The 72089-nt window shown below is 43.2% G+C and overlaps 1 protein-coding gene across 1 annotated transcript; it reads left to right on the forward strand.

The window, feature by feature from the left end:
- The first annotated feature begins 5069 nt into the window (after positions 1 to 5069).
- LOC103676745 (aromatase) lies at positions 5070 to 40184 on the forward strand. Its single transcript, XM_008705965.1, has 9 exons — positions 5070 to 5331; positions 11379 to 11529; positions 22930 to 23084; positions 28636 to 28812; positions 31262 to 31376; positions 35069 to 35183; positions 35620 to 35782; positions 38450 to 38691; positions 39908 to 40184. Exons 1-9 carry the CDS (start codon positions 5187 to 5189, stop codon positions 40154 to 40156), a joined length of 1512 nt encoding a protein of 503 aa, XP_008704187.1. The 5' UTR covers positions 5070 to 5186; the 3' UTR covers positions 40157 to 40184.
- Positions 40185 to 72089: the final 31905 nt, after the last annotated feature.

Here is a 72089-nt window from a genome sequence, read left to right on the forward strand (position 1 = left end):
TTATGTCATGGAAAGGAGGAGGGGTATATATATACCAGGTAAGAGAAGGCTCAGAGATGGGAGAGGAGGAAGCAAACCTTTCCTGGTAGGCCGATGGGGCAGAACCAGCCAAGCTGGGGAGATATGTGGGAGGCAAGAGGAAGAGCTCCCAGGTAGCATGTCGTTGGGTCAGTGAGGAGTCAGAATGTTGGTGCAGAGAGCCAAGAAAAAAGTCTGAATGAGGATGAATTTGGAAGCCTTGCAATCAACTAGAAGCAAGGAAAGGCTTAGCAAGGAACTGATGTCATGAAAACTGAACTGAAAAACAGCCCCGGCAACAGTGCACAGGACAGACTGAAAGGAAAGGTCTGAGAAGAAGGGTCTTGGGAGGTTGCAATGGGGAGTAAAATCTGAACGAATGTGGAAACTGCAAACCCAGGCAACAGGCTTGCAGTGAGCATATACAAAGTTCAGGACACTGTTCTGGGAGTAGGATATAGTCGTGAAGGAGAGAGACACAGATCTTTGGCCTTGGAGAACTCACCTTCTAGAAGGAGAGGTAACAAAAGGAGGGAGAGAACTTTTAAGAATGAATGCCTCATTTTATTCTGTAAGGGACTTACAGGGAGAACCAAGGTAGCTGGGTCACATTTCTCTGCGAGTGGGGACGTGAAGGAGGGACAGACCAGGTGTAGTGAAGAGAAGGAAAGGAAGGGCAGGCTGGGCACCTGGCCCTCAGACCCAGGGTGGCTGGGTCCTCTGGACAGCTCGCCCCTATACTGTAAGGCAAGATTTGGTAAGATCTGGCCAGGCTGGGCGGCACTCCTGCAAGGCTTGCCTGCTTCCCCACCCTGCAGAGAGTCAAGGCTGTACCAAGACATCTGGGAGCCCCTCCTGGCACTGCAGGGCCTTGAGTGTATCCTGAACTCAGGGCACCAGGACACCCAGGATCTGCAGTGTCCCCAGCAGCCTTTGTCCTGCACTGGGGACTTTGGGTGTAGGGCTGGTATTTCGTCATGCTGAGGTTGTGGGGCAGTAAGTGAAGGTGTTAGGAACCTGTGGTTCCACACAGCACAGGAACACCGATCTGGTTCCTCTTTGGTACCAGGACCCATGTGGGACGCCCACTGAGTGAAGAGTAGAGACCGCTCGGCAAACAAATGCCTGGAGCCCCCAAAGTTCGCAATGGCATTTGAAGGAACATGGCACTTGAGGGCCACGCATATGGGTATGTGTGTTTGGGGGCGTGGGGGTATTCCTGGCACAGAGGATATATAAGCATCCCTTATGAAGTTCTAGGACCTTCCTACATTCTTATACCACCACTCAAAGGCTTCTGTTCAACCAACCTATCTGTGCAGCACATTAGAATGTTCTAATGAACAGGAAAACCAACATGCAAGAAGGAAAGAATTTGACAGGACCTTTCCAGCTGTGGTATTTGGAGGTCTGAAAAGCTTACTCCTTCAAAGGAAGTCATTCTGAATAGCTTAGAAATGAACATAAATAGCTTAGGATTGAAAAGTTCCTGAATGTTATCATATGGTTTCACTCATTTATGGAACGTAAGAAGTGGCAGGAAGATCAGTAGGAGAAGGAAGGGAAGAATGAAGGGGGGGTAAAAGGAAGGGGGAATGAACCATGAGAGACTATGGACTCTGGGAAACAAACTGAGGGCTTGGGGGGGGTGGGGGTGGGGGTGGGGGACTGTGATAGGCCGGTGATGGGTATTAAGGAGGGCACATATTGCATGGAGCACTGGGTGTTATACACAAGTAATGAATCATGGAACACTACATCAAAAACTAAGGATGTGCTGTATGGTGACTAACATAGCATAATAAAAAATTATTATAAAAAAAAAAGTTCCTGGGGCACCTGGATGGCTCAGTCAGTTAAGCATCTGACTCTTGATCTCAGCTCAGTCTCAGGGTTGTGAGTTCAAGCCCCATGCTGAGCTCCACACTGAGTGTAAAGTCCACATTAAAAAAACAGAAACACAAACAAACAAACAAAAAGTTCCTGAATGTAGAGACCAAATAAATCCCATAATAGGCACCAAAATGGCATGATTGAGAGCATGGGGTCTGCACTGGGTGTCGTATTAAGTGATGAATCACTAGGTTCTACACCTGCAACTAACGTACGTTGTATGTTAACCTAACTGGAATTTAAATAAAAACTTGAAAAACCAAAAGAGCATGGGCTCCAGAGACAGACTACATGGACTCTAATCCCTGCTCTGCAGCAAACAAGCTGGGTGCCCTACTTATCACACCTCCGTTTCCTCATCTGTACAATGGGGATCATCTTACTTAGCTCAGGGTGGTTGTGAGGGTGAATGAGTTAGAATTTGTAAAGCACTTGGAACAATGTCCTGACACATAGGAAATGCTCTATAAGCGTTAAAAAAAAAAACAAACCTCACACTCTGGGCATGTTTAGGACATAGTTTTGAGAAAGATGAGGAACCAGGCTTCTAAACCCTATTAAACATTTAGACATACAGGCAGTCTTTGCTTTACACAGTAGCGCAAGACCATAACAATGACCATAAAAAGTGAAACTGTGTAAAAATCGAGAGACAAGTGCTCCCGGGTGGCTCAGTCGGCTAAGGCTAAGAGTCTGCCTTTGGCTCAGGTTGTGATCCCAGGGTCCTGGGCTCGAGCCTCAGGCTCCCTGCTCATCGGGGAGTCTGCTTCTCTCTCTCCCTCTGCACCCCACCCCCGCTTGTGCTCTCTTGCTCTCACTCTTCCTCAAATAAAATAAAACCTTAAAAAGAAAATTGAGAGAAAAAAATACAAGTGTTCCATGGCCTTTAAAATTTATGTTGAAACATTAAAAACTCTTATACTACAGGATTTAAGTGTATATGGAAACAAAAAAAATAGTAAGATCCATATCATAATACACTGTAAACATCAGAAACACTGCAATTCTTAAAAGTGTTTTGTTTGTAAAAAAAAAAATGAGAGTATTTGAATATCTCTTGCTGCCGTCTCCTCTTTGTATAACTTATGATAAGGATGGAGCATCTTTTCTATGCCTTGGTGAATTGTCATACTCCTTTATAAATTTGCGTAAGCTTCCAGCATGTTATTCTTTGTGATTTCAATGCTGCGAAATATCTCTGAGAATTTTTTTTTTAATTTTATTTTTTCTAAAAAAATTTTTTTTTTCCTGAGAGTTTCTTTAATGTGAAGTTTTCTGCCTGTATCACTTCCTCTGCTGCATCTTCTCCTTTTTGTCTGAATCACCTTCTTCACTTACACTTTTTTAAAAGATTTTATTTATCTGAGAGAAAGAGAGAGAGCATGAGCAAGGGGGAGGAGCAGAGGGAGAGAGAGAGGCAGGTTCCCCACTGAGCAGGGAGCCCAATGTGGGATTTGATCCCAGGACCCTGGGAATATGACCTGAGCCGAAGGCAGACGCTTAACCAACTGAGCCACCAAGACTCCGCTTCACTTACACTTTTAACTTTGGGTTCAGGTCTCGTCAATAACAACAGAAACCTTGAGGGTCCTGGCTGTCATAAAGTCACAGGGAGCTTATTCACAATGATGTAAAAAATTCCACAATGGAAGTTCAATACCTAAAATTCAACCTGTTCAGAGCAGCTACTCATTAACAAAGGAACTGGACGGTAACAGACACGTTGCTGACTTTTCAGCCTCATCTTATATATATTTAAGAAAAACCAAACTGCCCAACACATATGCAGGCATTTTCAATGCCTTGCACTTAACTGTTTATAATTATTTAAATGGTGCAATACAATGAATCAATAATATGAATCAAGCAACTGAATAAATTCAAATATATTACAAAATTTCTCTAATTGCCAGAAATGGGTTTTTAACTGGATATTTAAGATCTCATATAGATCAGGGGAGAAATGTAATTACATACTCTTTAAGAATCTGATGGAAGTTCTTTTCCCTTTCCTTTCAGGTGAGCAGATACAACACATTATGCAGCATTTCAGGGAGTTCACAGAGTATCCGAAATCCATTTAGAAGCTCTGGTTAAGGATCTAGAACTATCCTTGGATAAAATCCTGCCAAAATCTGTTTCAGAGGCATTACAAGTCCTTCGAACTCAGGTCGCTTTCCAAGGGAGGGTAATCCTCGGAGCAGTCTTCTGGCACCAGGACCACACTGAATGGTCGCTCTTGGCTTGCTATGCAAGTTTATTCAGTCTAGGTCTCTTCAACAAACCACCGTCCCTGAAACTCTCCTCTGTGAGTATTGGTCTTAGAAAATCTTACTGAAAAGACAGACTCAACATGACATTGTTGAGAAACACGACAGAACCAGCAAATGAAACTGAAAACTGTCTTGCACAAGAGGTTAGCTGCTGTGGGCAAGGCATGAGTGGCACCTGAGCCTATCGCTGGCGGCATTCTACTCTTTCTGTCCTTTCTTTCCTTCCTCCTTCCCCATTCCTCCTCTTTCTCCTCTCCCTTGATTCTCCCTTTCTCATTCTTCTCTCCTACTACCTCTGACACTGGCCCCCATGGGCACTGCTTCATCTAGCCTGTGGTACAAGAGATTTTAAGTCTTATTAAAGCCAATAGAGAAAGATCGTTCTGAGTGAGTCACACTGAATTCAACACAGAACCCAGTAGGAGGCTCTGAGGATCCCTCAACAATGCCCAAGCAACTATTCTTGCTAGAGAAGCTTACTCTTGGGGGGGGGGAAGTAATTTTGAGCAAGGAAGGGGGTTAGGGATTACTTTTTCAAAAATTGATTTGGTGTCAAGAGAAAAAGATTGCCTGAGCAATATCTGCTGATGAAGTCCAGAATGGCTCCACCTCTGGAATGAGCTTCGTTTTCTTGTATTTTGGTAAGAAATTTGATTCTCAATTGGGAATTCAGCCACTCTACCCACTCAAGGGCAAGATGATAAGGTTCTATCAAACCAAGCGTCTAAACGAACGTGAGACTCTACCAAGGTCAGAAATGCTGCACTTCAAGCCAAAAGATCTCCTTTGGCCTGCTTGTTTTGACTTGTAACCACAAGTTTGTCTTGTCTAGGTGTCCAATCACATTATAAAACAAATGCTGACTTCTGCACTACAGCATCCTCTGAAGCAACGGGACTCTTGGATGTACCCTTCGGCGGATTCTCTAATTTTTTTTTTTTTTTGGCTCCTCTGATTTCCACAGGACTTTAAGTTGTTTCTCCTGAGATCAAGGAACAAAAGATGGTTTTGAAAATGCTGAACCCAATGCATTATAACATCACCAGCATGATGCCCGAAGTCATGCCTGTGGCCACCATGCCAATCCTGCTGCTCACTGGCTTTCTTCTTTTGGTTTGGAATTACGAAGACACGTCCTCAATACCAGGTAAGTCAGTCATTTCATTCTGTAACTAAGGAGATTGCTTTCAGTCCACAAGGGTAAAGAAAATTTTGCAAAAGGGCAAAGAGCAAACATGGGGAAATGGCTGAAGTCCATGGCAGTGTTAGCAAATAAAAACTCAGGTGAAAAATTTTATGCCAATTATCTGCACATTTCAAATGAAAGCATTTCAAAAAATATCTTAGATAATCCCTTCCAGTCTGTGCTTTGCTTTAGGAAAGTAGACTTGGCACAAGTATCCTTCAAAGTAAGTTTGAAAAAAAGAAAAGAAAAGAAAAGAAAAAAGTAAGTTTGAGATGGGGTGAAGCAAGGTAAACCAGGCATTTTTTTTTAATTATTCAAATTCATTCCAATGTTGCTCTGAAGGTAAAAATGTCTCTGGAATGCCTTTTTTTTTTTTTTTAAGATTTTATTTGTAAGTGATCTCTACACCCAATGTGGCGCTTGAGTTCACAATCCTGAGATCAAGAGTCATGTGCTCCACCGACTGAGCCAGCCGGGCACACCCGGAATGCCTTCTATACTCCTCTCCTCCTCCCTCCTGCTTTGCCTCATCCATGTGCTCTGCCCTCTTCCTTTCTTGAGCTTATTTCCTCTCTTCATCCCACTCTTCATTTTCTCTTATTCTTGGGGGTAGGTGTGATGGTGGTGCCACCATAAGGGCTGGCTGGGACCTGGGAAGTGGAAGAAAAATGGGGACCGCTATGGTTCCCTTGGAACATCAGACCCTGATAGAATCTTCAACAGGTCTGTGGATTAATCAAAAGTAGAGTACCATATAATTATCCGGATAATTCCAATAGAAACCCCTACCACTCCACACTATCAGATTAATTCAGAATTATCAGAAATATCCAATGATTTCTTTTGTTTTCAGTGAAAATTCTTCATGGCAGGCATCTATCCCCATTCCCATGAGATACCCAATAAGGCTTTACTTCAAGAGCACAGTCACTATGCACTTCCAAGTGTAGTGGGCCTCATCATAGAGTGATGTAGGGTAGGAATGTGAAGCTGGTGCAAAATGCCCTGTGTCTGGATTCTTCCAAAATTTTCCAGAGAACTGTCTGTCCTGTCTATCTGATTCAGCCTGGTATTTTAGGTTGCTTTAATGTCCACGTAAGCAGAGCGCTCGGTTAATGTCCTCTACTCCCCGAGGGGTCTGAGGGAAGACCCTTCCATGGCCTTTAACTTGAGTTCCTTCCCACTACAGCCCCTTCCTCACTGGATTTCTTCTCCCACAGTGGGCTCCCAGGTCAGGATCCATGAATGGTGGGTGAGGTGAAGAGTATTTTTTAACAAGTCCCCCCAGATGTTTATGTTGCAAGTGTTAGAAGAAGTCCCTTGGACCTTTGAAAAAGGAGATCAGCCTACAGGAAGGCAAGCACAAGAACTGGCAGCCCTGAAGCTTTGGATCAGGAGCCTAGGTGACTCTGTCCACCACTCCTGCACTGGGAACATCATGCTGTCATACACTAATAGTACTGTGGTTCTCAGCCATGTCTGGAGCAGGGCCTGCACGTTGATATTTAAAAAAAAAAAAATCTGGGGCGCCTGGGTGGTTCAGTCAGTTGAGGGTCAGACTCTTGATTTTGGCTCAGTTCATGATCCCAGGGTTGTGGGATTGAGCCCACCTAGCCCTCACTGGGCACCATGCTAAGCTTGGAGCCTGCTTAGGATTCTCTCTCTCCCTCTGTACCGCCCCCTCACCCCAAATAAAAAATAAAATAAAATAGAAAATAAAAAAATCTTCCCCAGGTGATTTTTCATTAGCAGTCGGGATTGAGAGCCATAGATATGAGCCCAATCCCTTCACTTGATGGAAGGGGAAACTGAGCCCCAGAGAGGTGAACTGCCTTACCCAAGCAAACCCTTATGACAAATATAGGAAACCGCAGAGTTCAAACCCTTCCTTTTACAGGTGAGGGGTTCAAACCCAGAGAAAGGAAATGTCTTGTCAGCACCTCAGCTTGAAAGGAAGTGGGAGTGGGGGGCAGGGGGGGCAACCAGGAATTCCTAAATCCTAGGTTGGTGATCATTTTGCTAGCCAGGTAGCTTCTCGTTCCATGCTTTCCCTTTGAAAATGTGAGCTCTGGTCAGAACCCTCTTGTGGCACAGACTAATGTCCCATGGTGCCCAGTTGGGGCAGTTACGGTGAGAAAATTGGCTTTGTTGGGGGGGGGTTCCTCCTGACCAATACTTCTGAACTCCTTTTGCCAGTTTCCTCAAATCACTGGTTCTCTGGGTTCTTGGTTTAAAGGTTTGGGGGAAGCTCAGGGTCAGGGAATGCCAAGGGGAGTTAAAAAGGTGTACTGATTTGAAAGTCCTTAAGTTAGTTACAATTTACAAAGCAGTTTCACATTCTTTTCTCTTGTGATCTTCCTAGCACTCTCGTGAGGTAGATGTGTTTATGCCTATTTTGCAAATGAAGAAACTGAGCTTAAAGAGGGTCGATGGTGCACAGCTAGTAAGGGATGAAACTGGGACTCAGAGCTAAGTCTCTTAAGCCATCCTCAACCTTGCACATGGGTTCACTCCCCCAGAGCCTCTCTCTGCCCTGGGCACCACGTCCCCAGAGGGGGGCACTGGGGAAAGGACATGGCTGCACATTCCCCTTTCTCCCATTAAAAAATGACTTCACAGAAAAGTGCACAAATAAATATGTCATCACAGTACAGGACCAGAAACAGGATGTTAGCAGCATCCCAGAAACTTCTCGTGTGCCTTTTCAATCATACCCCTCTCTCGCCTCCAGCGGTAAACATTCTTCTATTTTGTGATAATCACTCCCTTGCTTTTTATAGTTTTGCCACCTAATTTCATATCCCTGAACAATACAGATTAATTTTGCCTGGTTTTAATTGTTTTAGCAATCGGGTCCTACAGTACTTCTTCTCTATTGCTTCTTTTGCTCGATGTTGTGTTTGTAAGCTTCGTCCATGTGGTGACTCGCTGCTACAGCTCATACGGTATGCAGGAGCACAAACATCTCGTGGTTTAATTACTGACGCTACTGTTGGTGGATGTGTGGGTGTCTCCAGGTTGGGACTATTGTGAACAGTGCTGCTATGAGCCTTCCTGTGCACAGGTTTCTCTAGGGTGTACACCTAGCATGGAATGCAACGGCTTCTTGATTAGGCCAGTGGGTGAGAGGTCCCAGCTGTTGGCTTCCGGGAGGCTGTTTCTGCAAAAAATGCAGTGTAGTATCCGTGGCTCCTCTTAGGGTGTGGAAGAGGCTCCCGTGACCGCTGCAGGCCCAGATCAGCATTCCCAAATCTGAGAGGCAGAGAGCAGCTTAATGCGGATGCAACCAGAGTATTCCCAAATATTCTACAAAGTTTCTCCCCTCCTAGGACATTCTTTTCTCAGCTGGAGGGTATAAGATATACGTGAAAATGAAAGGATCACATTGTGTTATAATATTTCAATATTGTACTTTCTCCCCCCCCCCCTTTACTCTCCTTTCCTGCCCAGGACTCTGATGGGAACCTAGTTATGCTTATCACTCCATCTCCAGTCTCTGACTCGTAGCTAGTGTCTAAACCTAGTAGGGTCTCAGTAAGTGTTTGTTGGATGAATTAAGCTGACACATGATTGATCACTAGGGACCCCAGACTTGGATTCTCTTCTGTTTAGAACACTCAGGTTTTCAACCTGAGCAAAGTTCATCATCATTTCCCTTTTTCAGTGGATAGAGATCTGCACTGACATATTTTAAACTTGAATGGTGGTTCCCCAATATTAAGACTTTCTACATGGCACCAAACTGTTAGATAAAAAATGAAGAGTGAAGGGGCGCCTGGGTGGCACAGCGGTTAAGCATCTGCCTTCGGCTCAGGGCGTGATCCTGGCGTTATGGGATCGAGCCCCACATCAGGCTCCTCCGCTATGAGCCTGCTTCTTCCTCTCCCACTCCCCCTGCTTGTGTTCCCACTCTCGCTGGCTGTCTCTATCTCTGTCGAATAAATAAAATCTTTAAAAAAAAAAAAATGAAGAGTGAAGCCTTTCATTTGTATGTCTTCACTCCTCATAGGCCTAACATATTAAGCAAAGTAAACGTTTGTTGAGTGAGTCTATTTCCAAATAGCCGGATGTCTGACCTCCCATGGACTAAATGTACATGATACAACAATATTTTTCCATTTTACCAAAATGTAAATACAACCTGAAATACTGTAAATGAGGATGATATTTAAAACTCCATCCTTTATATTATACACACATATCTAATGACTTTAAAAAATTCACCAGGAAACATTTATTAGGCATCTACAACGTTTCAAGCTGTAAATACCCAACAAAGTAGTTTGTTACTATGTACATTTTAATTGATTAGAGATCTGTATATCTGATGACCTTTTAAGGAAATACATATTGAAATTTGCTTGTTTTAATCTTTTAAAGAACTTAATGAAATTATTTAACATAAAGTCAGTCATCTACTTACAATACAGTGTTAGCAGAACAATCAGAAGATTAAGAAGAACCCTTTGAAAATGTTTTGGTTCTATAGATATTACCAAAGACCTTCACGTTAAAGATTTTATTTGTCAGAGAGAGAGAGTGAGCACAAGCAGGGGAAGTGGCAGGCAGAGGGAGAAGAAGACTCCCCACCAAGTGAGGGGCCCAATGCTGAACTCAATCCCAGGACCCTGGGATCATGACCTGAGCCGAAGGCAGATGTTCAACGACTAAGCCACCAAGGTGTCCCAAAGACCTTCATTTTAAAGAAAAAAACCTGACAGTCTTATTCCCATTAATCCAGCTATTACAAAGGACTAATCTTATTTGCTGAATTTGGGACTTAACATCCAATTTAAATGATTTAAGCAAACGCTTAGATTATCTAGATTTATTTACACGGTGCTTGCCCCTGGAGTGAGAACACTGTTTCAAACAGCTGTGTATGTTGGCTTCCTATTTTACTACTGGAATGGAATTAAAGGAGAAAGGTTTGATGTAAAAAAAGCCACTACTTCACAGGAAAACTCCTAAAACCATTCCAAGAAGTTTTTGTCTAACTTTTTCCCACCACCAGTAAAATCAAGCTACCAAGTTTGTTCTCTGGTCTAAGCAATAGTAAATTCCCCCGTTTTTTATCTAAGCAAGGATATGAGCTGTCACTGCTGTAGAGTAAAAACCACATCACTGAATCCAAATTCTAGTCCAGACACTGATCGGACTCATTGCCTAATTCCTCAATGCTTAGCTGTATTTTTTTTTTTTTTTTTTGCCTAATGAGATTTACCTTAGGATTCTTCTCTTAAACTGTGTCCTTTTTGAAGGAAAAAAAAATGATATTCTTTGTTTGGACATTATCTTTGTAGACCATGTCTCTCCCTTAAAAAGATTATACCAAAACTACAACCTAATTCTAATCTGCCCATTCCGTCAGCTGGGGCATGCAAACCAAAAGTTTTCAGACAAAACTAGGCAGCCAAACAGATCTGTCAGCTTGTCACACGTCCTGGTTTCCATGCTTGTAACTAGATGGACTGATTGACTTGTATTTAAAACTCACCGACACTGTTCAACATGGCAAGAAAACAGCAGACACAGACCCTGGTTTGTTCAGACTGAAATGATTGAGACCAAATGGAACTACTGTGGTACAGACACGGAACTACTGTTTTTTTCATGTTAAGCTTGTTCGTGTTTTTTTTTTTTTTTTCGTGATTCACAGGTATACATCAGGTATATCTATCTAAAAGACCTGTTAGATAGAAAAGAACACAAACATGGGGCACCTGGGTGGCACAGAGGTTAAGCGTCTGCCTTCGGCTCAGGGCGTGATCCTGGCGTTATGGGATCGAGCCCCACATCAGGCTCCTCCGCTAGGAGCCTGCTTCTTCCTCTCCCACTCCCCCTGCTTGTGTTCCCTCTCTCGCTGGCTGTCTCTATCCTGTCGAATAAATAAATAAAATCTTTAAAAAAAAAAAAAAAGAAAGAAAACACAAACAGCAATAACATAAAGCAGTTGCTCTTTTTTGGTGTTTGCTAAAATGCTGACTGTGGTCTGATGACTCTCCTAGGTCCCGGCTATTGTATGGGGATTGGGCCCCTCATTTCCCACTGCAGGTTCCTGTGGATGGGCATTGGCAGTGCCTGCAACTACTACAACAAGATGTATGGAGAATTCATCAGAGTCTGGATATGTGGGGAGGAAACACTCATTATTAGCAAGTGAGTCTGTTAATAATCGGAGACAGATTTTTTTTTTTTAAACCAAGGCTGTGTTTTTTTCTATTAAGTAACAAACAAACTCATTTTGATATCTTGATGCTTTTGTTGCTAAGACTGTGTTTTCACTACTCAAATGAAGGTGAGCAATTCCCAGGTAAAAATCTAACCCTGCAGACAAGTGGAGTAATTGGGTTTTGCCTAAACCCAGAGGTACATAGAAAAGGAAACTCTAGAAAGCTGGGAAACTATTTGAAATTTCTCTGAGCAGTGAATGGAAACTTACAATCCAAAGGATTTGAGTTTGACAAAACATACTTTAGGGAGAGGCATTATCTTTCCTGCTTTCCTAAGATTTTGGTCTTATTCCTATAAGCAAGCAGTTAAAACAAAACAAAACAAAACAAAATACCTGAGAGAAAGTAATCTGCACCAATTTGCTAATGTGCAGGCTCCTAGCCCCTCTAGAAGGGTAAACGGTAGATGACATTCCTATGCTCCTATTTATGACTGTGGGCAGGTGTCTCAGCTGAGTGATCTTAAATAAACCAGGAGTATTGCCTGTTCGAAACAATGATTTGTTACATTTTCTGGATAAGGGGCACCTGGGTGGCTCAGTCGTTGGGCGTCTGCCTTCGGCTCGGGGCGTGATCCCAGGGTCCTGGGGTCAAGCCCCGCATCAGGCTCCCTGCTCTGCTGGGAGCCTGCTTCTTCCTCTCCTATCCTCCTGCTTGTGTCCCCTTTCTTGCCTGCTGTCTCTTTCTCTGTCAAATAAATAAATAATATCTTTGAAAAAAAACCAAAACGGTAGAAAAAGATGCCATTCCTATGCTCCTATTCTATTTATGACTGTGGGCAGGTGTCTCAGCTGAGTGATCTTTAATAAACCAGGAGTATTGCCTGTTCAAAACAATGATTTGTTACATTTTCTGGATAAGTTTAGCAGATTGAATTCATCCAGGATTAATCAAACAGGCATCAACTGTACAGAACTAGCTTTGTGAAATACTAGTTTTCTTATTTATTGATCATAGAAAATGGAGAATTTCAAAGAGAGCACATTTCACTGGACTTTCAGCTGTCTTTACTGGATATTTAATAATGTTATATGCCAACATTGTGTCATTAATGAGTTTTTATATTCCCTGACAGGGCTCTACCCACAAACAAAGACCAACGAGGGTTTTACTGATGCGTTAGAATTTTTTGTCCAGATACATGGACTATTACCCAGAGGCAAATGAAGCATTTCTAGAAGCTACACTGATTTCTTTCAAGCCAAGATTACACACATCATTTCATAAAATATCATGGTAATCTCAAAGCCCAGTTCTTTGAACCAAATAACTGATAGAAGGGAGTGGGGGACCAATAATTACCCTTGGATTTTACTTCTCTTGGGCTACTCTGGTCAGCCAGATTTAGGTGAACTTGATAAGTACTCATTTTATTTTATTTTATTTTTTAAAGATTTTATTTATTTATTTGACAGAGAGAGAGAGACAGCCAGTGAGAGAGGGAACACAAGCAGGGGGAGTGGAAGAGGAAGAAGCAGGCTCCCAGCAGAGGAGCCTGATGTGGGGCTCGATCCCAGGACTCCGGGATCACGCCCTGAGCCGAAGGCAGACACTTAACGACTGAGCCACCCAGGTGCCCCGATAAGTACTCATTTTAAAAATCAATACTTTACTTACTCCGGCAATGGTCTATAGTCTCAAAATGTCCTGGGACTGATGACACAAGGGCTTGGGGGCTTGGGACATTTGCACCTGTTCTTTCAACCACCGACATAGCGGCATGGCGAGTTGCCTTCCAGCCCTCCTCAGCAGACAGGGGAAGTGACCCGCAGGATGGTTATCCAAAAGGATCTCCACCTATAGCTCAGGATCTAAAGCGGAGGTTCTCACCCTGGCTGCACATTAAAGTCACCCACGGAGCTTTTAAAAACCCCAATGCCGGGGTGCCTGGGTGGCACAGCGGTTAAGCATCTGCCTTCGGCTCAGGGTGTGGTCCCGGCGTTATGGGATCGAGCCCCACATCAGGCTCCTCTGCCGGGAGCCTGCTTCTTCCTCTCCCGCTCCCCCTGCTTGTGTTCCCTCTCTTGCTGGCTGTCTCTATCTCTGTCGAATAAATAAATAAAATCTTAAAAAAAAAAAAAAAACGAACAATGCCCCAGCCACACCCCAGCTTTCAGAATCTCTGGGGGTGGGACCCAGGCATCAGGTGTGTGCAGAGCTCCCCAAGTAATGCCAATATGCTGCAGAGCCTGAGACAGGAGAGCAGCTTCTGGCACCAGGGGGCTTTGCCTTGGGGTGAGGGGAGCAGCTAAGCAGGGTTGGAATGCTTCTCTCTATCATCTTACCCTCAGTCTAGCTCAAGTGATGGTAGTATAAGACAAGAACCGGAGTGAAGAATGGGACAAAGGACCAGAGGACCAGAACAGATACTACATACGTGGATCCCCGGATCCAATCCTGGAAGCCCAAAACCATTTCTGAAATAGGATCCTTGTGACAGTGCAGGGTGGCATCTGACCACTGCGCTGTCTGCATTAAGAAAGTGACCTCAGCGACCAATTCAGGTGCTGATTCATGCTCAAGATGAGCACACAACCCATCCTGCCCTTCCCCCAGCTCTCCCAGTTCTCTCCTCGTCCTGTTCTCACAGGCTTTTCACTGGTTGGAGTCTTTGTGTTCTCCTTAATTGCCTCCGAGCCGCTCAATTTTGTTGTTAAGGGCTGAGCTCCCTGAGGGAATAGGACATGTTTGTCCCCATCTCTTTCCCTTGCCTGCTCTTCAGGTCCCTTCCAGAACTACCCGTGCCTCTTGAAAATACCCCATTGGACCTCAGAAAGCTTTTTATGTTTAGTTGAATAGTTTGCCAGGTTTTTTTCTTTTGAAAAGTTTGAGATCTGTAGTCATTACAACTGAGTAGAGATTATGGTCCAACTTTTCCTACCAGCATAGTCCCAAAGTCGGGGTGGCAGGGAAGGAGTTTGCAGAATTTCATGGGGAGATTCAGGCCCGAGTGCTGCCAGGATGTTGTCTGAGCAGCTCGGAGTTCTGGGGGAAAGTTCATCTTGTCCTTGGTAGATAAAGTATGCACAGTTCCCCAAGCAGGTGAGCTCTTAATTAAAGAGGGTCTACAGATGCTGTGCATGACACTATATGTTGTGTGCCTATATTAGTTTTTGTAATGAATACCAAAAAAAAAAAAAAAAAGAATATGGGTAGCGTCCATAAAGGGGAGTTAGCAATTAACATGCTAATTAGGGTTATATTTGCAAACCTGTTAGTAATTAACATACTAATTAGGATTATATTTGTATATTTGTCTTAATCATGTGTACATTTATAGGGAATGCACTCGTGTATTCTTTCAACATACATTTATTGAGAATTTACTATATACTAAGCACTGGATGATCCTATCATATAATCATTATTGGCTCTCCCTTCATTCATTAAATAAACATTTATTGAGGACTTAACTATGTACCCTGGGTATTGTGAGCAAATCAGCCAAATATCCCTACCCTCATAGAGTAATATATTGTATTGTTAATATACCAACAATAGATGAGTAAAACATACAGTACACGAGTAGGGTGACCAACTGTCTTGGTATTTCTGGGACTAGGGTGTTTCCCAGGATGTGGGACTTTTAATGCTAAAACTGGGACAGTCCCACCACGATGGTTGCTCACACTACCATCAGGTAGATATGAGCTATATAGGAAACTAAAGTGGGGAGGGCTAGTTGCAAGGATGGAAGTGCAGCTATAAATAGGCAGTTGAGGCAGGCCTAGTTGAGAAGATAGTATTTGAATAAAGACCTAAAGGAAGTGAGGGAATGAGTCATGCAGAGATGTAGAGGAAAAGCATTCCAGACGAAAGGAAGAGCAAGTACAAAGGCACTGAGGTGGGAGCCTGTCTGAAATGTTCAAGGAACACCAAAGATACCAGTGTGGCTACGGGAAGAATAGTGGAGATGACATTAGAGAGGTATTAGGATACCCAATCACGTTGGACTATGTCGGCCATTGTAACAACTCTGAATTTTACCCTGCATGAGATGAGAAGCCTTTGAAGAGTTTGAGGAGAAAAATGACATATCTGAGTCCTTCCTGTTTCAGCACATTCCCAGCTTCTCTACCCACACTCTACCCCATTCTACCCACGTTCTTTGAGAATAGGTGCTAAAGGGACAAGGGTGAGTGCACAGAGAGCAGTCAGGCAAGAGATGATGGCTGGTCCACGTGACAGCAGTAGAGGTTGTAAGATGAGAGGTGAAATTCTAGGTATATTTTGAAGGCAAAGCCAGTAAGGTGCTAAGAGATTTGATGTTGGGTGTAAGAATCAAGGTGATAGCATAGTTTTTGCCTTGAATACCTAGAAAAATGAAGGTATCATTACCTCAGATAAGTGGAGCAAGTTTGGGATGGGGAGAAATCAGGATTCCATTTGGGATATTTTGACTTGACACGCCTAGTAGACAGCTGAGTGGGATGTTGTGAAGGAAGGTCTGAGTCTTTAGACAACCCCACCACCACCACCACCATAGTCAGAAACTAGAAAAGGAGGCTGATAAGGACAGCCAGATAAGGGAGAACAAGAAGAGTGTGGCTGTCTGAAAGCCAGGTGATGAGCGCATATCAGGGAGGATGGAATTGTCAACCATGCCAGATAGTGCCTGGTGAACGAGAGATTTGACTGTTGCATTTAGCAACAGGGAGGTCATGGGTGACCTTGAAAAGAGCAGTTTCAGTGGAGTGGTGAAGGCAAAAGTCTGACGATAGTATAGAATAAGGGGAGAGAATTGTAGGCAGCAGGTGTAGAGAACTGTTCCAAAGGAGTTTGTCGTAAAGGCAGCAGAGAAATGGAACAAAGAAATAGAAAGGGATGTGTGGTCCAAGGAGTCTTGGTTAAGTTAGGAGAAATTACAACATGTGTGTTGAGATGGCAGTGGAGAATTACAGAGCAAAATTGTTGATGGAAGAGAAAGTGGTGTGCCAGGTGAGAGGTAAAGGGGGTCCAGGTGACAAGTGGAGTTGGTCTTGCATAGGGACTTGGAAGTTCATCCACAGTAAGTTTGGGTAGTTTGAATATATGAGCACGGATCCCAATAGTTGGAGCTCGCAGAGATTCTAGCTGCTTCTTTTTCCTCAGTAAAATAGGGAATAAAGTCTTTAGCTGAGACTGAGGAAGTAGAATATTTAAAGAGAGAGAAGGCTGGATATAATAGTCAACTAGAACAGTGAGAGTGAATGGACTTGGGGAAATGTAGAATTGTCAGCTGCACTAAGGGCCCACTTGAATTTAACTGGGACCTGTGTGTGTGTGTGTGTGTGTGTGTGTGTGTGTGTGTGTACGAACATGTGCATGTGTGGGTTTTTTTCCCAGCCGCATTCAGCTGCCAGGGGCAAGCAGAGAGAGTAAGCTAAGAGTTGGATTTACCCAGAAGTGACGTTTTACCAGGCAACTGTGACAAAGCAAGGAGAGGGTCAAGGGAGTTGAGAATGCATGAAAGAGAATGATTTTAACAACGGACAATAAAATGGTTTTTTCCTAACTTTCTATTAAGAAAATGTTCAAAGGAACAGGAAAGTTGAAAGAGCAGTCCTCCCATTCCCTGCACCACATGACACTGACCTTTTGAAGAGACCAGGTCTGTTATCTTATAAGATGTTCCACATTTCAGAATTTCTCTCGTTACATTATGGTGTCACTTAACATATTCCTCTATTCCCTGTATTTCTTATAAACTGAAAATTACGTCTGAAGGCTCAGTTTCATTCAGGTTAAATTCTTTTGTCATGATACTTCCTTGGTAGTACTAGGCATTTCATATTGCATCACATCAAGAGACGAAGAAGGTTGTTCCACTATTAGCGATGTTAATTGTGATCATTGGGTTACAGGCAGATCTCTCTGTTATAAAGATTGTTTCTCTCTTGCAGTGACTCCAGTATTTAAGCTGGGTAAGTGATATAAGTGAGGACATCAGAGGGGCAAAGGACAGGGGAAAGGCAATGGGATCAATGGACCATAAGGCTCAGGCACAAAACAGGTCCATACAGGCAAGTGATTTTAAATGTTTGGTACCAATTATTCCATTAGTTTCCGTATTTCTAGCACTCATCACTCTTGAACCTGGCCACAGATGTGTGAGTCATTTTTTTTTTTTGAAGACTGTATTTAAAAAATTTTTTTATTCTTCTGAAGATTTTATTTTTAAGTAACCTCTACACGCAACATGGGTCTTGAACTCACAACCCCAAGGTCAAGAGTCCCATGCTCCACCAACTGAGCCAGCCAGGTGCCCCAGTGTGAGTCCTGTAAATTCAGAACTGAAGGTGGCTTCCTCCTCACTACCTAAGAGCTTACTCTGGCTACTTTCCATTTTGAATAGACAATAGGTTTGCCATCTTTGGCAATGCCTTTTGACTTCAGTTATGTTTAAAGAAGAATAATGAAGGGGAATGGGGGATACTGGCTTCCAGTTACGGAATGAAGAAGTCACAAGGATGAAAGGTACAGTATAAGGAATACAGTCAGTGGTATTATAATAGCACTGTATGGTGACAGATAGCCCTATACTTGTGGTGAGCACAGCATAATGTATAAACTGGTTGAACGACCATATTGTGCACCTGAAACTAATGTAACACTGTGTCAACTATACTCAAATAAGAAAGAAAGAAAGAAAGAAAGGAAGGAAGGAAGGAAGGAAGAAAGAAAGAAAGAAAGAAAGAAAGAAAGAAAGAAAGAAAGAAAAAAGAAAGAAAGAGAGAAAGAAAGAAAGAAAGAGAAAGGAAAGGGAAAAAAGAAAAGAAAAAAGAATAACGACCCCAGTTACCATACAATTTACACTACCCACTATCCCTTCTGAGCTTGGGGACTCTCTTGGTCTCTCTTGAGTGGTAAGAAATCTTTACTGTCCCAGTTAGGATAACATCTCCCTTAACTGGTATTATAGGCTGGCCCAAAAGGCTGGAGTTAAGTTCTCTACTGTGTTCCTGAATGCCCTGAGAGCTCGGGGCTGGAATCCCTGTTCTTCACCAACTTTCTAATTTTCACTTTCTCGATTTACTCTGGTTAGATAAAGCCAGCCTACTTTTGATCAAAGACTTGGTTTTAAATTGCTCACCTGCCTCTGGTCACTCTTCTCCTGCAGGGTGTATCACTTCCGTCTTTGTCCCTTGCCAAGTCCAAGCCTCCGACTCAAAAATCGCTGAGATGTTGGCGCCCCCTAAAGAACACATTTATGTTTGAAGTTAGCTCTTCATTAACTAATACACATTTAGTTGGGTTTAAGTCTGGGGTCTTTTGTTTGCTTTTTAAAATTGATTAGTAACTCCTCAAAGTTAATGGGCAGGCTAATGTGGTTAATGCAGTGTATAAAATCTCTAGGAGAACAGAAAAAAATAGTGTTTTGCTTTACCTCTGAGCACTTAAAATTTTTAGATATGAATCTGTGAATAAAGAATGTACAAATTACTTTCTGCTGTCATTATAGACTAAGGTAAGGGAAGGTAAGAGAAGCTAAAGTGCTGAAATATATTAATAAGCTTTTCAGTCCTCTTATAGCATAATTTTTCTATACAGGACAAAATTTTAGTTATTTGTCAGTCAAATTAATTCCCTGGAATACAAACAAAAGCATCTGGATTTTTGTTTTTATTTTTGTTGCTAGGGAGAGAAAAACTTGCCCAAAACTCAGGGATCATTTGATGAATATTATCTGGAATTGAGTCAAGAGAATAGTTGAATTAATGGAGAGTATTTTGATTTGAAAATAAGGTTTTTTTTTCTGAAAGAAATTAGTACACAATTTATTCATATAATAATTCTGTTTTCATTTCTTGACACTGCCATTATTTTAGTGTCTTTCTTTTAAAATTTAAATAGGACTATGGAACCATCATAAATGTGAGGGTTTGGCTAATGTTTAGCCCGCAGCCTAATCTCAGCCAGAGCACAGCTCCTTTGGTCCGATGTCTTCTTTGGGAATGTGTTTTCACAGGCATTAACTGAACAACCTCGTTAAGGCAAAGTCATCCACTTAGGAACCAAGTATCAACTTTAAGAGGTGCATATACTATAATGGCCACTCCCCATCTCTAACGGTTACATGTTCAGAAATACCACATGGTAGGAAGATTTGCAGCTGAGAAACAAAATTTCAGTGGAGAAGTGGAGAGGAAGAACCAAAGTCGCAATGAACACGTGCAAACTTGTATAAATATTGAGCTCACCAAAATAAAAAAATTACAGCATCTAAAATATAACACGGATGGTATTTTATGTATTTTGAATTTGCACATTTAAAGAACCATGCTGTTACTTTCTTTTTTTGTTCCCCCCTCTATCCCTCCCACACCAGAAAAATGCCCAGGTTCTCACTGTTTTGCAGTATCAGAGAGATGTTTATAAATATATTTTGCTTTCTTGCAATAATGTGCCTAATTTCTTCCTCATCCTCTGCTCAAATGTTTAGTCCCTTCCTAATTTTATGATCTCTGCCTCTGAATTCTACTCTGGTCTCAGAGACATGGAGTAATTTATAATCCTCAGGTGAAACCAAAGCTTTGGGGGCTCTATTTTAACTTACCTGGCAGACCTGAGTAGTTTAGTTCTAAAGCCCCAAGGTCAAGGGTTATGTCACTTGAAGTTTGCCTACAATCCCCACCAGAGCGTATACAGGTAGACAACAATTATACACGGCCGGGCTCTGGCACTATTAACATGGCTAAAAGTCAAATTTCCTGACAGTTTACCCTGCCTTCCCTTTCTTCACACCTCCCCTGGCTGCATGCCAAAAACTTCTACTCCTCCTCTGCTAACTACTCTGCCCCTCTTTTTAACTCCCAAACCCTGCTCACTTTTTCTCCCTATCTCCAAGAAAAATGGCAATCCATTTGAATATACTTGAGTGGAAATTTTTCGAAGTTGCTAAAAATATATATGGAGAGAAGTAAATCTGCTGATGCTTACAGTTTACCAAGGGGAATTTGCATTTGGCCATGTTGTCCACATGTAAATACTGGGACATCAGCCTTGTGATCTGAAGAGCCTGTTATCATGTACCTCAGAGGAGTCTGGGTAATGCATGTACTTGGAACATGCTTTGTTAGCATAGGGAGGCCAAGGACAATACATGAGACTTTGTGAGCACAAACTCTGTGGTCCTCTGTGTATCCTGTGTTCCTAACATCTACTCAGCAGCACAGAGATGTTGGAGGGTCGCAAGCCTCCAAGGGTCCCCAGCCTTCTGTATGGAAGGGCTGGGCCTTGGAAGGAAGTAACTGATGTGTGACCTCCCTTTCCTCACTCATTCAACCATGACCATGCACCCCTGTGGGTGAGGATTTTGGGGTCTGGCTGGCTGCTCCCCCTTCTGCACTGTTTTGTCTGCCTCTTATCCTCACTCTACTAACTTTCTTCCATATCCTTTAGATACTCTCATTTGATTTTTCCAAGTTGTGTTTATGTCTGCTCTACACCTACAATATGGTATTGGCATTTATGAAAATAATAGACATATAAGCACCACATGTCCTGTTTATCTTCTCCATCCTTCAGTAAACACTGTCCTGTCTGTCTTCATGTAGGGTTCATCTCTCTCAGCTTACGAAGGGTTAGCCACATAGCTTATAAGCACATGCCATCTTGGAGTTCCGGTTTCCTGACCCATGAGGTCCATGGCCTCAGTCGTCACTCAGCCCTCGTCCAGCTAACCTGCTTCCCTCTGGGCCCTGCATGAACGTATTTTCCAGCCAAAGCCCATGCCACAGGAAATGCAGTCACCTGTGGCATTTCTTAATTTTTCTCTTGGCAGGTGAAAAATGAATTCATTCCATCTACCCCATAATTCTCAACTTCATAAATTCCCTGCAGACTTCTTTTGCTGAGCACTGAGGCAGGAGTCCTCTCTCTCCAACTCTTTACAGCATTCATCTCAGCTCTCCTCCCCCACCCTCCCCGTGCTGCGTGCACCCACCCTCCAATAAAGCCACCTACCATTTATCCTGAAGAGAATAATTATCACTTTGTCCTTTATCCTTTTGATTACTATTTAAATTACCCATTTATCCTTCTAATGCCATAGGCTAACTTCTAAGCAGTCTTAACATCTTCTCAACAAAGCGAGTCAGTCTCCCCCTACAGAAGAATTCTGCACCGCTGTCCTAAGAAGGTAATACTCCCCTCACATGTACAGCCTCCTATAACTTCTTCAGCTAGAATTTTATAACATTTCATAACTCTCAGTGCCTCATCAAGTCCAAATCACCCCCGTGGAATGTGGGGGGCAAGAAGCAGCTACTAGAGGAGGAAATAGGTGGGGAGAGGAGAGACGAAGGAGCTTCCTCCTCCTTCCTAGTTCTTCCCAGGCCTTAAAAGCTGGGCATGGAGAGGGATGGAGGCAAAACAGTGAGTAGGAGCTGAGAAGTTCAAGGAAGCCCGTTGGCAAGGTCCCAGTGTTGCTACCTCAAGGGCTATCTAATGGCTCACCATGTCCTATGTCCTGAAAGAACTCTGTGACCCTGGAGACTTTGATGAGTCAGGATGGAATGCAGGGCCTCAAGATAGCAGCTGTTACCACCACAGAGAGCCTTCCAGGCCCAGCCCAGCCAGCTAATCCCAGAGCCAGGAATGCCCAGGAGATGCCCTTCAAACCCAGAAGGATATCCACTGGAGGGGCCAGGCCTGATGAGAGATTCTGAGGATAGGTGGTAAGAGGCAGAACTGCCGGTTCCAAATGGAAAAAGACGTGGGCAATTCCAGGAACTCAGGATTCTGAGACTCACTCCTGCAGGGGTTGGCAGCATCTGGACTGGGGCTGGAGGCTTTCGGGACCCTCTGGTGGTGTGGAGCGCTCAGCTTCTCAAAGCCTTGCAGTTCTGACCCCAGTAGTGAGCAGTATTTTGGAGACTTGGAGTTAGGGAAAAAAATACGAAATAAGGAATGGGGTCTGTGTGTGTGTGTGTGTGTGCGTGCGCGCGTGTGTGCACAGTAGGTAGGAATATTTCAACTAGAGAGGGATGTTCTGATGCTAACAAATGCTTATTCAATATGAATCCTAGAACATCTTGCATTTATTTTTTTTAAGATTTATTTATTTTTTAGAGAGAGGGGGAGAGAGTGAGAGTGGGGGGAGAGGTAGAGGGAGAGGGAGAGAATTTCCAGCAGACTCCCCACTGAGCATGGAGGCCGACCCTGGGCTTAATCTCAGGACCTCAAGATCGTGACCTGAGCCAAAACCAAGAGTTGGACGCTTAACCGACCGGCCTTGCATTTCGATTAACATGCATTTGCTAAGAGAGCCACCTGGTAGTCAAAATCATCACCATGAGTTCTCCTGACCCTTAAAAACTAATGCCAAGGTTTGCTGTCTCTGCAGGTCCTCCAGCATGTTCCATATAATGAAGCACAGTCACTACAGCTCCCGATTCGGCAGCAAACTTGGACTACAGTGCATCGGCATGCATGAAAACGGCATCATATTCAACAACAATCCAACACTCTGGAAAGCCGTTCGGCCTTTCTTCATCAAAGGTAATCAGGCGCTGGCGACATTCTGCTCTTTTGTCTATAACTGAGCCCCCTTTCCTGGAATTCAAAGTCTGCTGCTTCACTTATTTTGAAATGATAAGATTTGGTAGGCACTGTTCTAACTCCTTGATATTTTAATCCCACAGCAACCCCATGTGGTAAATGCTCTCGTCACCTACATTTTACACATAAGAAAACTGAAGCTTTAATAAATAGGTTCAGTAACTTACCCAAGGTCCCCAAATTAGTAAATGGTGGCCCAGAAGACAATGCCACTGCCTACATTTTAAACCACCACAAACTCCATTCTTCCTGTTGGCGCACAAAGCAATTCTGTTGACGTGAAGAAGAGAGAGAGCTCTGTACTTAGGATCATTTCAGTCAAGAATTTAGTGTGTCGGTCACATGGTTGATTTAAACATAGTCAAACAATGTGTTTGCTGAATCATTGACTGACATCCCAGATGTTTGAACAGAAAGCAATTTGCAAATAAAATTAGAGAATTTTAGAACTAGGAAGAACTGTATACGTCATCTCATCCAGTCTCTGAATTTTATAGTTGGCGAAATGCGGTCCTAGAGAGGTTGTGATTTGTGCTGAGGCAACATAGCAAACAATAGATAAGCAGAGAGCTGATCCCAAGGCTCCTTATCTAGTGATTTCCCCCTTTGCTGTATTTTGCTGGAAATGAAGCGGTTGGGGAATACACATGACCAGTCTTTGACATCAACATCAAGGAAGATAATTATGTCCTGGAAACATTGTCAGTGATAGAATCTGAGGCTAGATGGGTCTTAGGTCTGACTGTGCAATATTCTTCCTTCTAGTCAGCCTCTGTAGTGAACCTGGATGCCTCCCATGTGGCTACTGAGACTGGGAGAAGCTATGCCTGTCCCAGCTGAGTGTTGATTCCCTCTACAGAATTGCCCATCACCAAGACTTGGTACAACTCTATTGTAGACTCCACTTTCGTGGACTCTATTTGCCTCCTATTGCTGTTGTAACAAATTGCCATAAACTTAGTGACTTCAAACAATACATCAATTATCTTATAGTTCTACAGGTCCAAAATTTGACATGGGTCTCAACAGGCTAACATCAAGGTGTTGGCTGGGCCATCTTTCTTTCTGGAGTCTCCAGAGGAGAATCTGTTTCTTTGTTTTTTCCAGCCTCAGAGGCCACCTGCATCTCTTGGCCTAGAGCCCCTTCCTCTGTCTTCAAAGCTAGCAACAGTCACTTTCTAACTCTGACATCAGCTGGGAAATATTCTTTGTTTTCAAGGACTCAGGTAATTAGGTTGGGGCCAACCAGATAATCCACAGTAATCTTCCCATCTCAAGGTCCTTAATTTGAATCATATGTGCCAAATCCTTTTTACCATGTAAGGTAACATATTAAGAGGTTCCAGGGACTAGGACCTGGACAGCTTTAGGGGACTATTATTCTGCCTACCACTCATGTTGGGACAGATCAATCTTCTCATGCCTTAGAAAACTGCAGAAAGAGTATAGGACTCAGGATTATAAGTTTGGGTTCAAGTCTTAGTTCTGCCACTTTACTAGCTATATGAACTTGGACAAGTCACTCAGCCTCTCTGAGCTTTGGTATTCCTTCTCCACAAAAGGTGATAAAGACAACCGAACATTAATTCTAGGGTTATTATGAAGACATCATGAAATAATGCTGTAAGATCCTATAGAAATGTGGGTTTTTGTTTGTTTTCATTGAAGTATAGTTGACATACAGTATTACATTAATTTTAGATGTACAACTTAGTGATTCAACAATTATACATGTTATGAAATACTCCCCACAATAAGTGTAGTCACCATCTGTCACAACACAAAGATGTGACAATATTATTGACTATATTTCTTATGCTGTACATTATATCCCCCTGACTTATTTATTTTATAACTGGAAGTTTGTACCTCTTAATCCCCTTCACCTATTTCACCCGTCCCACCACCCTCTCCCTTCTAGCAACCACCAGTTTGTTCTTTGGATTTATGAGTCTATTTCTCTTCATTTGTTTGTTCATTGGTTTTGTTCTTTAGATTCCACATATAAGTGAAGTCATGGGCTATTCATTAATCTTTTTCTGTCTGACTTATTTCACTTAACATAATACCTTCTAGGTCCATCCATGTTGTTGCAAATGAAATGTAAGTTTTATTTTACTTTGCTGTTTGGCCCAGGCACATTAGGAACATGGGAACTAGTATTTAGGAGCAGTTAACTCTCCCATACTCAAAAGAATTTTAAAATTTTTAGATTAATAGAATTTTCTAAACTCATTCATTTGTTTAACCAACTACTGTGTTCTCCTCATTGAGCTAGGTACCCAGAATGCAATGATAGTCAAGACATGGTCCCTGCCCTCAAGGAATTTATAATAGGGGGAGGGGCAGAGTGGCAGATCAATACATCACCAAATATCATCCTAGGTGATGTTATGCAAGAGGTGTGTACAGAGTGCTACAAGGCACAGAAAAAATGGGCCATCTAAAGTATCCTGAGGGGTCATGGGAAGCTTTTTGAGGAGTGGATGCTTATGATAAGTTTTGAAAGAAGGTAAAAGCTACCTACATTAAGAAAGTTGGACAAAGATGCATTCCACAGAAGGAAAGAACAGGATACTCCAAGACAGAGAAGGGTAGGTCAACACTGTATGTCCAGGGAACTAACTGCAAGTAGGCCATTGTGCCTGCCATGGATACATGTAGGCATGAGGCCAAGGGGAAGGCACTGAACTGAGTTTATCTCAAAAGCTACAGTAAATCATTCAAGATTTTAAGCAAAATGACATGAACATATTTGTGTTTTAGAAAAATTCCTCTGATAGCAGAATGAATGATTCATTGACAGAAGGCATGACTATGAGCAGTGAGAATAGTTAGGACTGCAGTGATACAGGGTGGGTGGAAGGGAAGTCATCAGTGCAAGAGATGTTAAAAGAGTAGAATCTGGGGTGCCTGGGTGGTGCAGTCAGTTAAGTGTCTGACTTTTGGTTTAGGCTCAGGTCGTGATCTCAGGTCATTATATCGAGCCCTGAGTCAAGCTCAGCTCTCAGCCCGGAATCTGCTTAACATTCTCTTTCCCTCTGTCCTTCCCTCCCCCCACCAACTCTCTCTCTCTAAAATAAATAAATAAATCTTTTTTTAAAAAAGAGTAAAATCTAGGGCACTTGAAATCAATTAAAAAAATCTTTGTCACTTTTTTAAGATAAGCCCTGTATATAGAAGATCAGATTTTCTAATAAAAACATTACAAGTCTACTCAGATTAAATACCAAGAAAAGAGGTCTAAAAAAAAATAGAGAGGTCTAATTGCTTATTAAAAGTTCCCTGTTGTGTCTGATATTTTTAGTAATCAATGAGAGTCCCAAGCATTTCCCTTTTTTTTTTTTTTTAAGATTTATTTATTTGAGATACAGAAAACATGAGCGAGAGGCAGAGGGAGAAGTAGACTCACTGCTGAGCAGGGAGCCTGGTGTAGGGCTCCATCCCAGGACCCTAGGACCATGCCCTGAGCTGAAGGCAGACACTTAACCAACCGAGTGAGCCAGCCAGGTGCCCCCCAGGCATTTCTTGAATTTCCTTTTAGAGTTATGTTCCTCATTAGTTTTCCTGATATAGCAAAAATGTGAGGGTACTTTTTGGTATCTAAAGTAGTAATATTAATGAAGGCATTGATTCCCTGGGCATATCTATGGAGAAATAGTGAAGTACAGCCTAGGCAATGGCCCATCCCAGAGAGATGAAGGCAGAGGGGCAAGAAATAGCCTGTGTTTCCTAAAACTGCCAAGAGAATTGTCCATAGTGAAGGAATTACGCTGATTTCTTGCTCATTTTTTTTTTTAACCTGGATAAGATTCAGTACTTTTTCACACATTTTAAAAATTAAAATTATATCTACATCATACCACTGCCTATAAGCAATGATATTAAATTTTGCTTATATGTTTGAAACGTGGCTTCCAGCTCTTGGACATAGAGGCAATACATCTGTCTGGGACAAAACCACCAGGGATATTCGAAGCCAACCCTTTCGCACAAAGGGCTGAGTCATTAAGGAATCATTTGGTCCCACCTTTGAATGTGATAGTCACCCAAGAAACAACAGCCTGGTCTTTCATATCGGCCAGGTATTTCCTAAAGTCAGAAAGTATGCTACCAACCGAACCTTCCTTTTTATATATAAGTAGAAATCTTAAGAATCCAGAACCGCTCACCAGGCTTCCTTTCTTATTTGCAAAGTCTGCCTTTAGGGGTTTCTGTTGTGCAACTGTTTTTGTTTTTTTTTTTTAAAGATTTTATTTATTTATTTGACAGAGATAGAGACAGCCAGTGAGAGAGGGAACACAAGCAGGGGGAGTGGGAGAGGAAGAAGCAGGCTCATAGTGAAAGAGCCTGATGTGGGGCTCGATCCCACAACGCTGGGATCACGCCCTGAGCCGAAGGCAGGCGCTTAACCGCTGTGCCACCCAGGCGCCCGTTGTTTTTTTTTTTTAAAGAAAGAATTATGGCTACAAATTTCCCCACGATTTTTCATTCTATTTCAAGAACTCTGACTTTAACGGTAAGCCTGAATAACAAAAGACATAAATTGGAGAGATGACTCTTAAAGAAAGCTTTAAAAAATAGAACAAAGAAAGGAGAGCCTTAAGAGTTAAACTCTGGATAGATTGCCTACCACCACAACCCGCTAGCTGCCCAGATGATCTAGAGCAAAGCCAGTTCACTCTGTCTTTACTCATTTATTCGCCCATCCTTCCATTTGTTCATTCTTCTATTTGACAAATATGATTTGAAGGCCACCATGTACTGTGGACTTGAAGGACAGTGCTAATAGGAGGTTGTCACTGCCCTTCAAGAATTCCCAGCCAGTGGGGAAGACTGGTATGCAAACAAAAAATTGTTTAGCTGTCACAACCTTGGTTAAGTAAGACAAATCTAGAAGTAGTTTGAAAAGAAGCCAAAATCAAGAGAAGAACACTTCTGGTAATTTGTTAAGACTAGCATTTTCAACCACATAAACCACAATTAAACAGGAAGCACTTTAGATCAATAGTTAAGGTCCAGTCTGAGTAGTTCGATAGCAATACCTTGCCACCTGCTGAAACATAAAATAAATATCTCCCTGGCCAAATCCAAACCTTCTTTAGAGAAATATATATACAATAAATATGGAACACCACTGATGTGTGATTCATGACTACAAGTACTAAAGGTTTCATTTGCAGTCTCACAAATGATTTGCCACACATGAAGAAGAGTTTAATTTTGAATTTGTTTAAAATAAGATTTTTATTCATTCATTCATTCGTTCGTTCATTCATTCATTCATTCATTCACTTTTCCCGTAAAGGTGATGCATGTTTGTAGAATATTAGAAGAATGCAGAAAAGTATAAAAAAGAACATGAAAACTTCTGCCAAGTTACCGAATAAAAAATCGTGTACAGTTAAACTCCAACCAGAAAAGGCCAAAATAACCTGATTGTGCGTGCCCCTGAGTTCATGTGACTCACTCTCTGATGTGTTCCCCTCAGCTTTGTCTGGCCCTGGCCTTGTGCGCATGGTGACAGTTTGTGTTGGATCCATCATAACACATCTGGACAGGCTGGAGGAGGTCAGCAACGAACTGGGTTACATCGACGTGCTGACCCTCATGCGGCGCATCATGCTGGACACCTCGAACATTCTCTTCCTGGGGATCCCCTTGGACGGTACTAGAGAGTTGACATTCTGCCCTTTATTGAACAGGGCATGAAGGGGATAACAGACTCAAGGGAAGATAATGCTCTTGTACATTGCTCTTGTTCAAACATCTCTAAGTATTCTTATGGTTTTTTTTTTTCCTAGTGTGTCTGCCTTGTTTATTTATAAGATAGAAGTTTCTGTAAGTGGGAGCCATCTCCTCTTTTATAACTCTCCTCATTGCTCTGGGAAATATGATTCTACCCACAGTCAAAACTTGACAAACGTGATCAATTAATTTGGACATGAATATACCCTACCCCCAATCAAAATGATATATTTAACCAATTCCAACCGTTCTTGTGGGCGCATGCACACACACACACACACACACACGCACAGATATACATACATACATATATACATAAATATACATATACACTCCTCCCTCAAAGCTACTAAGCACGAAAACTTTTTCCATACGATGATAATGGTGCTGGTGCTGGTGCTGCTACTGCTGGAAATGATGAAAATAGCTACCATTAATTTAGTATCTACTATAAAAAAAAGTTGCTTTACATATAGTTTGTCATTTAGCATTATAACAACTCTGGCAAAAATGTCCAACACAAAAAGCTACTCCCTTCACTATACTACAGAAACAAATATTACAACACATACATGCAACTCTATCACCTTCAAAAAATAAACATTAATCAGTTGGGTTAATTCCGTGCTGCTTTTGTCCAGCTTAATGTAATTTTCCCTGAATTCTAGCATGTTCACTGACTCATGCATTCATTCAAAAAATATTTGCTAATTGCCTACTTTATGCAAGGCACTGTTCTAGGTTCTGGGGATCCAGCAGTGAACAAGACAGATAAAGTCCTTGCCTTCAAAGAGGTCACATCCCAGTGGCAATATAAGCAGCAAACAAGTAAATATCTAATAATACATCAGGCAATACTAAGTGCCCTGAAGAATAAATGAAGCAGGTCAAGGGGATAGAAAGTGAAGAAGAAGGTGCCACAGGGGGGAGTGGGTGTGGCTATCCCAGACAATGTTGTCAGGAAAGGCCTGTGCAGGGAGGACACCTGGACATCAGCCTAAATGAAGTGAGACCAGAAGCAACATCCAGGTCTGAGGGAAGGACATTTCAGGCATGAGAACAGGGCCTCATTTTAACACTGGCCCAAAGCAGGCAAGCTGTAATACCTGCTGCCTCATTGGCCACATTCGGAAGAACAGATAAGCTATAAGCCCTCCTTTCCTCCTCTCCAGCTCTGCTTACCTCTTGTCCCCTGCTCTTTACTTACTTCCTACAAGAGACATAGAAACCTCATCTGACTGCCATTTGGATGGGAGCCCCATTCAACTCTGCGTATTTTAAGTCACACCCCTTGCCCCATCCCCTTCAGACAGGAACTCTTAATCCCAGCTGGCCTGTCCTACATGCAGCTCTCCGAAGGTCAGGCAAGTCTGTATTTTACGAGTCCCTGCTTCATGGTTCCGTGCTGGCCTTGGTTCTTGGGAAGGATGAAGTAAATGGAATTGTAAATCTCTCTGTTAATTTAGGGATACAGGCTGTGATGCTAAGAACCTGTAAAACCCCAGGCAGAGTTATGTAGATCCCCCTTCTCCACACCCGGTCCTGGTTAAACTCTCGATTTGCTTGAGGGAGTCAGTGCAACAAGAGGAAAGAACATTGCTCTGAGGTCAGATAGAACTGGGCTCCAGCCCAAGAGCCTGCCTGCCACACTGGCTGTATGGTGGTGTTAGGCAAGCTTCCCAGTTTCTATGAACTGCAGTTTCTTCATCTGAAAAAGTGATGACACTCTATCAACCCCCTAGCAAGATTGTAAGGATTAAATGAGGTCTCTTTTGTAAAGCTCTTTGCATGGTGACTGGTATTTAGCAGTTGAAAAGAAATGCCTATTCCCTCTCTTTTTGTACAATGTGAAAAAAATAGAGGTTTTCTTTCCCCAAACATGCAATTTAATTAAAGGACATTCATTAGGAGCTGACTATGCATGAGGCTCAGGACAAGGCATTAGGGATACTAAGATGAATTCTATACTCTGGACCAAAATGTAACCAGGAAAGTGGCATGGCTTTCTGCCCTCCCAGGTGCCAGCATTGAGGCCGATAACAGCCATAATTCTGGTGTCCCTCTTATTTCCCATTGTCCAAAAAAACAGGACTGAGTTGGACACTCAAGTCAAAGAGGGGTATGTGAGATTCTAGGCTGTGTCTTTAACACAAACTTGAAAAGCAGTAAATCTCTGGTTAACTTGGTTGATTTAGATGTCAAGCAGAATAAATTAATGTTGATTTGTCTAGTGGCATTCATATGGCTACAACACCCACTGAAGCCCAGGCTGGTAAGAGACTCTATACAGGGGCTCTTCTCAGAGTACCCTTCTTGGGCTCACATTTTGGCTCAACTACTCTGCTCTTTTGTTTGTTTTGTTTTTTCAGAAAGTGCCATCGTGGTTAAAATCCAGGGTTATTTTGATGCATGGCAAGCTCTCCTTCTCAAACCAGACATCTTCTTTAAGATTTCTTGGCTATACAAAAAGTATGAAAAGTCTGTGTAAGTAACACAAGTTTGGAAAACTTATCAGTGAGATTGGATTGACTTTGGGTTGTGTCTTTGCTCTTGTTGGCCTCTTCAGCTAGCTTTCTGCTCTTCAGAACCCACAGGGGAGCTATGGATTAAGACACTGATGAAACATTGTACAGCAATTTGGCTGCACGTGGTGGCCAGACTGAAGAGTAAGGGAGGCCTTCGGCCCAGGCAGCTTTTCAGCAAGGGGCCAAGTGGATGGTCTGCGAGCCCCATGTCTGGAATTAGGACACTGCAGTGTAGTTTGAGTTGAAGAGAAGGGTTGGTTGAACCTATCATTATTACCTGTAAAAATTCTCTTTTCATATCTGGAAAATGGAAACACAAAATCATTTTATAGTTGTGTTGCTTCTGAATGAATTTAACATAATTCAACTTGTAGGAATTAACAGCAGTCTCAAAAGAATTTTTTCACGATGAATATACCGGACTTCAATAAAATGTGTGATTTCCTTTTTTTTTAGTCATATATATTAGTCTTTGGGGGATCCTGAAACTGTCATTAAATGGCTTTGCATTGGTTATAGATGAGTCTAGACAAAAATTGGACAAATGCCCAACGGTCTACAGGCTAAAAAAAGGTTTCTAGAATGTAAGTAGCTGCCCCCCAACCACCAGTGAAAAGCCCATGGGATTTAGAGGCAGACAGACCTGGTTTATATCTTGTCTCTTCTGCTTAGTAACTAAATGTCCTTGAGAAGTTATTTAAAGTAAAATATAATCTACCTTCAAGAATAGAGGTATAGATTAATGAGATCCTATACGTAGGGCAATTAACACAGAGGACGGCACATAGAAGACACTAAAGATATTAGTTTCCTCCTTCCCTCTGTTCATATCTTCTCCCAGATGTCCCTGATGATCTTAAATTCTCCATCTCTAAAACTTTCCAAACTTGTCTGAAGACCTAACTTTATCCTGTTTGTGTATTTTGAAATTTAATAATGTTAGTCTTCACAAGGAAACCAACTTGATGTTGCTTATATATTCTCATGTGGTTGGTGAGTATTAGGTAAGTGATCTGGACACTTGGGTCTTTATACATTTCATTGAGTTTCCACCAGAGCTTATTGTGACTTGAATCGATGAGATAAAGGATTCATCTCTTCCTTATGTTCAAATTTGGCAGTGGTCTGAAGGGGCTCATTTTATAGTTTCTGGTCATTTGTTTAGCTTTGGTTTTGGCCAGCAAGCCCATTAAAATTTATTGCATGAAACTATATTATGGTTTCTCTTAGGTTTCTGTAGAAATTAGCTCTGTGACATTCCCTCTCTATATAATATTTACCAATGGTTAGTACATTAATCCATATCTCCTATGTCCTAGAGCAGTAAAGACCTAGAGAAATCTTTGAATTTCCTCTCCCATCCATGCCCATTGCAATAATGCCATTTTTTTTTTAAATTGAGGTATAATTGACATAAAACAGTATATTACTTTCAGGTATACAAACAACATCATGACTCAGTATTTGTATATATTGTGAAATGATCACCGTCATATCTAGTTACAAAACTTTTTTCTTGTTATGAAAACTTTTAAGATCTATTCTCTTAGCAACTTTTAAATCTGCAATATGGTATTGTTAACTATAGTCGCCATGTTGTACATCATGTCTCCACGGTTTATTTATTTTATAACTAGAAGTTTGTACCTTTTGACTCCCTTCAGCCATTTTGCCTACTCTTACCCGCTGCCCCCCCCCCACCTCTGGCAGCCACCAATCTGTTCTCTATCTACGAGCTAGAGGTTTTTTGTTTTGTTTTGTTTTAAGATTCCACATATAAATGAGATCATATACTAGTTGTCTTTCTCTGTCACACCAATACTTTTGAGAAATATACTGATGGACAGGATTCTGGGACATCTACTCCCATCCCTATTTATTCAATTTTATACTTCTGCCTGTCTTAATAACCAATATTACAGCAGTATTGTTTTCTACTTTTTATTCTGGCAAGTTTAAGGCTTTTTAGCCACAGAATACCTTAAATAGGTGTTTGTGGCCTGGACTGATAACTGAGACAACCTTGTTTGGGTGCAAAATACGCTCAGAGTTCCAAACCACAGACTCACAGATATATTCTTACAATACATGTTTGTAAGTCAGAGATTTCCTATTCCCTGAAAACTGTCACTGAATTCAATTCTCCCAGTTTTTAAAGGTGTATAAATTCAGATGCATATATTTATGTAGGACCAGCTTCTAATCTGAGTAAGAAGGATCCCAACAGGCATTCACAGGCCCCCAATTCTGCCCAGGGAAGAAGATGTTCAGAAGTGGTTGCAGTTCCATCAAGGAATTCTCCATGAATTTATAGTCTTAGGGCATTTAGGGGCCATTGCTCAGGTAGGAATGCTATGAGCATTCACAGCCCACCAACTGAGTGAATATCAGTCCCTTGTATGTAAGAGTTTCAACAAATATTTGCTGAATAAATGGACTGGTAGATGAATGAATGAATGAATGAATGAATGTGAATATATCCTTCGTGTATTTCTGGAGGTATGTATGTATTTATGGGCACACTTACAGAGATACGCAATAGATGGCATCCTCATTTTGAATGACACAATTACTCCACTAGCCTGAAGAATACCTCTTCAAATGTTTAAACCCCTTCCTTGAGATGCCCAAAAGAAACTTCAAAAAGTGGGATGAATCTTAAAGAATCTTCCCTTAATTTTCTTGCCCAGCTGGAGTAAACACAGAGGCTATTTATGTCAACATCATCAACAGGGCATAGAGGTGACCATGTCAACAAAAATTTGAAAGAAAGACTTATTATGCATTTAATGTAATGCAGAACACCATTCCCTGAGATTGGGGAACAATACACTTACACGTGAATGCATACACTTTAAGACAAAGGCAAGAATAGCAGAATCTAGATCTTAAGATGGACTTATTGTCTGTTAAGTCTGAGCCCTTCACTTTAAAAGAGATTTAAGAGACGTAGAGTAGGTTATGTAGAGAACAATCTGAACTAGAACCTGACTCTTTTTTCGAGATGCTCTTCCCTCTACCACACTGTCAAAATGCATATACTACATACTCGTGCGGCTAGTCAGTCAATAAGTATCTACTTCATGTTTACTATGTGGCAGAAACTGCAAGGTATGAGAATAAATATCAAGAGGATTACTTGATCCTTTGTGTTCAGGTTCTAGAATAGGAAATCTCAAACTCAATTTTTTCCAGAGTTGAGCAAATAGAAATGGGCTAGGTGGTTATGAGTCAAAAGGAAGTGAAGGTGCCTGGAGCAAACATGCCCCCAATAAATACCTTCACTAGTTTTTGGTTTTATTTTTCAATTTAGGCACTGTACCAGACATATCGAAAATCAGAAAACACAATTGGATTTACCATTTTGGTACCAGCTTTTAACCCTTAACTAGAGGTTACAGCCTTCATTTCGCTACCAGTACCTAGAAATCTTAGCTAAATTTGGTTCCTTAACATGAAGTGTAATGAATACATAATTTAAGGATCTTTGGGAAGAATTAAGTTTAAATTCAGTTATTTGTGAGTGCTGAAGACCTCAATTAGAGCAGATAATTTTACTTAAACAAATGCGGCTAATGAGTTTGTTTTTCTAGATGTCTTAACTGACTACAGATAGATTATATTTTCACTTTTAAAAAAAATTTTTTTTAGCAAGGATTTGAAAGATGCCATGGAAATTCTGATAGAAGAGAAAAGACACAGGATTTCCACAGCAGAGAAACTGGAAGACCATATGGATTTTGCCACCGAGTTAATTTTTGCCGAGGTACTGACCTGGGTTAACCATAATTCCCACGCGGTATGTGTACTTGACTGTGTCAGGTTGTGTAAAGATCCCCTCTTGTAATTGTTGCATACTTCTGCTTTTAAGTATCTGCTCTAGTACTTCTACAATGGCACCCCACAGAGCCCACTCATTAGACGTTCTGGTAAGACTGACCTTTTAAGATTGAAACTACTGTGTCTGCACAATACAAAATACGAAAATGGGGGAGCCCAGAGACAGTAAATACATATATAATTGGTTAAATTTTTCCCCTTTCAGCTGAAGACTATTATGAAAAATGTCCAAAGTCGATTACAGAGGTGTAATATTTATGACTTCATTTCATTGATGTTTTTGATCCCGACTGTCCCTTTCCCTCCTTTTTGGAAGCTTTGATTCACTTTTCCAATTTTTCGCCCTTCTCCCAATTGTTCAGAAACGTGGTGACCTGACAAAAGAGAATGTGAACCAGTGCATATTGGAAATGCTGATCGCAGCACCAGACACCATGTCTGTCTCTGTGTTCTTTATGCTATTTCTCATTGCAAAGCACCCTAAGGTTGAAGAGGCAATAATGAAGGAGATCCAGACTGTTATTGGTAAGAACTGATCAATAATAGAACTTAGAAAACAATTCCTTCTGAGTGTCAGCTTTTTATGTCCTAAGAATCTGATTTCAAACAAAATCTTTATTATAATCCACCCAGAAAACAATAAAGGTAGTCATTTTGCCACACTTGGTTATGCCAGATAGGTTGCAAAGTTAGTTCTGTTCTGTGGGGTTTTTTTTCATTATAAAAACAATGTATGCTTACTGAAAGGAAATTAAATAACACAAAGATGTATAAAGCCAAAAGTGACATTCCCTGACCCCTTCCACTCTCCTCACCAGCCTCATTTGCATTTCCCAGAGGGAACCACTGTTAATACTTTGCCGTGTATTCTTTAAGGTCTTTCTTAATGTGCACATAAATGTTCTGCCTACCTTATGGGGCCAAATGCTTTTGTGGGTCCACCCAGAGAACCGGCTATCATCTACAGCAGTGTTTCTGGGTTTCAAGTAGTCTGTCCACAAATGAACTTCCAGCCAGTGGCAGAAGGACAAGGGGAGGATGACAGCAAAGGCAGGAGAGTGATCAGTTTCCCTCTCCCCCCAAATCCAGTGATGCTGGACCCTTTTTCCCCCTGCCCTCTCCTCCTCCACCAGGTCCCTGCTCAGCTCTTCCTGACACAATGTTTTCCCTGCTCTGGCTTTGCCTAAGCATCATTCTGCCCACTGCTGCTGACGCTGCTGCCCCCTTCCATACGAACACTGTCACATTAGGAAGAAATCAGAATTGCTTTCTGGGGAAAAAAACCAGAATTCCTTATTTGGAATGTCCTTCACATGGATAATTTTTTTTTTAAGAGAGAGAGAGAGTGAGCACCAGTATCATGTGCATGGGTTGGGTGGGTTGGTGGGAAGGGGCAGAGGGAGAGGGAGAGAGAAACAGAGCTGCTCAGGACCCTGGGCTGATTTTGATTCTGCAAAAGTGGTAATCCATTCGAGAATGCTCTGATGAAGGGCTTGATCTCACAGCCCTGAGATCACGACCTGAGCTGAAATCAAGAGTCAGAAGCTTAACTGACTAAGCCACCCAGGGGCCCCCACATAGATAATCTTTTCAGGAGCACATTTCTGACATGTGAAGAGACATCAGTAATGATACAGACTTTTCTCTCTTGACCTTATAAATCCCTGTGAAATGACTTATTTGGTTGTAGAGAGGCACCATCTTTTTAGAGGCACCATTGGAGTGCTACTTGAAATAGTTGACAGTAAGGGTTTTCATAAAAGGGTTAAATATGTGAGAGAATGGTTCTACAGAGGAGTTGCTGTAGGTGGGAAATTGCCTGGGAAAATAGATCACAGGAAGCCAGAATGACATTCAAGCCCCAAATTCTAGAATGGTTTCTCATGTGCCCCCTGTCAGGTTCTGAGTTCTGGGTCAGGTGCAGGGGCACATCAGTGAATAAGCCAGAGCTATTCCTAGACTTGTGGGCTCACAGGCTGGCAGGAGAAAGAGAACTTAACAAGCAAGCCCAGTGGAGTGAAGAGAGAGCCATAGAATGATGGAGTTCAGGCAACAAGGGGAAAATTGCTCTTGAAACCATGAGCCTTTAATACAATTTCCTTGAGAGATGAAAAGTGTTTGCCCCATGATGTCCCCCGACACTTCAACAAACCTCTGCAAAGATGGAAAATAGCTGAACCAGTTGTACATGTGTTCGTGCTCCCTCTAGATACACACACATAGTAATTACTTCCTAGAGAATGCCTCTGGTTACCTTCTTTGTCATCTTCCCTTCCACCATCCCACCCCAGATAAATGTACCGCAGTAGACCCTTGAGTGTACAAAGAGCAGCATGCAAGCGGCAGGGCTGTTAGAGTTTTCTGACCAAATGAGACCTTTTCTGAATGGTGCAGTTGTACAGGAGACAGAGATCCCTCAGGACCCTGGGCTGATTTTGACTCTGCAAAAGTGGTAACCCATTCGAGGATGCTCTGAAGCTTTGCCAATTCTGGGAGTAATCTAAGCCTCTCTGACCAGTCAATCCCCAGCACCCCCGTAGTTTAGCTGAGGCACCTATTTTGCTGTGGTAAGGAAAGAGGTTCTTGCCACTCTACCACAAAAGGTTGTTCTTGATGAGATGGAAGGAGGGACTATCAGTGATGTGTTCCAGGCAGATGACCGCAGAGGTAACCAGAGGAGAAAATTTCATTGAAAGGGATTTAATTCACCATCTCACTTTGACTAGAGAAGGAGTGGATGTCCCCTAGAATTTAGAGGAAGAGACAAAACTCAAAGACCTCAGAGGCCAGGCAGATAAAGTTTGAAGCAGACTGTGTAGGTCTACATAAAACGGCAGGTGGATACCCTCTAAAGGGCTCATTGGCTACTCAAGTTCAGCCCATCATTGCCATGTAGGGATGTAGGTCCAGGGTCACCAGGTTTTCTGATTTTTTTTAGAAATCCAGGCTTTTCCACAAAATCTCCTAGGTTTTATAGTAATTGGCTTCAAATCTGAATTTTTACAAAACATGCTGTGAACCAAATGACATATCTGGCCCAGGTTGTTGGTTTGCATTAGAATTCTAGAATGAAAAAAAAAAAATGTTGTTTTAGCCAGGAGCTGAGTATTCTGTGGAAACTATGGGAGTTTTAATGCCCATCCCGTATTGAAACTATCATTACCTCCTTGTCCTATTTATCTGTTCCCACAGGTGAAAGAGATATAAGGATTGATGATATGCAAAAATTAAAAGTGGTGGAAAACTTTATCTACGAGAGCATGCGGTACCAGCCTGTTGTGAACTTGGTCATGCGCAAAGCCTTACAGGATGATGTCATCGATGGCTACCCAGTGAAAAAGGGGACTAACATTATCCTGAATATTGGAAGAATGCATAGACTCGAGTTTTTCCCCAAGCCCAATGAATTTACTCTTGAAAACTTTGCAAAGAATGTAAGAGCACTTCCTTAAAACCAAGCGTGCCACTCTTAAAAATGTCAACTGTTAAATCCTCTCTGGTTCTGTGTTTTCACCATGTACATTTCATTCTATTTACTTGTTCCCCTCTATTACCTCACCAGAAGCACATGTTTCCCCTAGCTTAGAACATGACTACCATATTCATCGTCAAGCCAAGGATGCTGGGCCTCCAGCTCTGAGAAGTATCCACATGGTGGCCACACAATGGGTCAAAATGTGAAAAATCCAGGCCCTTAATTTGGCTACAGTGAGGCAAATGTTGTTTAACCCAACCAACCTGCTTTTCCATTTCAACTTGTCACTTTTTAATCACGTAGATTCAGCTCTAGCACCATCTCCGCAAAGGAAAATCCAGTTGTGCCTCAGATGGAAATCAAACAAGACCAAAAGATTTAGTTTCACAGTCTGCCTTTGGTTCACCAAACGGCCCCATGAACACTAGTTCCATTCTAAATAGAATTCAGTAATTAGAAGAGCTCCAGCTTTTTCTATCATTGAAATATACTGTAGATTCTGTCTCCATTATGTCAAATTTTAGGCAGTGATGTTTACTAACCAAAATTTTCCAGATATTTCCCTCACTGTCCTCTTTTTCCATTTGCGTATGATGTAGAAACATGATCTTAATTAATCCAGTTCTCTAATTCATTCTGTTTCTATGTGAGCAACCCATGCTATGACAGCTGGTCAACAAAAACTTATTGAACACCTACAATGTGCCAGGTACTATGTAAGTACAAATGGTAACAAGACAGTCAGATGTTGTCCCCATTAATTTTCTGCATAACTAAAAATATTTGTATGCTTGGCACTAATAGGCCAGGAGTCAACATCTTTGCACAAAAAAACAATCTTTGCCTTGGTGACATGCAGAAGAGTAGCAAAGCTGTGGCCATCCCACAGACCTAGTTAAGTATGCTAACATTGGCTGGAACAAGATGATGTGCATTGATTTACCCCAGCAAATTTATGTGAAAAGCCACAGTGAGGACTGTCCAAGCTGGGCATATATCACAGGGAGTGAATCACATTGGATGAAGGAAAGAACTTATTTGCGTTACAGTCACTCATCTCAGTGAGGGAACAGTATGGTTTGGACCCTGTAACAACGTTCTGACCGTTCAGTGGTTTCAGGGTGAATCAAACAGAGACTGCATGATTCTGGCTAACTGTCTGATCATTTTCATAGGTTCCTTACAGGTATTTTCAGCCATTTGGTTTTGGGCCCCGTAGCTGTGCAGGAAAGTACATCGCCATGGTGATGATGAAAGTCGTCCTGGTTACACTTCTGAGACGATTCCACGTACAGACATTGCAAGGAAATTGTGTTGAAAGTTTACAGAAAAAATATGGCTTGTCCTTACACCCAGATGAGACTAGCAACTTGCTGGAAATGGTTTTTATCCCAAGAAATTCAGAAAAGTGCCTCAAACACTAAAGAAGGTTGGTCCGTACCTACTCTGGAGCATTTCTCATCAGTAGTTCATATGGAAGCCGTCCGTCTTTACCAGGTAGTGTCATCCTCACAGTGAACATTTGGTGGCCTGTGCCATTTTATAGGCATACCTTGTATGGACTGCAGCGAGTCAGGAGACATTGGTCATCTGTTTTTATCCAAACCAGAGAACCAGACTTCCAGAGAAAATAGAGGCCAAGAGTTTGCAGGGAAAATGGTCAATCCCACAAAACATGCTTTGGAAAAGACAGGCCATCAGCAAAACTTATGTCCTCCTTCCCACAAAATCTCCACTGCCCTGCCCCAAGAGCATTTTAATGTCTGGGGCAGAAGCATTCAAGTCCGTTAGAAAGGCCAGCCTGATGTCTGGGTACTTAGGGCCAAACATACCTGCTAATGTGAATAAAAGTGTTTTGATTTAGTTTTCAGTGGTAGGCTCCACAACATTCATGTTCTTTGGAGAAGGGCTTACAAATTCAACATATGACTTTTCCTATGAATTATTCAATTAACTCTTGATTATCCACAGGAGATGTGCCTGTGGCAAAAGTTAAACAGAGGACCATTCTTTCCCAGTCTCTCAATTTATGCCTCAGCCATCACCTCCACTACAATAGATATAGATTCGGGAATATAAAGTAACTTAGTAATAGCCTGAGTAAAATATAATCAGGACCACACATCTGGTGTAGGAAAAAAAAAATCACACAATGCATTTCAAATTCAAATAAAAATTCTTTTCTTCATGTTTGCACATTGCTTAGCTCCACTAGCGCTAACCAAGCGATAACTTTAAATAATGGAATCTATTAACTCTTACAATGGCCCCAATAATTTGAGGGAGGAGAACTCCTCTACATCTACATCTAATTCCACAACCCAGTGGGTTCAAACCCATTCCATCCTCTTTCTCCCTCAACAGTTTCCCCCCTCCTTCTTTCTGTGATCCCGAAGTCAACAGCAACAGATCAGTAGAGAATGTGGTCAGGGTAGAGGCCCTGCAATCGTCTTTTATCCTACCTCGGATTTAATAGTTACCTTGGAGATTGAACTGCTATCGAGTTTATTGAATCATTATACATAGCCATGGATAAAATGCACACCTTGTAAATTAGTTCTTTAAGAGAATCAAGTATGGGGCGCCTGGGTGGCTCAGTCAGTTAAGCGTCTGACTCCCAGTTTCAGCTCAGGTCATGATCTCAGGGTCGTGAGATCAAGCACCATGTCGGGCTCCGTGCTGGGTGTGGAGCCTGCTTAAGATTCTCTCTCCTTCTCTCTCTGCCCCTCCCACACTCCACTCTCATGCACTCTCTCTCTAAAATAAATAAATAAATAAATAAATAAATAAATAAATAAATAAAAATTTTTAAAAATGAAGAGAATCAAGTAGATGAGTTAATTTTCCAAATACCACTCCACTTGTGTTATACAGCCAATATGATTGTATCTACTGAATGCCGTTAAAAAATTAAAAACTTAAACTCATTTGTAAGTAAGTAAATGTTTGCCGTTGGGTCAACTTCCATCTCAACATTCGAATATTCTTTTCATCCTACTATTTGGTAATAGGACAACAGCTGAATATAAAATGAGAGCGTAAGCACCTTGAGAGCAGGAGATCTTTTCTTTCTTTTCTATATTTACTTTGGAGGAAGGACAGCACTGAACAGACACTCTTGCTCATAGATAATCTAATTGGCCCCAGAATCCAAGTAAAGGGGAGGCAGGTATTCTAAGAATTCAAGGATAGGTATTAGTAAAGAAAGAAATTTTTGAAGTTGGAACTATATGGATCATATATATGGTCTAAACATACACAGAAATATGCCTGTGTACCTGGATATATCCATAGTCAGGTCTCAACAATCATCCAAATAATTCAGACCCCAGAAAGAAAGACCAGGATTTTAGATTAAATGTATCCAAGTTAATTCACTTGATGACTATAAACACACACTTTACTTTGCCTCTGGCTGGAAAACAGACTTCAGATCAGTATACTTCGCCCATCCAGTTCCTTGGAACATCTGTTGTATTTTGTATGCATATATGTAGTCAAGGCCTATGTCTACACAAAGTCAGATGGAAGCTAATGTAGTTAGATAGAGACATTGTAGATATAAAAATATGCTGGGGAAAATCTAGGGATGGGGTGGGGGGCAGAGAAAGGATAGGAAGAGGGGAAGTGCTGGTTTGAATGATCCAAGCAAACTCCCAGAATCAAATTATCTGGGTAGTCATTCAACTTTTCACTCTGCTTGAACAAACCCCATATGTTTGTACAGGTTTTGCCTAAGGACTTTGGAATATCATTGACTTTTCATTAAGCTGATCAACATATATTTGAAAATCCTGTTTTCTCTTCAGAATTTTGTCTCATTGTTATGTACTTGATTATCATCTTGAATGTGCTGTGGATTCAGTTTTTACCAGTTTTCAAAGAAACTGTCAGTGAAATGCATGCATTATAAGGGCTCTATTACTGTGAAATCGTGAGGACAACTGTGCCCTCCTATCTTCAGACGTACTGGACATCCCCCCTCTGCCTTCATCAACATCCCACTTTTTCCTCTTCCAAGGAGAAAATAATCCCATACAGAACATCCCACCTATTAAGAATTGTCAGTTGGAAGTTGTCACTTTTATTTCTAAATAGCTTCTTTGGCTACTCATGGAGCTAATATTCCCATAAGTGTGTGGCACTGGACTACTTGAAAGAATACTAGCTGAACCTTCCTCAATCTCCTGTATCAGCTGGGCTCTGTGACCGAATCTTTCACCCATACTTGCAGAAGGATTTTGCTCAATTACATTCCGTCAAAGTAATGAGTGACATGGAATTGTGGTACTTGAGTTAGACTTAGCACAAGAAAAGCAAAGTCAAAGGCTGAACTCTCCAGGGCTTAACAGATAGGGCTTGCCCAAGAGAACTCCCACATTTCTTTTCCGCAGTTTTTTGCAGATGTTGGCCTATGTCTAGAGAGCCAATGTTGGCCTATGTCTAGAGAGCCAATGGCCATACTCTGTTTCCACCAGGTCAACCAAACAAACAGAATGCATTCACACAAGTCAACCTGGTCACCAAGCCCAGCCCATTAGGTATACCCTGCCTTTCCCCTTCTATCAAGAAAGCATTTTAAAGCATAAAACAAATGGGAATCATTATAAGAATATAATTATAAAAATTATTATAAGAATAACCTTGAATCCACTTATTATAACCAAATGCAAACATTTCACAAACTTCAGTATTTTAATTTACAGTAGTCCCCCTTTATCCATGGTTTCACTCTGTGCAGATTCAGTGACCCATGGTCAACAGCAGTCACAGAGAGAATGATCCTTCGGACATACTATCAGAAGGTCAACAGTAGCCTAACACTATGTCACAGTGCTTGCATCGCTCGTCTCAATTCTGCTCACCATGAAGGCACTTAATCATCTCACATCATCGCAAGAAGGGTTAGTACAGTACAATAAGATCTTTTGAGAAAGAGTGAGACCATGTTCACATAACTTTTATTATAGTCTATTGTTACAATTGTTCTATTTTATTACTAGCTATTGTTGTTAATCTCTTACTGTGCTTAATTTATAAATTAAACTTTACCATAGGGACGTCTGTACAGGAAGAAAACAGTACGTCTAGGGTTTGGTACTATCTGTGGTTTCAGGCATCCACTGTGGGTCTTGGAATGTATCCCCCATGGATGAGGTAGACTAACTGTTTTAGTAAAATATTTCTTGCGATGAAGATCTGAGATTACAAGACCTGGAGGTTGAGCCTGTGGCCCCGGTGGTTTTTTAAGTTCCTTTCAGCTCTATGATTCCATAAATAAGGAGGCAGTGAAGCCTTAAATCTGGGCTCAGCCTTTTCTTAAATGTATAGTTGGGACAAGCTGTTCAATCTCTCTATACCTCAGTTTTCTCGTCAATCCAATGGGGACAATAATTACTTCAGAAGATTGCTGTGAGGATTATAAGGGATGATTCATGTGAAAGGTAAGACAGTGTCTGGTACAGGGCAACCTCTTAATAAGCACAGGCATAATAATGATGATGCTCAGTAGTTAGGTTGACTCATGACACCCTCAAACATTTTCACATGCAGTAGAGAGGGCAGAAGATGTGCCAGATGCTTCTATATCCATTTTCTGATTTTTAGCTTCATGACAACTCTCACATTAGTATGATTGCTGCAGGAAGCTCATTGTATCCATAAGAACAGGGACTCAGGGAGTTTGGAAGACTTGCCCTCAAGTCCACCTCTCCTTCCAAAGCCCTTGGCCCCTTCATCAAGCTGCCTCTTTGTAAAAGGACTCACTCTTGGAAGGCTGAGGAGGTCAGCCCCGGTTTCCCAGCTCTCCCACCTTGTGATGCTAGGTAAACCCCTTTTGAGACTTGCCATTCCTTGCCTCCTTACCCAAGGAATCTGACACAGGAAATAAATCTGGATGATTCTGCCCTACCCACCCCATACCCCATATGTTTAGAGAATCCTTCTCAAAAAAAGATAGTCCATGGGAAAGAACTATAAAAATTCTCTTAGCATAAGGTGGGGGATCTAACATATGGATGTCAACATCTGCCTCAATAGGAAATTATCAGATTCCATTAAGCTATTCCGTAACCTCTAGGAACATATCTAGTTTTGCACAATTTCAATTCATTTCAGATGCGGTACTATGTAAAAAAGGAGAGTAGAGGGAAAAAAATAGTAATTTACTATAAACACATGGTGGGCAAACCGGACCTTATGATGGCCATAAAATCACCTCTATTTTAGCCAAAATGGAAAAGGCTAAGAAGCCCACTATGATGGACATCTATTAACCAATTTCTTCATTTGGCAAGGATCCCAGATATGTATGAACTATTCAGTCCCTCATCTCATTATTTCCAAATAGTCAGGTGTTTGGCAGGGAGGAGACACAACCTCAGTGCATACAGGCTTCCTCTGCTAGCCTAGTTAAGCTTGGATGGGTAAGAAGCTGAACACATTGCCCTTTTACCTTCTTCCCACTCCAGGTTATTGTGAAAGTGTGTTTCTTCTTTCAGACCAAGAAAACTGCATTTACTTTCTTCTTTCTATTAAGTTCTTTACATTATCATTTAATTCTCCCAACAATACTATGAAGCAGGTACTATTCTCATTTCCAGAAAAATTCCCCCATCCATCCATTTATATTCCTTTTCTACCTGCTTGCTACAGAGTTTCTCTCTCATACCCACACATACCCCAATACACATGGTCAGTGTCTCAGGTTCTTTTATCAAAACCTGCTCTCAAAAAATTTTTTTAAGTCTGCTTTTATCCAATCTTCTTTTTTTTTAAGATTTTATTTTTAAGTAATCACTACACCTAACGTGGGACTCAAACTCACAACCCAGAGATCAAAAGTTGCATACTCCCAACACCTGAGCCAACCAGGCACTGCTTTTCAGATCTACTTCTAAATGCTTTTTAGGTCTACCTAAGTTCTAAATGATAAAGCTAAGGCTTGAAATGTTATCCTTCCTTCCAACATAGGTTTTTGTTTGTCCAGAGGATTTCCCAAAAGAATGATAGGCATCAGCAAGCTGGGCTTGTGGAGGGAGAGGAGGGAAGAGGAGGGAGTGCCTTTGAGAACCCCTAAAAATGGTAGCACCTGCTTCACCCACACAGAAAGCTGGTTCTACCTATACAGTGGTGTCTAGGTTGTTAGGGGTCCTGAATCAGAATGTCTAGAGGAGCCAGACAGGTAACATAAATCAGACGATCAGGCCAGCTGTTAAGTAGAGCTTATGTGAAAAAAAGCAGTATTCTCATCTAAAGGCATGCAAGTTCAATGTTCTTAAAACACAGTGCCAGCCAGACCAGTCATCCTTGGGCTGGACTCGGCCCATGGCTTAAGGTCTCTAATATCAATCCCTTTCACATCCATCATTTTTTTTTTTTTGGTGCCCCCTTCCCATCCAACCACCCTGTGAGGAAGGCAAAAAGTCTCCATTTCACTGATGAGGAAACTGAAGCACAGGGAGGTCAAGTGGTTTGTCCAATGTCACGCAGTTAGGATCACATCTAGCGTTCCCCCCCCCCCCCCAGGGATCCCAGCTCCAGGTCTGACTTCACTTAGCCCAACCCTTCATAGCTGGCTGTCTTCTAAAGATGACTGTGGTGTCCTTTCACCAATCTGAACTTCAGTAGACCATCTGTACATGCAGAAGACACCAGAGGACTTCTACAGTCATTTTCAATGCTTTCATTCTAACTTGTTATTTTGCTTCATAAACATAACACCAATTCCCCCTTTATATCTAGGTTCTAATAAACTGAGTGCATAAGGCAATTTCTCTTGCAGTTCAGACATGAAATTTGGCTGCTGAAGGGATGATCTGGGCATTCCCCACACATCACCTGCAGAATACAAGCTCCCAAACACTTATATGTCTGTATGTAGCCCTACCTTACTGCTGCAGAGGCATGAAACATGTTCATGGACCACATTTCACTCACAAATAATCACTTTATGCCCTATTTGAACTTGCAGGCAAACCACTACATTTATTGAAGCAAATCATTTTTTCTGAGTGGCCTTGGTTTCATACTCAAACTAATGGATCACTAAGGTCAACAGTACTTCTTTTCCCTCCTGAAATTAATGCTCTCTCTGGCATGCTTACCACCCCTTCCAAATGCAGCTTGCTGCTTTTACTGCTCATATAGCTCCAGAAACAATCAAAAACACGCAAAGAGAAATGAACTCTCTGCCCGTGATAATGTAGGAGTGCCTGACACATCTTTGCATGTGGTCCTTGAAGCAAGTGTGAAGAGGAAAGAAATGTTATAAATCATTAAGATGTCACAAGTAATAGCTCTCCATCTTCAAGTGCTTGCCATGTCCAGCTTATCTCATTTAAACCTCACAACAATCATGCAAGAGATTATTCCCCATTTTGCAGATGATAAAACTGATTCTCAAAGAGTAACTTGCCCACACTCTCTTACCTAGAAATTTGAACCATCTGACTTATCCCAAAATCTATGATTTTTTTCCTGTATGTTACATTGACTAAAAGTGGGATTTGGTCCTTTGTAAAATCAAATATAAATATGAACATAAATATAATGCCTATACGTTTTCATTGGTATAGGTATTAAAATTGGGGGATGGAGTGGCAGAAAATCATGTCCTTAGAATACTGATGAATCTTTGCCCCTATCTGAGCTCTGATCAGCCAGATCACCATGGCAATAAGTCCAAAAACAGTGACTTGGGACTTTGTCCTGTCTCTCAAACCACCAGCCAATGATGGGTCAAACCAGTTATATTCATTTGGCTATATGAAGGACTCAAAGTGAATTGATCAATATATTTTCTCTAGCCGTCCATGTTTTAGTTATTTAGTATCTGGCACACAGCATGAACTCAATACTTTGTTGGTGGATAGAACATTGGTGGAAGAGCATTTGAGCCACTAAGAGAATCAAGTTCTACTAGATTCACAAAGATAATTGGTATCCTATGTACACCTTCTAAAATGGGCCACTGAACCAGCCTGAGACAGTGAATGAACTGGCTACACATTCAAAACAAGAAAAACAGGGCACCTGGGTGGCTCAGTCAGTTAAGCCTCTGCCTTCTGCTCAGGTCATGATCCCAGGATCTTGGGAACGAGCCCCACATTGGGCTCCCTGCTCAAAGGAGAGCCTGCTTCTCCCTCTCCTTTTGCCCCTCCTCCCTGCTTGTGTTCTCTCTCTCTCTCTCTCTCCTATAAATAAATAAATAAATAAATAAATAAATAAATAAATAAATCTTAAAAAAAAAATAACTGAAACAAGAAAAACATGACCAAACAGGGGGAGCTGTATACTTCTTGGTCAGGGCTACTGGGGAGGGAGTTCCTGCTCATTAGGGAGTTGGACTAGATGAACCTTGACACCCCTCTTGCAACTTGAGATTCCACAAGTCTGTGGGTTGGTAAGGAGTCGAACGTTTTCTAATGGAAGCCAAAAAGCTGGTCCCATGGAACACACAGCTTCAAAGAGGCCATCTCTCAGAAGAACCTCTCTTAGCTCCATAATCAGTCCAAATTCATAAGGATCGTGAATATATGGTATTTTTGTGTTTAACGATCACATGTGATGACCACTGATTATCAGGAGAGATTACACTGCATATTTACAAGTCTAACTCATTTCCAAATAAATCCAAAAAGCACATTTCTTCATGTTTCAACACAATTATTCCCTGTTCTCCTTCTTAGGTCTCATTCTAGTCTCTAATTCAGTAGCCTGCATCCTGGCTTCTCATAGATCTTTTGCAAGACCTTCCACACGAGTCCTCCTCCTAGCCCCTTCACTGTCCTGCCGCCTGTCTCAGGTCCAGAGCTGAGGACTGTGTTCAGGGAACCCCTGCCCTGCCTCCTGGCCCAGGACTACTGTTCTCTTCCAGTGAATCTGTGTGTATTTGCTTTTCGTCCTTCTCTTTCTTCTTCCTCTGCAGATCCTCCTTCCATGCTCCCTTGTGCTCTCTGAACTTCTGTTATCTCTTTCCTTTCTCTTACAATCCCCAGTCACCTTCCCGAATTGCTCTGGACACAGGTCACAGGTTCAGCGGTTTCATGGACCCTTCATGATAGCCCTTCCTCACTGAGCCAGTTTCCTAGGAAGGCCATAACTACCCAAAGCTGGGAGGCTTAAGACATCAGAAATAGATTCTCTCATAGTTCTGAAGGCCAGAGGCTGAAATTAAGGTGTCGACTGGGCCATGCTCCTTTGGATGCTCTAAAAGAGACTCCTTCTGTGCCTCACCGGTTTGTTCTTGGCCCCCTTGGTTTGTGGCCTCATCACTCTAATCTCTGTCTCTGTGGTCACATTGCCATGTCCTCTTCAGTCTGTCTCAAGTCTCCCTCTGCCTCTCTCCTAAGGACACATCATGTGATTAGAGCACACCAGGTAATCCAGGATGATCTTATCTCAAGATCCTTAATTACACCTGCAAAGACCCTTTTTTTCCAAATAAGGTCACATTCACAAGTTCCAGGGATTTGGATGTGAACAAATGTTTTGGTGGGGGAGGGGGGCCATCATTCAATCAATCTAGTCCCTCAGGACATGACTGGCAGTTCATACTTTCTAGAGCGGTGTTTCCTAAACTTGAATTTACATCTGAGTGACCTGGGGATTTTGTTACACTGTGGATCCTGACTTAGTTGGCCAGGGCAGGGCCTGAGATTCTGCATTTCTCCCAGGTCCCTCTGATGCCTAGATAAGTGGTCCAAGATGAGCAAAGCGTGTAGGAGAGTGGGCTACGGAGCAGCAGCAATGGCACCTGGGAGCCTTTTAGGATGAAGACCCTCAGGCCCCACTCAAACCTGCTGAGTCTGAATCTGCATTATAGCTAGATACCCAAGCTGCAACACGGGGGACCTGGTTGCATGTTGAAGTTTGAGAAGCACCAACCACACAAGGTTTTTCTCCTCCTGCATTACACCCAAGCCCCCTCCTGCCACTCTGTACCTGAGCCTGTGGAGTTTTCAGCCGTGGCAGGGCAGGTCTTCGGGAGTTCCCTGCCTGGCTGTAGCTACCCTGAGCCCCTGGGGGGAGCTCCTGGACGGAAATTAACCCTGCCCTCCCTTGCACTTAATAACATTGCACAAACTGCCCCACCCTAAGCCCCAAGCCAGGCAGCCATTTGTCCCAAGACTATGACCATGTGCTATACAATTCCTACAAGCCACCGCAGTTGTGGTGCCCACAGAAACTCCTAAACAGGCTCCTGCCCTGCCCAGAGAGATCACTAAAAAACTCTCCCAGGGACCTTTGTTCCTGATATAGGGATCGGTTAAATGTGCTTTCTCCACTTTTCCAATGCCCACAGCCAACTCCTTACTTCCAAGGAGTCAAACTCTGCAAATGTGTCACATACAACAAAATCTTCTATTAGGCATCTGCCATCATCATTTGTGTGGTTTCTTTGATCAGGGAGTTTTCCCTGAAAAAGATTCACTCAATGCCTTCACAGGAGATGCCCAGTCAGGCAAAGGCTGAACTCCATCAAACTCGAATTAAGTCCCAGCTCTGTGATTTACAAGCTGCCTGTCCTGGGATCAACTGCCTAACTTCCCAGAGGCTAGTTTGACCTGTTGGTAAAGGTGGGTATAACGCATGCCCCACAGGATCCTTTGATTAGATGCACCCTGCGTAGTAGTAGAATTGTGCCTGTAAGGGTCAGCAAAGGTGCTCAGAGAGTGTCAGCTCATTCCTTCACTCTTCCTGTGGTTTTCCCCTTTCCGCACCCCTTAGGAAATTAACAGGTCAATTGCGTCTTTCCTTTCTCTTCCTCCTTCTCCCTCTTCCTGGCTCAGTGGTCTTTCAAATAGTTCATTTGTTTTTAAGATTTATTTATTTATTATTTTAGAAAGAGAGAGATATTGTGGGGCGGGAGAGGGAAAGAATCTCAAGCAGACTCCCCCACCCCACCCCCGGAGCGCTGAGCCACGGCAGGGCTCAATCTCTCGACCCTGAGATTCTGACCTGAGCCAAAATCAAGAGTCCGAAACTTAACTGACTGAGCCATCCAGGCACCCCTCAAATAGTTCGCTTTGAATAAAAGACTAGTCCTGATCTTAAGAGGTCTATCTACATTTGTCTCCACATCAAAATAAAACTATGCCAACTAAAAAAACCAAAAATCTCTGAAATTGATGTTATAAACCTCCAGAGTGAAGTTTTTCCCTAATGCTTATCACCTCCATCTTGCAACAAAAACAATTTATTCTTGCCCTATTCTTAATTTCTTTCTTCAACAAACATGCCACGTGCCAGGCCCTATTCTAAGTGCCTGTTCCTTTGCAGCTTATATGTTGAAACAGAAAATAAATAAGTTGACAGACAATAAGCAAGATCATTTCAGATGATGGTAAGGACAGTGAAGGAAATAAACTGAGTTATGAGATATGATGGGGGAAGGGGCTCTATTTTAGCATTAAGATGGTCAGGTGAGGCCTCTCTGAGATGCTGACGTTAAGACCAGATTGACAAAGAATAACTGGGTCAAGATCTGGAAAAGAAAGTTCTAGATAGAAGGAATAGCTAGTGAGAAGGTCTTTGGGTGGGATGAAGGTTGGAGTATTTGAGGGTTTGCAGGCAGTGTGGCTGAAGTGTTGCAATCAGAGGGAGCATGAAACAGGGTTGATGAGGTAGGCAGATGCTATGCCCCCCCCCACCACTCAAACTCATGTAGTGAAGCCCTAACTTCACTGTGATTGTATTTGGAGATAGAACCTTTACAGAAGTAATTAAGTTAAATGAAGCCATCGGTTTGGGGCTCCAACACAATGGGATTAGTGAGCGCCTTGTAAGCACATGCAGACACAGTGAGAAGACAGCCGTCCACAAGCCAGGAAGAATGTCTTCACCAGGGACTAACTTGGCGAGACCCTGATCTGGGACTGTTAGCCTCCAAACTGGGAGAAAATTCATTTCTGTTGCTTAAGCCACCCAGTCTATAGTATTTTCTCATGGCAGATTTTATAGACTAAGACAGCAGACAAAGCTGGACCACAAGGGTCACAGTCAGAAGCTGGGTTTGAGCAGGGGTATGCTGGGTCTGGCTCATTTCAGCTCACAAAGGTCAATGCTGAGTTGTCAGGAGTTTTGTGAGTCAGTAAACACCAAGTTGGTAGCTTGAGATTGGCCTCAGTGGGAGTATGTACACCATGGAAATTGGAAAATTCTATAAATCAAGGCTCTTCTCCCTCATCCCAGACCACCCTGCCCTTTTAACCTTTTGCTCTCAGGCCTGATTTCCTGAACTTTTGATCAGCAAACCAGCTCTCCTCTTCACTCAAAATGACCATCAGTATTAGGCTTCACAGTTGAGACCCCGCCCCCAAATAAATCAAGCCCTCAAAGACTCTCAGAGCTAAAGGGCCTATAAGACCATCTGGCTGAGCCCTTGCCCCACCCCCACTCTGCTCAGTGTAGAAACTGAGGCCCGGAGCTTCGTGGCTTGCTTGTGGATGTACAGATAGATGGCAAGGGAAGAGCACAGATGGCCACTGGCTCCTTGTCCCGTATTGTTTCTACTACATGGAAAGGCTGAGTACTAGTGAACACAGAAGATCGTCCTTCCATTCTTACTTCAAAGGAGGCCAGTAGCAAATGATAATGGCAGGACATTTTTACAAACTGTTAATCACTAAACAATCATAACTTAAGACTGTTATGACTTATGTCTACTGTGGAGTCCGCTAAGGTTGAACTTTGGCTGCCCTGCTCTTCTCGGTGTGGTTTGCCTCCGTGGCTGAACGACCACCTGTGACTTGGTCTACATGAGCAGAGAAGGGACACTTCCAAGAGAATTGGTGCATCCACTTATCTCCAAATAAGATCATCTTAATTTTTTTGAAGTCCAATGCTGCTTCAGCTCATAAATTCCATTCTTCACAATCTGTCAGTATATTTTTTATTTTCTAGGTTGCTATTCATGTTTTCACATGACACACATCCTGCTTGGCACCCTCTGCAGCCTTTATGAGCATGTTCCCTGTAAGGCCACTTGGGTTAGGAGCACTTAACAAGAGTAGATCAAGAAACAGTCTCACACGGCGCCTGGGTGGCTCAGTCAGTTAAACATCCACCTTCCGCTCAGGTCATGATCCCGGGTTCCTGGGATTGAGCCCCGCATTGGGCTCCTCGCTCAGCGGAAAGCCTGCTTCTCCTTCTCTCTCTGCCCCTCCTCCCCTGCTTGTGCTCCCTCGCTCTGTCTCAAATAAATAAACAAAATCTCATTTAAAAAAAGAAAGAAAAAAGAAATGAAACAGCTCTCAGGGAACAACCTGCTTTTTACTCTGCTTTAGGAAGATGTACACTCAGTGCTGATACCTTCTCAAAGATTCTTGTTATTTATGACATGAATTCAGATAATTTCAAAGGGGCCATAAGGGCAATCAAAGAAGCTTCCCTCTTTTAATCACATATAAAAAGAAAAAAGAAAAAAGAAAAAAGAAAGGAAAGGAAAAGAGAAGAGAAGAAAAAAGAAGAAAGTTAATCTACCACCTCTTTCAAAAGATCTTGCAATTATAGATTATGGAAATACAAGTGACTTAAGTTCATTAGGATGAAACACTTACATCTTTTCTTAGGAATGAATCATATCTCGGGATTTCAGGAGAAATTCATTATATGATTTTTACCGTTTTCATAGATTCATGGGATCTCATTGTTCGGGGAGACGCAATCTGCCATCTATAAACCCTGAAGGCCGAGAGGTGATGATCTCTGCCTAAGGCCTCACAGCTCCTGGGCAGCAAGACGAGGAAGCAGCTCAGTCTCCCGATTTTCAGTCTGGTGCATGCTTACAAAACTCTCTGTTCCTTCAAGAAGGCTCAGGTTACCCTCTGCTTAGCGTGGAGGGCTATTCATCACCCCTGTGGTGGTACTGCCACCAAAGAATGAGGTCTAAATTCCATTCAACCTTCGAAGCCACCTCCCAGTGCAGGGATGTGCCTGCCCTCTGCTCCCAGCCTGGCTCTGGCCATGCCTTCCTGAAGCATAAAGCAAGACTGCTCCTTAGCTTGGCTGTGAACAGTGACATAGAGATGGCAAGAAACATTTCTTTTTCCATTGATGAATGCAGCTGAGTGCTTCATCACTTCATTCCACCAAGGTCTGGATGTGGGCCAGCCTCGGTCTACTTGGCCCCTATTCAAGTAGCTTTTCTTTTCACCGTGAACTATGGTTCTATTCATTATGGGGGAATTTGGAGGAAATGAATTGGCACATGAAGTTTTCAAGTCATCCTGCGTTTCTAAGGGACTGGCATCAAGCTTGTAGTAAAAACATAGTCATGAGATGCACAGATGGGGGAGACAAGAACTGAAAATCTACTTTTTTTTTCTTTTTCCTTTTTAAAAAAATTGCTATCATCATAAAATACACATAACATAAAATTTACCATCTGAATCATCTTTAAGTGTACAGCTCAGTGGTATTAAGTATATTCATGTTGTTATGCAACCATCACCACATCCATCTCCAGGACTCTTTCATCTTGCAACACTGAAACTCTGGATCCATTTCACAATAACTTCCCATTCCCTTGGCTCCACAGCGCCTGGTAACCATCATTCTACTTTCTGTTTCTATGCATTGGACTGTTCTAGGTACCTGAGATAAATGGCATCCTACAGTATTTGTCCTTTTGTGACTGGCTTCTTTCACCTCGCGTGAGGTCCTCAAGGTTCATCCATGTTGTAGCATGTGTCAGAGTTTCCTTTCTTTTTAAGGCTGAATAATCACCGCACAGATATATCGCATCTTGTTTATCCATTCATCTGTTGATGGGCATTGGTACCTGGTCCAGTAAAACAAACACAAACATCAGCTTTCTGGTTTACCTACCTGACTGAACGTTTGCCTCAGGGCAGCAGATGTGGAATGACCATGGTTGAGAAATTAGCTCAGTGACGCTGGAGGGTAGGGGATGAAGAACCTAGAAGACGCCCTGCATACAGGGAAGCAGATGGGAGGACCAAAGTAGGTTGTGTGATGGGGCAGAGGAGCGATGAAAGGAAACAGTGCCGGCTAACACACATTAACCCCGGGGCCCTTGGAAGCAGTGTATACCTCAGACTTGGCAGGCGAGCTAGGACTTCTAGATCTCTGGGCCATCTGCGAGACACAAGCATGTGGAAGCTACACCCTAAACTACAGTGCTGCCCAAGCATAAAACAATAAAAATGACATTATTTGAAAACACAGTTATCCTCAGAGGTCTTGAATAGATTTTGAAAAATTATACGTTTTTCTAATTATTTGTTCTACACAATTTTCCACGGGTTCTCTTATCTATACCTGAATGGACATACCCTGAGGGTGACCCTAAAATTCTATTGTTAACTTATGTTTCTAGAAGATTCCATTTGAATTATTTCCCTAAATCTCAAGTTATTAGACACTATAAAGAAAAAGTTTATTAATGTATGTCAATACCCGGGGTACTGTCCTCTGAACACAACTCTAAAAAAGTCATTCCAAAAGTGTTCTGAGCAGTGACAGCATCATTAGAACAACAGTATGATCCCCAAGCTGACTATAGGAGTTCCGAATGTCTACTGAGAAACAGTCTCATTCCTGTAAATTATATCTCCCTCAGGGGCTTAGTACTGTCCATTTTCTTAAATATTTTCAGGGTATTTCCTAACAAGAAGATAATTTTGAAACCAGATTACTAGTGTACCTAATTTTTATTTTTCAATCGAACAAAGTTTCATTAGCTTCGTAACTGAAATCAAAATAGAAACACATTAAATTCAGTTACTAAGATTCAAAGCTGAAAATAACCAGAAAACCGGAAAGGATAGGCACAGAGTTGGCCACTGTCCAGTCCTGCCCTGTCCAGGAGAGCCAGCTCCTGCCTGTTCCCGTTTCTGGACATGTTTTTCTCAATACCACAGCAAGGATTTGGAGTTTTACGCTAAGTGTGGTAGAGTTTTATTAAAATGTAGTAGAGTGCTCTTGTTCCTCTACTTCTTGGTATCTGGTATTGTAAATATGTTCAAGTTTAAAGTAGGAAAGCAATACTTCTGCTGATGCTGAGAAACAATACCAGGAATCAGAGCACATGGCCATCGGCACACACAAATGTCTCTGTAAGGGGACTGTCTTTGGGTAAATGTGGTGGTGACAAATTAAGTGCTATGAGTTTTCCTTTTGGCTCCTTGTGGAAGCTGTCCATTTGTTGAAAAGTACTGTCTCTATTGTAATTATGAAGGTTGATTTCACCTCCAGAGAATCCAAAAACCAGAATTCACAAACTGGGGCTCATGGTGAGATAAACACAGATATAGAAAGTCAGCATTTAGAAATTTTATAGCAACATGACGCAGCCACGTTATTCAAGTACGTGATCAGAGGACTCATCTCACTGACGAGAGTAGGGACTGGTTTAGGCATTTTTTCGTTTCTTTTTTTAGTATTTTATTTTATTGTATTTTTTTAGGTGTCAGTCCATGATGGGCTGAAAATCAAGAAAAATAATTTGTCCTTCGCCACAGAAGCTCTGCGTTAGACGCTATCTGGGGTTGAATAAATGTGTATATTATGTGTGCTCCAAAGTAAATAACAAAAATCCTTCGGAAACTCTTATTTCTCCAGATACTACCAGGGTTGAACATGAGGTCATGTTCATAGAATAGCCACATCCGCTGGTTCTAACTCCCAGCCCTGCCCCACGGGAACTCCAGCCTCCACATTTCTCTTACGGCTCTCTGGCCTCCTAAGGTAGCCACCACTGGACCACAACAACTTTACTAGTCTCTCTAGATTTCCTTGGCCCCAAATTTTCCCAGAATTTCAACCATTTGCTCAAATGGAAAGTGTCAGCAGTCACTATCCCTTCATCTCTTGATATCCCTCTCTTAGCTTCCCCCCACCATGCCTGGCATAGCTGAAGCCTCAGCAGCCATGCACCCAGGTCCCATCCAACCTGACCCAGGGGGCTCTGGCCCCTTTCACTGCTTTTGGATCCTTGGAAGCACTGTACTTAGGGTATGGGGTCTGGCTTCCTCCGACGCTGCTGGAAAGGATCAGTGATCCAACGTGGAAGTACAGGGGCAAAACAGGAGACAGAGGGAGCTAGCAGGTAAATTCTTCTACCTCCTTCCCCCACAAGTTCTAATACTTGGTGGTTCTGTACATTGTAAAAACTTTCCCCACACATCCTGTTTTTATTTTTCGCTATACCTCTGTGCTGGGTATTACTATCCCCACCTTACAGTCAAGGAAACTGGGGTTCAGGGAAGGTAAGAGTGTCCAAATATACGACACACGGGTACAGGCTGGTCAATACAGGACAAGCCAGTACCAGCTTTGACTAGGATCTGTACCAGGAGCTTGAGCAAGGGACATCTAGCCATATGTAAGAAATCCGGGTGCAGAACTGTTCCAGAAGGAGAAGAGATGCTCCCACTAGAAAGAAGGGGTGAGAGGGCTTGTCTTGTCTGACACTGCCTTCTTCTGGAGTGAATAACCAGGTTGGAACTCTCACATTTCTGATGGGGTAAGTCCTGAGCTTGGTGTGGACCTGTCCCTGGGCAGCCCAGCCACATGCTGGCTAAGTGACTGTGTGCCTTGTGGATCTCTGGGCTCAATTTCCTCATACATATGTGGGTGACAGAAATGCCTTTCTCATAGAGTTGTTCTGTGACTCACAGAATGCTTTGTAAACTATCAGGTTGTGCAAAGGTTTGTTTTAACCTCAGATTCCATCTTTAACACCCAACAAAATCCCATATAAGCTGTTGGTTTCAGCTGCTTCTCTCTTTCTACATCCTGAGTTTGGTCTTGCCAGTGGGTGGGACGCAAGCTGGCCCAGATGCCAAGAAGTACAGCCCAGTTTACTTTCTGAACCGCGAGATTCCCATTTTCAGTTAGTGTGAGCGTAGAGATCTCATACAAGGTGCCAAGGCCTGGCTTAGGGTGGGAAGGAATGTGGGGCATCTAGGGAGAAGCAAGTTAGCCGGCCACAGAGGGATGCAAGTCAGCAGGCTCAAGAGGGGGAACATGGTTTGGGGGAGGAGTTTAGGGTGAGGAGGTGAGGTCCAAGGAGACCCAACTGAGGGAGCTCTTTAATAGACTTAATTTAGGGGTGCCTGGATGGCTCAGTCATTAAGCATCTGCCTTCGGCTCAGGGCGTGACCCTGGCACTCTGGGATCAAGCCCCGCATCAGGCTCCTCTGCTGGGAGCCTGCTTCTTCCTCTCCCACTCCCCCTGCTTGTGTTCCCTCTCTCACTGGCTGTGTCTCTCTCTGTCAAATAAATAAATAAAATCTTAAAATAAATAAATAAATAAATAAATAAATAAATAAATAAATAAATAAATAACTGACTGACTGACTTAGTTTAAAGGTTGGGGTTTAGGACCGCAGGCCCCTTCGAGTCATAGAAAATAATGTCTCATTTTGCAAAGGAGGGAACAGCTCCAGAGAGGACACCTGCCACTCGGTGGGTGGGCCCTCCTGGGACTAGAACTCAGGCCTCCTGACTCTTGTTCTAACGGTTCTAAAACTGACCTTTAGCTCCACCACGCCGCCTCTACCCTGCATCAAGAGACGAGGCCAACTAGACTTGCCAGGACAGCAACAAATTTTAAACAGCCTATCCTAAGGCACTTCCATTTGTCAGAACACAGAGGCCAGTTTGAGGTTTGGGTAGTACACCCCCTACTCTACAAACCTGCGGCCGGAGGGCCACGCAGAGGGCCCAGGCCTCACTCTCATTGAAGACCTCCCGCAACAGGCTGGGGGAATGCCCTATGATCCTCACGTCTACCAGCAGGGGGCAGACATGGAAAAGGTTTGTCAGCTTTGAAGTTTGGCAGCTTCCCACAGAGGGGAGGGCGGCCTGCCTTGGTTTCCAGCAGGGTCTCTCACCAAATCGGGCTCCCAGCCAGGGACCAGCAGTAAACAACCAGTATGATTGGTTTTACTGTCTAGTAAAATGAAAATATTCATAAATGTTCGTTTGTTCTATCATTTCAGATTCTTTAGGGCTTACACTGCCTGGCTCCAGACAGGGCACTTGATTTTAAATCATCACCAGACCATAGAAGAGCCGTGACCTTCGGGAGTCACTCTGGACATTTGGCTTCCACATTTGAAAATGAAGGGTGGAAAAAAAAAGAAAGAAAGGGGGGAAAAAGAGGAAATGAAGGGAACCACAGTGCCCACCTATTGAGGTCGTTCACTTGCACAGATTAGAATTTGCCGGCGGCATAGTAAGGACTCAGGTGTATTAGCCAGCACTTAATGGTGATTTTATTTTACTAGCTTATGTCTTAAATACTTATTGAGCACATACTATGCATGAAGCCCTCCCTAAGCCAGGTGTTTAGGAGATAGAATAATGAATAAGACACTTCTTCAAATGATAACAATTATTATCTTTTATCTATTGTTATCTTTTTTCTATTATCTTAACTCTAATCTCTGCTTTCTTTTATTGTTCTTGTTATGAGGAAGCTCAGTACCAGACCTGACAGCTGTTTTGCCCACAGTGGCCAGATTTGCGTTTTTCTTTTTGGTTGTTTCCCGTATTCTATTTATATTCTTACTTTACTAAGTCACCATATAAATCTTTGACCTGACCTGCTCCATCCAGGGGTGTGGGCTTGCTGGTTTGCTGACAGGAAGCACTGGTCAGAGACTAGAGCGCTTTGGGGAAAGGAGGGCACCAACCCGGGGGGGAAAAAAAACCTTATTTACAGGTAAGGAAGTGGCTAACGAGGCCTGAGGGAAAGGGGAGGAAGCAGAAACAGCAGTAGTCAAAACACCTCTGAGAAAGACAGGGTCTGGACTCCCCTGTACTAAGAAAGAAAAGTGGGTGAAAATACACCCTGCCCAGGGCCACCTCCCAATGTGGCAGAGACCAAGGAGAAGAGAGGGCCACTGGAAATGTCTGTGCACTAAAAAGCACAGGTTAGGGAGGAGTTCCTTTGTGTGCCTTGTAGGGGTGAGAGCGAGAGAAGACAAGTAGCAATAGACTTCTCATCCAGAAATAAAGAGTGGGGAGTAGAAATCACTGTCCCTGCAGAAACAGTTAGGCACCTGAAGGGAGAAATTCCTGGGGTCAGCTTGTCCCACGGCTGAGTCTCCAGGTTCCCCTGTGAATGTGAGCTGGCTTCAGGATCACTGATGTTCCAGGAGCCCCCACCCACCTCCCATGAACCAGGATGTATACAAGGAGCTAGTCGCCACATATATTAAAAATACAACAGGGCTGCCATCGGCCTTGCTCGGCACATGCTGCAGAGGCCTGCAGACGGGCCAGCACACTTGACCTGAAGGAAGAAAAGGAACAAAAGCCAAATTGCTGATTGTGGCAAAGGAGAAGCAGACTGACCCATCTGTTAAGGAAATGTCAAGACCAACCAACTCACACCACTACTTTTATAAACTAAGCAGACCCCACAAAAATGTGAATCTCTGTGGGCCAAAACCTAAGTGCTGAAGCCATAAACTGGAAGCTATCAAAATGTCTGTCAATTATAGAACGGATAAAATGAGTTGTATTTTCACAGATCAACGAGAATGAATAAACCACAATTACTTACAACAAAATGGATCAACCTCATCAGCAGAATGTTGAACCGAAGAAGCCAGACGCAAAGATCTTTGCATAAAGATCCCAGACAGGGCAGTGCCTCCCCTTGAGGGCAGTGACCGGAAGGGGGCATGAGTTCGTTTCTGGGAGTTGGCCATGTCCTTACATGATTACACGCATAGGAGTTCCCTCGGAAAATTCATGGAGCTGTGCATTTTTCTATATTAGATTTCAATAAAATATCAAAACAAACAACAACACAAGCAGATTCTGGGGGCTTGACAGAGCAGTTCCCAAGGAGAGCAGTGGGCCCAGTGGCACCCCACCTTGGTGCCGAACAGGAATAGAAGTGATGAGGGAACAGAAGGCCAGCTGAGGACAAAGCAGAAACTGAAACCGGGCAACCCCCCCACACACACCACCATGGGATGTATGCGACATTCCTCAGGCACTCCTGGCTGCCCTAAAGGGCAAAGAAATAGTTAACCTATAGATACCACAATCCTGCAAGACTTAAGTCTCCCTCGGTTTACAAATGTCTTAGCAGTTTACAAGAACAGAAGCATTTCCACCAATAACCTAGCTTCCGGAAGGGAATGTAGATACATTAAATGTCCTTATAATCTGCAGCCTCCAGGAAGTTCCCAACCATCTTAATGTTAATGCCTTGCTAGAGGGAAAAACAACCTTAACTTGACAATAGCAAGTCCTCTGGTATCTTGTGATTCTTTAACATATGAAAGTATTTTCTCAACCTCCCTTTTTCCTTACCTTCCCCCAACCCCATGGTATATAATCAGCCACCCCTCACAACCCGGTGCAGCAGCTCTTTCTGCCCGCGGGTCCTGTCCCCATGCTTTAATAAACCACCAATTTTGCACCAAGATGCCTCAAGAATTCTTTCTTGATCGTCGGCTCCGGACTCCACCCCACTGAACCTCACGTATATTCCCCGACCTCATCAGAAGGTGACCAGGGAGTGGGGAATGGCCACCAACCCAGTAGCTGGCTTCTTAGGGTCATTGGCCAACTCACCCAGAGATCACGACTCGGTTGCACTAGAGAAGTAAAGCAGGGCCATGGCACCTGCCATTCCAGGAGTGCTGCCTGAGTGAGCCAGTAGAGCCAAACTGCCTGGGTTTGAATGCCAGCTCCGCTGCACGACCCAGTAGTATGACCTTAGGTCAGTGCTTTAAATACCCAGTGCCTCAGTTTCATATCTATACCATAGAGGTGATGGTAAGATGAGTACTTTAAATTTGGAACTGTAACCCTCACACCTACATGTGAGGGAGACTCCAGGATTAAGTGATTTCAATGGGGCCACATGCCTAGTAAATGCAAAATGGGGATTGGAACCGAAAAGTCTGCCTGGTTCCAAAGCCCACAGTATAAGGCTTCCCAAAAGAGAGGGAAAACTCTCTCCCAGAAACCAAATAGGGAAGATGACCCAAGGAAAATCATTCAAATTCAAGGAAAAATGTAAGTCTTTGGAATAAGCAACGGAGATTACTGGATAGCCTTTCAAGGGAATGCTGGAACCTTTGCAAATTATAATAGCTCTGATGCTATTGAGTTATTTTACAACTCTGAAAATTGCATACAGGGGATAGCAGTGCAAAGAATTCTTGTCTAAAGACATGGAAATAAACTCTGCAACCTCCCCACAAAACATAATGAAGCAAGTTTCAAGTCCATATATAAAGTTACTTCAACATTCCTTAATCCCTTACAAATCAAGTGTTCTTTTGACTTCTCCTTTGAACCAGTTACAACATTTAACCAGTTCCCTCATTCAGTTAGTGACTTAAATAAAATCTCTTGACATGTGGTCACTTCATGTTTGCCTGAGAATCAATGATTTTCCTTTTTTTTTTTTTTTTTTTTTAATTCTCTAACACGTGGGAAACAGGTTCAGATTTGTGGCCCCAGGATTTCCTGAGGAAGATCCATCCACTCTTTGCCCTACTGAAATCTGCCAGCAGGAGGCCAGGTGACCATCATGGGGCAGGTGTGAGGCCAGGGCCCCAGGTCTGGCCCCGAGCTCTGCTTCCTGGCCAGGGTTGGCAAGGAGAGCGGAAGGCTGGCTGTACCTTGGAATGAACTCTGGCCAAAATAAAAGCAATTAACAGTGAGAGGGGATGGATTCGGGCAAAGCCAGGGCACCCTCTCAAGCTGCCTAATGAGGCAGGGGGCTGCAAAAAAGAAAAAAAGGGGGGTCTGACTGGGAGACATAGACATTGAATCCTGAAGAAATCAGGGTTTAAGTCTTTCTCTGCCTGTTTCCTAGATCTGTGACCTTGACAAATTATTTAAATTGCCTGAGTTTCATTACTTCCTGCTTAAAATGTGGATACCACAGTATCTACCGTTTTTGTGGAGAGAGGGATTGTGCAAACAAAACAAGGCGATATATATTGAACCCTTAGCACCAACTCTGCCCTTAGCATGGGACCAACGGCAACTATTTTCAATGTCATTGTCCAGTAGGAAACTCTGCAGCTCCTGGTGGAGGATGCAGTGAGGAAATGCTCGCAGCTTTTGGGTTTTTTGATCAATGGAACACTGTTTATTACAATTATTTTGCCTTGACATAAAAGAGGCATTGTAACCCACGCTAGGTGAAATATAACCCAATCTAAAAGCAAGTCAAGTTCTTATTAATTTAACAAAGCAAGAAGTAAATACTCTACAGTTCTTAACCACATGAATGAAGGTGAATACAGGATTTCCAAGAGAAAAAGTAGCTAGGGGTGGGAATACTACTGGCTGGCATTTATTGAATATTTACTCTCCACCAGGCATACCTCGGGCTTAGCATTTTCACTCTTTGTGACAACCTCATGGAGTGGGAAGTGTTACCTCCCCCTTCCTGGTTGGGAAGTGAAGTGGAACTGGGTTTCAAACCCGACCAAGACAATCAGCCCTACCATGTGCAGAGCACCCTAGAAGGCCTGATCCTAGACCCTAGGACGTGAGGATGTGTATCTAAATGATGGCTCTCAGGTGCTGGCAAGACCTCCAGGTGGCGGTCTCCAGCACCAGAAGACGGATGCTAAGGAGAGGTCAGATATTTTATCCATTCAACAAATATTTACTGAGGACGGTTCCATGTCAGGCACTGTTCTAGGCTGAATATAACAGGTAAAAAGCCCTGCTCTCATTGAGCTGAAATTCCAGTGGAAGTGGTTAGATGCTAAACATAAGCAAAATATATAGTATGTTAGATAGAAATAAGCTCTGTAGAGAAAACTCAAAAAGAGAAAAAGAAAAGAGAGCCAGGGGAAGCCTCAGCTGGGGCGCATTTGTGTAAAACCTGAAGCATTTGTGTAAAACCATTGCAGCTAACTCGAGGAAGAGCATTCAGAATGGAGGTGAGAGGGTACTTGGCATGTCTGGGGACAACAGGAGGCCATTGTGGCTGGACCAGAGTGGATGAGGACAAGCATGTCAGAGATGAAGCTGGAGACTGGCGAGAGGGACAGATCAGGTAGGGCCTCCTACACTGAGGGAGATGGGTCAGGTTCTGAGCAGACCAATGACATGACCCGAATTCTCTCTTGTAAGACCCACTCTGCCTGCTTTGTGGGCAATGAAATGTAATGGGGCGGGGTTGAGAAGCAGGGAGATCATTTAGGAGCCAACTGCAGCAATTCAAAAACATGAAGATAGGTTGGAACAGGGTGGTAAGTGGACGTGGTAAAATGTACTCAGGTTCTGGACACATTTTGGGGGTAAAGCCAAAGGAATTTGGGACTTTCAGAAACCTCTGGCACTACCCTTTAAGGAACAGCCCAATGTGAGTCCCAATCCCAATAAACTCCTTGGAAAGCCCTCTCTTGGTGCCTCCAGGATAAAAGAACACATCGCCCATGGAAAGAAGCTTCCCTGGCCTTTGCCAGGTGTCAGGGCACTGTGCCAGCTTTCTTCTGCCCCCTGTGGGTTCTGGGCCTCTCCGAAATGTGCAGAACAGCAGGTAATGGGCCTCCAAAGCCCTTCTACTTCCTTCGGATTTCTCTCAGGATCAAGGCAAATGCCACTAGGAGTGCTGTTTCAGTCCTTGTTGCTGTATAAAAAACCACCCCACAACTTACTGATACGAAACAGTATTATGCTCTTGGATTCTGTGGATCAGTAACTACGACAGGACAACACAACAATGGCTGATCTCTGTCCCATTATGTCTGGGGCTTTGACTGAGAAAATTCAGTAGCTGGGGGAGCTGGAATCATCTGCAAGTGTCCTCACCTTCTGCCTGCTTGTTGGTTGGGACCTCACCTGGCTGTTGGCTGGAACATCTACACATGGCCTCTCCCTGTGCTGTGTCTGTGTGGCATGGTCGGGGCTTCCATACCGTGGCGGCGGCTTACAATGGTGTGTATATGCGTGCATGAGATCTAGACCCACAGCGGCCACTTTGTAAGGAAGGGAGATACCCCAAAATGAGGTCAACACACTGAAGATGTCAAAGCAGAGACGGAAAGAACCTGAACCACTGAATTGATCTGGAATACTCCACTCAAACTTTTTGTTCAGTGAAATAAAATTGATTTTCTGTATTGCTTAAACCACTCTGAATTGAAGTTCTCTGCTGCTGCTAAAGAGTGTCTTCTAATCTGCCACTCTTCTTGTAGACTGCACACTCCTGGGAAGGGAGCAGGGGCTGCAGTCATTGCCAATGACGACTGGGGTCCTGCATCCAGCAAATAGCTGCTGCCTGCCAGACCAGCTGGGGCCTGGTGCCCTGCACCCATGAGTCTCTGGGCCACATGGTTGGCACCTTCATCTGTAAAGGCAAGGAATCCATTCTTTGCAATTATCAAGAACTTACACCTGGGAGGAGGTGGGGGAATACAGAGTAGTTCCGATGTGGATGACTTGATAGAGACAAACACAAAACACCCTAAAAACCCTTTACATGTGCTCTGCCACTGAGTCCAAGGGAGTTACTTGCCTTAAGCCATATGTGTGATGAGAACAGGTGTTGTGTAAATGCCCCAGACACATCCCTTGGACCTTCCAGTGCATTCCAGCCAACTCCAAACTGCCAGTCTTGTACCTCTGTGCCCTGGGCTGTTTTTCAGAACTGTGGAAAGCCCCTCGGCTCACACAAAAGGAAGTTCTGTTAGTGCCCGGAATTAACACCCCAGGGAACAGTCCTCAACCTGTGCTCTGGAAATTGGTGTACAAATGCACCAGCCCTCTCGCCCTGGGCCCAAGCATTCCGAAGTGTGTGTCTGACACTGCTTTCCACAGGACTGAGCTCTGTGGCAGCTGGTGTGGCAATGTACCCTTTGTTGACTGAATCACTTTCCTACTGGAGTTCTCAGTCCCTCCCAAACAATTACCTGAGCCTAAATCTTTGTCTCAGCATCTGTTTCCAAGGGATCTCAAACTAAGGCAGCAATCACAGGGGAATCCTCAGGGAATGTGGGGAAGGAGGTGGACCGGAAAGTCCCTGAGGGATGAAGTAACCATCGAGGCCACGGTGTCCTCTCTATTGGGAAGTGCTGGAGACATAAAACCAAGGCTTTTGAGAATTGTCAACTGGGAGATGAGCCTCTTAAGTTTTCGAGGCCCACTGGTTGATCATGAGTGCCCCATTAGTAAGGCCTAGTATATCTATAGGTGTCAGGACACTGTTAAAGTGGTTCTGATTAGCTTCCAATCCTGGCAGCACTCCTGGGTGGCATTTTACACTGACAATCCGCTCATCCACTCGGCCCCCATCTCCCTGCAGCTGAGGGAACCTCTGAGCAGTGATCAGCATGGAGAATGGATCCTCTTTTGTTCTTTTCCATTCAATGTGTTTATTTTCAAGATTGCGTTTGTGGAAAGCATTTAAACAGCGCCATTTAGAAGAAAACAAAAGTCACCAGATGGAAAAATAGAATAAAAAACATTCACACACAAAAAATCCCCCAAGCAATATAGGCAGGGCAGCGGGAGTTATTGTCCTGCTGTTGTGGGTAATGCAGCTGTGTTGGAAAAGCTATCTGTTTTTGACAACCTAGAATTTTCAAGAAAGAATGGAACACAGGTCAATAGAATTCCATGCTGCAATTCCCTTCTTGAGAAAGTTTCACAAACCTTTCTTCTCCCTCCCTCTAGTAAAGACAGAACAGTTACTAGGATTACCATATATATTGAATTATAAAGTACAGGCGACTCTTTCTTGAAATATGCCTTGCAGTCAGTTCCTATCTTATTTGGACAAGCCTTATACTCAGGAGCCTGAGCAACACCTCTAGCCGCAGGCTGGCTGCAAAGCCAGACCAATAGGAAAGCAAGAGAGATGGTGGCTGTTTCTGAGGATAAGGCTCACATTACCTCCTGCCTCTTCGAGAAATCGCCTTCTCAGCCCACCACCAAACACAACATAATTTTGCCTACACTAGGGGTTGAAAAACTGCACCAAATGCGTCAAGGGTGGCAGAAAGGCCAACTTTCATTCACAAGTAGGCCCTGATCATTACTTCTTCCTTGCATTTCTTTGTCCCAGTGGCGAACACAGGGAGAGGAAAGATGGCAGTGTGAAAAGATGCTCTCGTTAGGACCGGTGTTCTGGGTCCTGTGAAGAGTCTTAACATTAATTTTCCCTGGACTGATCTTAACTAGACTCTCACCCTCTCATGCACAGCCATGTTGAATGCAATGTGTCTGGGGCATGCCTCCGTCTGCCCAGGAGAGGAATCCAGGCACAGACAGCAGCAGTGGGACACTATGGAGCATGGCGGCTCCAGCAATGGGAGGGGAATATATTGGCTTGGTAGTTAGACAGTCCGGCCCCACCATTTATCAACTGTATGACACTCAGTAATTTATTTAACCTCTCTGACTCTCGATTTCTCTATCTGCAAATAGTGGCTCCTGCCTGATAGTTAACTTAAAGATTAAAAGAATAAAAAACACTAGTGACTAACGCATCACAAGCTCTCGATAAACGGCAGCTCCTATTAGGACTGTGGGAATCTGGCTGTGGTTTCTAACACTGTGAGCAAGTACAGGCTAATAACAGCTGTTTCCACAATTGTCATTTTTAGGGGCAGCTAACGTGATTCCAACTGTGGGTCTTCAAGCAGCGATGATTATTGGAGAACCCGACTGGGATTTCACATTAAGAAACCCATCACATTATGGAAAGAATGGCATGGTGGGCCCCGGGTGGATGGTTAGGACAGCTGCAGAGTGTGTGGAAAGCTACCAGAAGGTCCAGCTGCCATCAAGATGGCCTCCCAAGAACAGCTCATTCGGCCCGACAAGGACGCAGGAGACGAAGGAAAACGCAGCCTCAGAGAAATAGAACTCTGTGAGCCTTGGAGCAGAACAGGCGCACACAGGTTTCATTAAGCACGAAGTCATGAGAAAGAGATTTTATAGAGGCCCAGGCTCTCTGAAGAGAAAAGAAGTTGAAGACCACAGGCAAAGCCGTCTGCTTCATATGTGTGTGCTGTCAGGCCAGGTCTCCCTGAGCTCAGCCATGTGGCGTGGGCCCTGCAGACGGATCCCGAGCCCTCCTCCATCACAACTTTTGTTTCTAAAACATGAATCTGAAGCTTACTGGGGAATACCAAGCACTTACCTCTCCACCCTTTCCAGACACACAGAATGGCCATGCATGGCTGGGAAATACCAACGGGGAGAAAATTCTAGAAATGGGGTAGATTCTTTGAGGAAAAGAGGTAAAATAGAGATGTTGTTGGGGCTGTACATGATGTGTGAAGAGATGAAGAGCAGAATACCCTGGTGTGATATAGTGATTTATAAGAAACATATATATTCGTCATCCTATTTCTGGCACAGAGCTCCTAAGACCCCTAAAATTTCCTAAATGATAAGAGGAATATAGCTGTCTCGATGTTTATAACAAACCCCTTTCAACCACATCTTAGTTTATGTTAATGAGGTGACTTTTGGAAAGCACCCGAGTTTGGGGCTGGTTGTCAGGAGAACCAATCATGTGATTAGAAGGTTGGAACTCTCAGTCCTACCCCCGACCTCAGGTGAGGGGCAAAGTGCTGAAGACTGAGTTCAATCGCCAATGGCCAATGATTTAGTCAGTCATGCCTATGTAATGAAGCCTCCATAAAACCCCAAAAGGACAAGGTTCATAGAGCTGCCGGGATGGTGAACACATGAAGATTTGGGGGAAATGGCACTCCTGAAGAGGGCATAGAAGCTCTATGCCCTTACCCTATACCTTACCCTATGCCTCTCTTTCATCTGGCTGTTCCTGAATTACATCCTTTTATAATAAGCCAGTAATCCAGTAAATAAAATGTTTCTTGATAGCCAGTTGGTCAGAAGCACAGGTGACAGCCTGGACTTGGTGGGGCTGGGAACACTTTGTAGGACTGAGTCCTTAACCTGTGGGATCTGACGTTATCTCCAGGTAGATCGTGTCAGAATGGAATTAAATTGTAGACACCCAGCTGGTGTAAGAGAATTACTAGGTGTCAGAATCCTGCTTGGGGAACTTTTCATAACACAGTGAGTGGCACTGACGTCTAAAGACTATCAGATTGGGGGGAGTGTGAAAAAAAATTGGAAAAATCTCCCCCACCCAAGTATATTTTGATGTACATCCCTGAGGAGCTGAGAGGCACCCAGAGAAGGGCCCAGGCTACCACAGAGAATGACAAGAGGTGGGAAAGATGCCGCCATGAACGTCTGGAGGCCAGGAACCATTTCCAATCCACATATAGTTCATTTATCTTAGTCAAATAAAATTGTTTTAAATTAATTTTGCATTCATTTCTCCCAGAGATATAACTTCTCTTCTCTCCCACCCTGACAACTTTTCCTCCATCCCGCAGGCACACAACACACACAGCAAATCCCACATCTTGTTACATAACGCAGTGCTGGCTCCTGCCCAGAAGCCACTGTCAGACAAGAGCAAGGCTGCATCCCGCATCTGTTAACCGCAGCTATCAGGAGCACATCATCATGGAGAGTTTTCAGTACACTTCACGAGTCTCTGCCTTTGTTCCATGAATCTACGGCACAGGGGCGCCTGGTCAGCTCAGTCAGTTAAGCATCTGCCTTCAGCTCAGGTCATGATCCCAGGGTCCTGGGATCGAGCCCTGCGTCAGGCTCCCTGCTCAGTGGGGAGTCTGCTTCTCCCTCTCCCTCTGCTGCTCCCCCTACTTGTGCCCTCTCTCTGTCTCTGTCAAATAAATAAATAAAATCTTGAATCTGTGGCACAATCAGGTCTGACTAGCACATTGCCCTTAAAAAAAAGCACAGAAGATGGAGGAGGAGTAGGAGACACCGTTTTCAGCAGGTCCTCCGAGTCGAGCTGGATAGGTACCAGACCAGCCTAAACAACCACGGAACCAGCCTGAGACGCAGGAAGACGCATCTGGATCTCTACAAATGAACATCTCCAGCGCTGAGTATTGAGGTACGAAGCGGGGAGCCATGAAACTGTGCACAGATATCGGAAGATAAACGGAAGGGGGAGGGAGCCGCCGCGTTTGGGCACCGGGAAGCGGTAGCCACTTGCACGGGAGAGCGGGCGGGCTCGTGGTCGGCACCCGCAAAACAGCAGACTGAGACCGTGAGCCGGGTGCGCGCGCCACCAGGCATCTCGCGGAACACCGGAATCCTGGTGTGCTCACTGGATCCAGACTGAGACCGGGAGATCCGGGAGCGGGCGCGGGGCGGCTGGCGGCTGGCGGCATTAGAAACACAAAGGACAGAGACGCGCCGGCCCTGGAAGTGAGGGCTGGGACGCCGGGTGTGGGGCGCACATCCCGGGACGCTGCAGGGTTGAGCAGCACCAACAGAAACAGAGTTAAAGTGGCCAGAACATTAGTAGAGAACGGGCCGCAATCCCTCTGTTCTGTGACAGAGGCTGAAATTTGGCCGCTGCTGCTCTGACTCTCAGAAGAGGCACAGCAAACCGCCAGGGAAAGCCGCCAGAGAACAAAAGCCTGGAAATACCGGCTCAGAGAGTGCCCATCCCCATCCTCCCTCGCAGGGGACACGGAGACTCTACCCAAACAGGGTTGCCTGAGTATCGGCGCGGCAGGCCCCTCCCCCAGAACACAGAAGGCAGGCTGAAAAATCAAGAAGCCCACAACCCGGGCGCCTGGGTGGCGCAGTCATTGAGCGCCTGCCTTCGGCTTAGGGCGTGATCCCGGCGTTCCGGAAAGGAGTCCCTCATCGGGCTCCTCCGCTGGGAGCCTGCTTCTTCCTCTCCCACTCCCCTGCTTCTGTTCCCTCTCTCGCTGGTTGGCTGCCACATAAATAAATAAATAAAATCTTTAAAGAAGAAGCCCACATCCCTAAGATCCCTATAAAACAAGGGGCACGGCCTGGGACCCAGTCAATAATTTGGGCTCTGGAAACCCCGCAACCTCTCTTCATCAGAATGACAAGAAGGAGAAGCCCCCCCCAGCAAAGAAAAGACAGTGATTCTGTGGCCTCTGCCACAGAAATAATGGATATGGATGTAACCAAATTATCAGAAATGGAATTCAGAGTAACGATGGTCAAAATGATGAGTAGAATTGAAAAAACTATTAACGAAAAGGTTACTGAGAATATAGAATCCCTAAGGACAGAAATGAGAGCGAATCTGACAGAAATTAAAAATTCTATGAGCCAAATGCAGGCAAAACTAGAGGCTCTGACGGCCAGGGTCGCAGAAGCAGAGGAACGGGTTAGTGAATTGGAGGATGGGTTAATAGAGGAAAAAATGAAAATAGAAGATGGTCTTAAAAAAATCCACGCCCACGAATGTAGGTTACGGGAGATTACTGACTCAATGAAACGATCCAATGTTAGAATCATCGGCATCCCCGAGGGGGTGGAGAAAAACAGAGGTCTAGAAGAGATATTTGAACAAATTGTAGCTGAAAACTTCCCTAATCTAGCAAGGGAAACAAACATTCGTGTCCAAGAGGCAGAGAGGACCCCTCCCAAGCTCAACCACGACAAACCTACGCCACGTCACGTCATAGTGCAATTCGCAAATATTAGATGCAAGGATACAGTATTGAAAGCGGCCAGGGCAAAGAAATTTCTCACGTACCAAGGCAAAAGCATCAGAATTACGTCAGACCTGTCTACACAGACCTGGAATGAGAGAAAGGGTTGGGGGAGCATATTTAAAGCTCTTTCAGAGAAAAACATGCAGCCAAGGATCCTTTATCCAGCAAGGCTGTCATTCAGAATTGATGGAGAAATAAAGACATTTCAGAATCGCCAGTCACTAACCAATTTTGTAACCACGAAACCAGCCCTACAGGAGATATTACGGGGGGTTCTATAAAAGTAAAAAGGCCCCAAGAGTGATACAGAACAGAAAGTCACAGCCAATACAAACAAAGACTTTACTGGCAACATGGCAACATTAAAATCATATCTCTCAGTAATCAGTCTTAATGTAAATGGTTTGAACCATCCCATAAAACGCCACAGGGTTGCAGATTGGATAAAAAGAAATGACCCATCCATTTGCTGTCTACAAGAGACTCATTTCGAACCCAAAGATGCATTCAGACTGAGAGTAAGGGGATGGAGTACCATCTTTCACGCAAATGGACCTCAAAAGAAAGCTGGGGTAGCAATTCTCATATCAGATAAATTGGATTTTAAACTACAGACTATAGTTAGAGATGCAGAAGGGCACTATATTATTCTTAAGGGAAGTATTCAACAAGTGGATATGACAATTATAAATATATATGCCCCCAACAGGGGAGCAGCAAGATACACAAGCCAACTCTTAACCAGAATAAAGAGACATATAAATAAAAATACATTAATAGTAGGGGACCTCAACACTCCACTCTCAGAAATAGACAGAACACCCTG

The sequence above is a fragment of the Ursus maritimus genome, unplaced genomic scaffold (assembly GCF_017311325.1).
Source record: "Ursus maritimus isolate PB19 unplaced genomic scaffold, ASM1731132v1 scaffold_35, whole genome shotgun sequence".
Lineage (NCBI taxonomy): Eukaryota > Metazoa > Chordata > Mammalia > Carnivora > Ursidae > Ursus > Ursus maritimus.

Coding starts and splice junctions, on each gene's coding strand:
- LOC103676745 (XM_008705965.1), top strand. CDS start 5,187: ATGGTTTTGAAAATGCTGAACCCAATGCATTATAACATCACCAGCATG. Junction 11,530..22,929: donor GAAACACTCATTATTAGCAA/GTGAGTCTGTTA, acceptor CTGTCTCTGCAG/GTCCTCCAGCATGTTCCATA. Junction 23,085..28,635: donor TCGGCCTTTCTTCATCAAAG/GTAATCAGGCGC, acceptor TGTTCCCCTCAG/CTTTGTCTGGCCCTGGCCTT.